This window comes from Phascolarctos cinereus, unplaced genomic scaffold (assembly GCF_003287225.1).
Source record: "Phascolarctos cinereus isolate Bilbo 61053 unplaced genomic scaffold, phaCin_HiC Scaffold_5;HRSCAF=322, whole genome shotgun sequence".
Classification (NCBI taxonomy): domain Eukaryota; kingdom Metazoa; phylum Chordata; class Mammalia; order Diprotodontia; family Phascolarctidae; genus Phascolarctos; species Phascolarctos cinereus.
The window spans coordinates 201,835,558-201,907,646 of NW_027555958.1; positions in this window are offsets into that span (position 1 = coordinate 201,835,558).

Sequence of the window (72,089 nt, forward strand, 5' to 3'; positions counted from 1 at the left end):
GTTTCCCCCTCATTTTCTAGTCTATTTCTTCACTTTTAATTTCATGTTAAAGTTAGGCTTTGCTCTTGTAGTTGAGGGGACATTGTCTCAAGCTTCAGGCTTTTGTTTTTGTTTTTGTTTTTTTGTTCATTTTTGTACAGCTGTTTTCAGATCTAGTTCTGGAAGTCTATAAGTTTTCACTTCTTCCAAGGTGGTATGATCTAAGGAAAAGTGTGGTCACTGCTCCTCTGGACTGTGCTTTGGTCTGTTCAAAACCTCAAGCACTATTTCCCACTCTGGAACTGTGACCAAGGTTTTGCCTCCCCACAGCCACAAGCTCTGTTGTGCTAGTGCTCCTCTTTCCTTTAAGACTATGACCCAGGATGGTGATCTGAATCAAACTTTAGACAATGCAACAAAGTCCTATACTCAGTACTAGGAAAAGAACCTATCTGACCTCCTTTTGATAGTTGTCTGACCTCCTTTCCATCTGTGGTTTGAGGGCTCTGGAAGCCACTGGTCGTCTCCAAGATCTATACCTGATTTCCTGGGGTGTGGCAGCTCTGGACTCTACTTTATGGTGTTTCATTCTCACCTTGGTGTGACTAACCTTTTCCTTCCAATCTTCCAAGTATTTTCAGCTGGAAAATTATTTTACTCATCCCTTTTATTGGGTTCTGCTGCTCCCAAATTCATTTCAGGCAATATTTACAATTGTTTGGAGGAGGGTTTAGGAGAGCTTAAGCCATTCCCTGCCTTTCTGCATCTTGGCTTTGCCCCCTCCACTCTGATTTTTTTTCTTCATTTTCCTAGTTATTACTCAATCTGATGCATTTTCTAGATTTTGTGGAGAAGTGGAATGTAGGGAGGTTAGCTATACTGTGCCTTCTTGTCCTGTCATATGGACTTAACCTCCCATTTTCATTTTTATACCTTCTAAGAACTAGATAACAACAGGCACTTAATAAATATTTATTAACAGAACAATCATGTACAAAAATATATTCTATATGTACACTTTTGTTCTCAGTGACTAATCCATTGGAAAGTATTGTCATAAATACATATTCTCTTTATTTTTGTTTTTATCTCAATAATTGCCCTCTACACCCCAGTCCTTCCTCTTTTTCTCCCCCTTAAGTTGCCACATGTTTCATCTTTCTTCTCTCTCCCTCTCCCCATTTGTATATTGATATTCCTCTATTCTTTTCAAATATTGATCTTTAAGAAGTACAAATGAGTAATGTCATAAGTCAGGATATGGTTCTCTGTGGTCTGAAGGAATTGTACTGCTCTAGTTTGTGACTTTTTGTGTTCAATATATATTCTCTTAGGGACAAAGAAGAGGGAAGGAAGGGGAGAGAGGGAAGAAGCATTATTGAGAGCCTACTATACGCAGGGCACTCTGCTGAGTTCTTTAAACCTATCCCATTTAACAGTTGTGATAATACTTTTGAGATTTCTTTCAAGAGATAATTGATAGATTCTTTCAATTTATATTTTACTCCTATTATTTACTTCTATTTTACATATGTCTAGGATATCAGGGTAGTTTCTCTTGATAATTTCTTTAAATATGATGTCTAATCTCTTTTTTATCATGGCTTTCAGTTAGTCAAATAATTCTTTTTTTTTTTTTGCCAAATTTCTCCCCAGTTATATGTAAAAATAATTTTAACTTTATCTTTTTTTAAATTTTGAGTTCCAAATTTTCTCCTACCTTCCCTTCCCTTTTCCCTCCTCTCCCCCTTCCCTTTGACAGCAACCAATTCGATTTGGGTTATACACATGCAACCATGTAAAACGTATTTCCATGTTAGTCATGTTGTGAAAGAAAAAACAGCCCTTCTAAAAAAAAAATCCCAAAAAATGCAACCAAAAACAAAACAAAACAAAACAAAAAACACCAAACAAACAAGAAAAATAAATAAAGAACAATATTTCAATTTGCATTTAGATTCTATCAGTTCTTTCTCTGAAGGTGGATAATATTTTTTATCATAAATCTTTTGGAATTGTCTTAGATCATTGTATGACTGAGAATATCTAAAGCATTAATGCTCAATCATCATACAATATTTCCATTACAGTAGGGAAGGTAAGGGAACTAAGATTTATTCAGACACTATTGTGTGCCAGACACTGTGGTAAGTGCTCTACAAAAATTATCTCCACCCTCACAACTCTGGGAGGTGGATGGTATTTTTATAATCATTTTACACTTGAGGGAACAGAGGAACACAGCTACTAAGTGTGTGAGGCCAGAACTGAACTCAAGTCTTCTTTATTTTAGCCTCAGTGCTCTCTATTTACTATGCTGCCTCGCTGCCTCAATAAATAGTTTAATGTAAGTATTAGTATAAGATTAAGACTAATGATACTCATAATAATAAAGGACTAGAGATGAAAACATGACTTTAAATCTTGCTTCTGGTATAAGTAGCTCTGTGAACCTTACTAAATGATTAGAACTCTCTAGTCCTCTGTTTATGTATCAAATGAGGAGAAAACTCCTGATAATACCTATATCATTGAATTTTCCTCAGGCCGAAATCATGTAACACACAAATATGTACACACACACATACACACACACACACACGTATATTACATATACATATATATAGACATATATGCATATATACACATATTTGTATATATATACATACAATTATGTATATAGACATATTTATACACACACATATGTACATATATTAGGTAGAAAACTAAACATAGACAGACAGATATGATTTTGCAAACATCAAAGTGGCATATAAAGTGAACTATTATCATTAACTTTAGGAAAGTAATTTTTATATTCTTCCACTGTTTTTTGTAATGTATTAAACTATGGCTGCTAAAATTGAATACCAGACTGATGATAACATACATTACATTTAGATAAACCTTATATATACCTTCCAGTCATAGAATCACTAAATTCCTATTAAAAATGTCTTGTTTTATTTGGTTTTTTAAAGGTATAATATAATCAGAATAAAACTTTGGAATCCATTTAAATCTGATAGATAAAATAATTACACTATATGTGAAGGGGAAATTCATTGAGTATATTTGAAATTTATGAAATGAATTTCTTCATTGCTTTTCCAGAAGGGTATGGAAAGAACATGGTAGAAGGGTATAACAGGAAGTCTATTAAAAACAAGAAAAAAAATACAAAAAAGCAAATAGCAACACAATGTCATGCAAAAATGTGTGCAAAGTGAATTGTTTTAATAAGTACATTTACTTTTAGATTTAGGTGATGTGTGTACTGTTTTAGAAATTTTTCAAGCTAATTTCCCTGTGTTTATTAGAACCTACATAAGAGTTGTCCACTTCAACCAAAAGTTTAATTGTATATGTCTGGAATTCCAATGAACTTATCCTGCTATCAGGACTAAAGTTGAGGGTAGTAGTGTGTCAGAATGTTGTGACAAAAAGCTCCTCTAAAACAAGAAAGATTTAACCACAAAAACACAATAGGTAAGGAGTTATGCTATACTTCAAATTGTTGTTAAGGTCAAATACTGCAAGCTAGTGTGGTGGCTCCATGTATACCATATGACTTTTCTTTAGTCAATTCAGGATTTGAGCTAGTAGCAGCAATAATAGTACTGGCCAATTTGTTAAGAAATGACTGGTTCACTGGTGAGGTCAAACTGATTTCTTTGTTTAAAATGGAGGAATAGTTGGGGTGAGACAGATTTGATTTGGTTATGTTTTTATTTTTTTATTTTACCATTTTACCATTTTTCAAAACTAGATTGCCTCTACCATTTTATTTCACCCATTCTGCTGGATCAAAAAAAATATATGTATATGTACCCCTCCTCCCTTTAGACTTAGCCCATAAATTTGAGGGAGCTTACTAGACTGGTTTATAGCAGAAAAAGAAACAAAAACAAACATTATATTCTTTGAATCTGGAATGCTCTGGCCCTCTCCTTTTAACCACTCCTGTCTACTAAAGGTCCAGTTCAACTTTTCAGGTTCAAAAAAAATTTTTTTTTAATTCCATAAATCTTGTCTTGCTTCTGTCAGTCAGAAAAAGGCTCCTGCAATCATAGGATTTGGAAGTAAAAGGGATGTTATAGAAAAAATGGGCCAAATGGTTGTTTCTTTCTTCAGATCTCACATAGCATTGTACGTCTCATGTATGCCTATCATATTCTCCTTTAGGCATTGCATACTCACTATAATTTGTTAATAGATTAAATAAAATATTGAATGTTTATGAATTACGTATTTTATCCTCAACAGCTTGTAGGTGCTATTAGCCTGGGATATGTATTAATTCACTTTTTATTTCAAACAGTGTTTAATGTAGTCTTTTTGCACATATTAAATAATTAAAATTTATTTATTTTTAATTTTCAACATTTACTTCCACAAGATTTTCAGTTTCAAATTTTCACCCAATCTTGCCCCTTGCCCACCCCAACATGTCATGCATTTTGAATACCCCTTCCCCTAATCTGCCCTCCCTCCTATCTCTCCCCCCCTTCTCTTATTCCCTTCCACTTCTATTTTCCTGTAGAGCAGGACAGATTTCTGTATTCCATTTCCTGTATTTCTTATTTCCCAATTGCATGTGAAAATTTTTTTAAACATATGTTTTTAAAACTTTGGGTCCCAAATTTTATACCTTCCTGCCACCCCACCCACCCTCATTGAAAAGGCAAGCAACTCAATATAGGTTATACGTGTGCAGTTATGCAAACCACTTCCATAGTAATCATGTTGTGAAAAACTAACTCTATTTCCCTTAATCTTATCCCGCATCCCATTTATTCTACTCTTTCTTTTGACTCTGCTCCTTCTCAGAAGTGTTTACTTCTGATTACCCACTTTCCCAATCTGCCCTCCTCTCTATCATTCCCCTCTCCTCTTGACCCTTTCTTCCCCTATTTTCCTGTAGGGTAAGACATATTTCCATACCCAATTGAGCGTGTATGTTATTCCCTCCTTAAGGCAAATCCTATGAGAATAAGATTTGCTCATTCCCTCTCACCTTCTCCTGTTTTTCCTCCACTGTAAAAGCATTTATTTTCTATTTTTGTCAGATAATTTACCCCATTCTACCTCTCCCTTTCTCCTTCTCCCAGTATAATTCTCTCCCACCCCTTAATTTGATTCTCCAGATATAACCCCTTCATCTTCAACTCACCCTGTGCCCTCTATCTATCTATCTATCTATCTATCTATCTATCTATCTATCTATCTATCTATCTATCTATCTATGTATCTATCTATGTATCTATCTATCTATCTATCTATCTATCTATCTATATCTGTACCTCTCTCTCTCTCTCTCTCTCTCTCTCTCTCTCTCTATATATATATATATATATATATATATATATATATACATACATACACACACACACACACACACACACACACACACACACATATCATTTTCCCCCTCCAACTATCCTAATACTGACAAAGGTTTTATGAGTTATAAATATCATCTTTCCATGCAAGAATATAAACAGTTCAACCTTAGTAAGTCTCTAATGATTTCTCTTTCCAGTTTACCTCTTCATGTTCCACTTGAGTCTTGTATTTGAAAGTCAAATTTTCTATTCAGTCTAGGTCTTTTCATCAAGAATGCTTGAAAGTCCTCTATTTCACTGAATGACCACTTTTTACCCTGAAGGATTACACTCAGTTTTGCTACATAGGTGATTCTTGGTTGTAATCCAATCTCCTTTGCCCTCAGGAATATTATATTCTATGCCCTCTGGTCCCTTAATATAGAGGCTGCCAAATCTCATGCTATCTGATTGTGTTTCCACAGTACTTGAATTGTTTCCTTCTGACAACTTGTAATATTTTCTCCTTGACCTGGGAACTCTGGGATTTGGCTACAATATTCCTAGGAGTTTTCCGTTGGGGATCTCTTTCAGGAGGAGATCAGCAGATTCTTTCAATTTCTATTTTGTCCACTGGTTCTAAAATATCAGGGCAGTTTTCCTTGATAATTTCTTGAAAGATGATATCTAAGCTGTTTTTTTTTGATCATGGCTTTCAGATAGTCCAATTATTTTTAAATTCTCTCTCCTGGATCTATTGTCCATGTCAGTTGTTTTTCCAAGGAGATATTTCACATTGTTTTCTATTTCTTCTTTCTTTTGGATTTGTTTTACAGTGTCTTGATTTCTCATAAAGTCACTATCTCCCAATTGCTCCATTATAATTTTTAAGGAAGTATTTTCTTCAGTAAGCTTTTGGAGTTCCTTTTCCCTTTGGCCAATTTTGCTTTTTAGGGCATTCTTCTCCTCATTACGTTTTTGGATCTCTTTTACCATTTGGATAAATACCCAATAAGGGTGTTATTTCTTCAGTATTTTTTTGGGTCTCCTTTAGCAAACTGTTGACTTGTTTTTCATGATTTTCTTGCATCACTCTCATTTCTCTGCTACTTAGTTTTTCCTCTACTTCTCTTACTTGCTTTTCTAAATTGTTTTTGAGCTCTTCCAAAGCCTGGACTGATTCATATTTTTCTTGGAGGCTTTGGATGTAGGAGCTTTGAATTTGTTGTCTTCTTCTGGTTGTATGTTTGGATCTTCTGTGTTACCAAAAAAAAAAAAAAGATTCTGTGGTCTGATACTTCTTGTAAGGTTTGCTCACGATCCTAGCCAATTACTTCAGTTACAAATTCTTTATTAAGGTAGAAGTCTGCTTCCAATGTGGAGAATGTACTGTCCCAAGCATTGGGAGTTTTTACAGATGTTTTCAGAGATACTTCTAGGGACCTGTAAATTTTTCAGTTCTTCTAAGGAGTTATGATAAGGGGCAAGGTGTTCACTCCTTTCCTGGCCTGTGCTCTGCTGTATGAGTGACCACAAGCACTCTTTTCTTTCTTGGAACAGTGAGGAGGTTTTGTTCTCCCCACCACTACAAAGGGCACCACACCAGTATTCCTCCTTACCCAGGACCACCCCTCATAACTGTGACCCAGATCCAAGCATGAGCAAAGCAAGAAATTTCTGACTCAGCACCGGAAAGAGATCCCTGAAATCCCTCTCAGATCAGCCACCTGATTCCCTCTCAGTCTGTGGACTGGAAGGTCAGGAGGCAGCCTCTGCCCTGGGCCATGCTCAGGAACTAGGGCTGAGACCTAGCTTCTCTCTCACTGCAGAAACAGACTTTTCTTACTGATCTTCTAAGTTGTCTTTGACTTTCATGGGTTGAGAAGTCTGAAATCTGCCACAGCTGCCTGGGATTCAGTCCTCTGAGACCTGCTGCAGGTTTGCTGAGCCCTACACATCCACACCGCACTGCACTCTTCTTTCTGCCTGGTGCAATATACCTTTCTGATCAACCATCCAGGTTTTCTAGGGCTGGAAATTTGTCTCAGTCTATCTTTTTGTGGATTCTGCTGCTTTAGAATTTGTTTAGAGCCATTTTTTATAGGTTTTTGGAAGGGTTTGTGGGAGAGCTCAAACAAGTCACTGTTTTCACTCTGCCATCTTGGCTCCTCTCCCCCCCCCATATTAAATCATTAAAAAAATTGGTTGATGGAATCAGAGAAAGGAAAAGACAGGACCTATTACTTCATTGGACTAAGGATCTCCTTGAGTAAAAGAAAATGACTCCCTTGACCAATGCATGTCTGAACTTTCTCTCTTGTTTATATTAAATAAATGCAAACCAATGTTTTCATGGTTTCAAGAGCAGGTCCCTATCCACTATATCATGTTTTTGCTCATGGAGAATGAACAAATAAAAGAAGACAATAAAAAGAACAATTATTTTGAGGTTTATCAACTAATAATTTTAATAATGTTCATGTTTTCTAAATTGATTTCTCCAAGTACAGATCATAGAAAGAACATAATTTGAGAGTCAGAGGAACTGTGTTCAAATCCACTTATGAATTTTCCTGTCCATATGACCTTGAGTAAGTCACTTAATATCAATGGACCAAAAAGCCCATTAACTGTAAAGAATAGTAGAGGCATTACATGACCTCAGAGATGCTTTCTAACTCTACCGAGATGTATGATCCTATACTTTACATACATGTTTGTAAATATAATACCTATCAAGACAAGCAGTATGGTATGTTAAATAAAGTTTTAGTCTCAGACTCAGGAAATTCTAGATTCAACTTTTTTGTATGAAACTTCCCTGTATGTCCATTGAAAACTTCAAAGTATATCTGAATATCACTTAATATTGCTATATTTCATCATATTTTAATAATCTTCATGAATTTTTAAAGATTCCTAATGCTGTATGGATGACAAAGCCCAAATAAAAATTTTTTAAATGTTTGTGTAATACTACCTTTAAGAAGTATGGTATTCCTTTGGTTTGAAGTTAATATTATTATTTCATTCTATCCTAATATAATGTTTAAAATCTATAGTCATGTTTTTATAACCTCTGTTTAATATCTGGGGAAACTGAGAAAGAGCAGTAGATGGACTTATTTAATCAATAGTTATTAAAATTATCAATATACCCATATCTAATCAACACTTTACTTCCCCTATTCATTCAGTTTAACAATCTGTTTCCTCCCATATATTTATTATTATGTGAATCATAGATTCACAAATCTAGAGCCTGAAGAAACATAAAAATCTCCTGATCCAAACCCTTCATATTACAGATTAGAAATCAAGCCAAAGAGGCTAAGTGACTTACCCAAGATTATCCAAACCCTCTGCCATTAAGAACTAGCTTTGTTGTTGTTGTTCCCTCCACATTCTCACAAGCTCTGCACCAATTATCTGTTTGAAAGTAACTTCACTATATCCAAGTAAACACAAATATAATATACTTTATGAAGGGCTTGAAATACTTGTCATCAATAAGTATCACACAATGAGTGATATTTCATGTATTTCTCCTCCTCTTTTAGGATAACATTATCCAGTGTATATTTTGGCAGTGTTTTTCCCCCTTAGGAACTTATTTTAACTTGCAGCATTCTTTCATTTTCAATGAAAGAAGAAGAAAGATTGCCTCTATGAATGCACAAATAATCCCAAATCCTACAAGATTCTCACAAAGTCAAAATCCCTCAGTGATTTTCTCTGAAGGCTGGATTCACATAGCATGATAGCCAAGTACATTTATATTTATGGGGATATTTCTTGACACACAGAATAGTTATAGTGAAAGTTTCTTTTGTTTATTATAGAAAAGAAACTTTCATGTTTTTATTGCTTTTTAAACTTCTGAATTTTAATCTTCACACTCCTTGCACTTTCCCTTTTTATTGTCTTAATGCACATTTGTTCTAAACAGCCTATTAATACTGAATAGGTCAAATTGTTCAACCATATTTTTATCGCAGGTTTCCTGCATTTTCAGCCTTTTTTTGCATTTGTAGTTGCCCACAGTATTTGAATTTGTTTTATTATAGAATTCAACTCAATTTAACTTTTTTGCGAGGATGGGTGAACCCAACCATATTTTTTTTTTCATTTGTTGAGCAATTTACATCATTTTTCAAATAGTTTTGGTTTAGCATAATCTTAACTTTGAAACTTGAGTAAAGGCAATTTAAGGTTAAGTCTTCTAGAGTTCTTTTCTACTTGATTATTGTGAAGGTCTAGGGAACTTATCTTGTTGTTATCAACATACTTTGTAAGGGATCAGGTTAGGTTTTAAAGAGCTTTCTAGTTCATTTTCAGTGATAATAATAAAACCTTCAATAGAAGACATCCACAAAATCACAGACAGATCCTAAGAGTCAGGAGGGACCTTTGAGGTCACTTAGCATAACTCCCTATTTAAATCATGGATTTTCTCTATGATATACTTAAAAAGAAATTTTCAGCCACCCTTGAAAGTCTGAAATGTTGACATGATTCTAGATTCAGTCTCTGGCTGTCCATTCCATCTCATCCAGAAACTTGATGGAACAAGCCAATTTGTTTTAGTAGCAAATAAAAGAAATAGTCCATATGATTGACAGAGACTAACTAATATCACTACTTTAGTACATTTATTTTCAGATATTTAGCACATTATTCATACTCAATAAATTTTACTGTTTAAATCAATAGACATTTTAAAATAACAGAAATTCTCAATATTTTAAGTTAACCATAAGCATTTATACCAAGGGTCAGCAAATGACAACCTCCAGACCAAATCGAGCTCATCATACTATATTTTAAAGAATGATCTTATCCCCAAAATAGGTAGCAGGTCATATTTGGTTTATGGATCATAGTTTGTTGACACTTAGACTATATTAAATAATTATTGTGATATGGTTCTGCACTCAGATTGGATAAAAAGGAATTTTGAAATATTCAGAATCTTTCAGGATCAGAAACTAAATGATTACATTATTAATTCTGTAGGAACTCTGATTCCTCAATTCTTGCAAAGAGATTTTGTTAAAGTAGACATGTTCCAAATCTGTAGGATGTAGAGATGAAATATAGCCTAAAAAAGCACATCCACAGGGGCAGTTAGGTGGTGCAGTGGATAGAGCACTAGCCCTGGATTAAGGAGGATCTGGGTTCAAATCTGGCCTCAGATACATAACTCACTAGCTGTGTGACCCTGGGCAAGTCACTTAATTCCATTGCTAGCCAAAAAGAAAAAGAAAAAGAAAAAGAAAGCACATCCACACAATGGAGGAAAGACCAAAAAGCTGTGGAATTGAAGGAAAGGTCAGCAAATGGGAGGAGTTGTTGAAGAGGAAAGGAAAAAGGCTTAAAGAGAAGTGGCTCTTATAACATAAGACAAATCACTCATTGTTTGCTTTGAAGATCATCTTATCAGTTTCCTCCTTTAATTGTTAAACAAGTTTACAAAAATAATTCCTAATACTTTGGTTGGATATTATTAAGGAATCACATCCACAACAGTCGTACATGTTAGGCAGATATGATTGTGTTGCAATTCGTATCATTGAAGAGAAAATCCAAATCAATTGGACCACTGCCATACTAAAGAATTGTAGATTTTACTTAGCCTTTTCATATTTTCCTCCTTATTATCATACATATTGTTAATATATCAATCAGTACATTTATGTTATGAATATTATTTAGCCTGATTTGAGGAGAAATATTAACCTTTTCTTAAGTGTCAATAATTGACCTACTGCAATTTTGTCTAATATTTGTTGAGAAAATCAAAGACCCCTGAATTGCTTGGAAGAAACTAGAACTAAGCAAGAAGACAACTATCCTCTTCCTGGAATGAAGTATTCTTGATTCCTGCCTTAGGGCAACAATGAGACTTTTATGTGCTGTATTGACACCTATCATTTGTAACTTCCAGTTCAATTCTTTTCATAAAAAACCCCATATCTTTTATCTCCCTTATTTCCTGTTATTATTCTTATTTATAAAGTATTCTTAAAGCAAAAACACAGCTGATAACTTTCTAAATTTAAGTTTTAAATTTTTACACTCTATAGACAATAGCTTTAAAACAACTAAAGTGACTGCAAAATCTCTAAACATAGGTACCTTCAAATTACAATTGAGAAGTGATTAACCCAAAATCATTTACCTGGTTCTGATAAGCTGCAAATCTAGAGATGCTATTTTATATTAAAGTAACAAATATAAACTGATGATGTATAAATTATTGCTGGTTAGAGTTACTCTAAGCAATTACGTAGTGGAAGCATAGAGTAAATTAAAGGATTTCTGACATTTCTGCTTAATTGGATTTTATGATTGTCTCCAGAAACTCATCTTAATACAACATCATATCAGCTCTGAAGCTCATACTTTTTCAGTACCCCAAAGGTGGAGAACGGAAACTGGAAGGCTCCTCACAGATCCTCTATTTAAGGAGGCAGCCCAGGGCAGCCATGTTATCATTTCCCATATTACTGCAGGACAGTTCCCTCCTTCCTTTCTCATTTCCCACCCCTCACTTTTCAGCTTCTTTTTAATATGTTGTCTTTCCTCATTATATTGTGAACTCATTGAGGGCAGGTTTTCTTTTGTCTTTCTTGTATCCCCAGTGCTTTGCACTATGCTTGACTTTTATTGACTGACTGATTGAGGCTACCACCATGATGGCCATAGTTCCAAGATATCCAATTGGAAAATGATCACAGGACATATTTCTCTCCTCTTCTTATCTATTCCACTACACATCTCATCTCCTTTGATCATTTAATATTGTTATTATTATTATTACTATTATTGTTATTATTATTATTATTATTATTATTACTATTACCATCTAACAATTTTTTTTACTGTACTCTTCCTGCTGTTATATTTTTTTCCTTTTAAGTCATGTAGATAGTTCAATGTCTCCACGCCCTCTTGAATTGAGGCTTTGCACAATTCTCATAACTGACTTTAGAATCTGCTTTATCAATTTCTTATCTCATTATTAGGTTATGGTGACTAGAAAGCTATATTGAAAAACTTGGTTTAATGTTTTGCCTCTGACATATACTGGCTATGAGACCCTAGAAAAGTTATTTAAACTCTTTATGTTCAAAATCAGTCTCTAGTGCTGTGAGTTGTAGAGAAAGAGCTTACCTACATTAGTAGAGGTAATTTCTTCACCCAGGAATCCCTATTAGTAACGATAATGTCACACATCCTAACCTTATCTTTATTAACTCTCATAAAGATACAAGAGGGCTTCTATTTCATCAAAGATATGCTCACACAGCATTGTTTCCACATTAATTGTTGATATTATCATAATGCCAATTCCTCAAAGTTGGTCTTACGATCATGCAAAACATACTAAATAGGTTCTATTCACAATATTAAATCTTTCATGAATTTTCTAAAGTACAACTTCTCTTTTTTTCTGGTAATACATGTTATTGTACTAAGATTTTAACTTATAGAATGATTGTACAGTCAATCCTCAACTTTCCAGTGGTAACATTCCTAGAAAATAGTTTAAAATTAAAAATTAGAATGTTGATACACTGAAGCTATGGGAAATACAGGGTTAGATTCCCATGATACACAAAATAAAATTGGCAACATGGAAAACATTTTTGATCACTAGTAATTCCCTAGAATTCTATAAAGTTTTCTGCTAACATTTCAATAAAAAAATATTTATTTTAGACAATATGTGCTTTTCAAAACACATTAAATCTACAGTACTATGAAAACAGTACAGCAAATAAAATTCTTAAAACTAAAACATTTTTTAACTTGAATCTCCTTTCCAGTGTATTGGATGGCAGTGTGAGAGCACTGTACTGTTTACCACTACTGTAAACCTCTCTATTTCAGGCATTCTCTGAAAACCAAGATAGAAGTTGTTGGGACTTCAACTACTATGGTCAGAAGACACTGAGACAAGTGATCTCTTGATACCTCCTCTGACACTCTGTCTTTCATGATTGGTAGATGGAGTTGCAGGTCATGGAAGGTGCACCAGCTTGAAACAATCCATCAATGATGTCAGCTTTGAGTGCCATTTGATACCGTTAAGGGTTTTGGGGTATGGGAGCATAACAGAGGCAATTTGATGTTTAACCTTGAGACTGTGATTGATGATGTCATCAGCAGCTTTGATGTCTCTAGCCAGTTGTTCTATTAAGCTGACAGTACCTGCAGACATTCTGACATGAAGTTTAACTGACACCTTTATTTTCTCACTAAGTTACATCAGTGACTTTGCAAACTTAGGCTTAGAGCCCAAATGACTTGCACTATGTTTTGGGGGCATAATTGCAGCAAAAAACTTGACTTTTAAAGGCAAACAATGAAAATATGCAATGAATGCACAAGATACTCTTCGCAACTGTAGAGTGACCAAGACCTGTGAAGCACCTGGTAAGATACTAGCTCCTCTATAAACTTACACACATTATTCCTTTCATTTTTTCTCTACTGCACATAACTGTGAATGTGTGTAGTCACCAATATGAAAGTGAAAATGAGGCTACTGATAAAATCACTAAATGCTCAAAGTCATAAAAGTTCAATGTGTGAATGTTGAACATTGGCTGTAATTCCTTTCTAGACAGGGGATGTTTTTCTGAACAAATTTAAAAAATATATAATCATTGAAACAAAATGCTAAATACATTGTAGGGGAAAATGATATCAATAACACACTGTCATAAGTCATAAAGAAAAAACAACTGATGAGAAACTGACCAGTTTTGAGGTAAGGATTTTCAATATTGACTTATCATCAATGTTATTGTCTGTTAGCTTTCCAAGTGATTCTTTAGAATCTTTTAGCACCGTCTACAATTCTATCTGAAGTTTAATTTATACTGATACTGTTTTTTTTCCCCTACCTTCATGCCAGGAAAACCTCTTGAATTCACCTTCTATTTTACCGTTGAGAACCCTGTACAACTTTGACACTCTTTTTCATTGATCGTTACTGACATGGTTTACAGCTTGCCCCATGTGGTGATTTCTGAGCAGTGCACAGGTGTATTCACGTGAAAAGAGTAATCTGAGGTCAAAGAGATAGTTAGGTGTAGATATAAACATGCTTTCTGATAATTTCTTTAATTTTAAAATTGAAAGCATTGACACAGGTGTACAGCATGCTGACTTCTTTAAACGAAAAATTGCAGGCTGAACTATTTGAAATATGGAAGCTCACCCCAGGGATTGATATCCTCCTATGTCTCATCTTAAACCATCTTCTTTATGCCAGCTCCTTTCCTGAGGCTTAAATTCCCAATTCTACCCCATCCTTAAAAGATCTATCCCTTGACATTACCCTCCCCTCCCATCAATTATTCCTTACTTTCACTGACTAATTCCCAAAAATAGTGGAATTGTTGCCTCCACTTTTTCATCATTCTTTCATTAAGTTTTCCCTGTTAAGTTTGGACCCTAAGAAAACTGCACTACACAAAGTTACCAATGATTGGCTAATCATTATGTCTAATGTTCTTTTCAAATCCCTCATCTTTATCATCTTCACTATATCTTCAGACACTTTTAGCTACCGCTTTTTCCTTGACAGCCTCCTCCCTTGGTTCCTGTAATACTATCCTCCCATATATCTGATTATTCCTTTCTAATTCTCTTTATTAAGTCATAATCCATCCCCCACTTTCTAATCACGGGTTTCCTTAATCCTCTTCCCTAGCTCTCCTCTCATTTATTTTTGTACCTTAGTGATCTCATCAACTAAAATAGATTCAGTAATCATTGCTTTTCAGATGACCCCAATATCTACATATTTTGCCCCAGTCTCTTTCTAGAATTCTAGCCTGAAATATCCAACTCCTTATGGACAGTTCAACCTGGATGCCCCATTAACATCTCACACACAGCACATCCAAAAATGGAGCTCATTATCTCTATGCTTCCTCCAAAATCCCCCTGTTCCAAATTTCCTTCTTTCTAAAAAGGATGCATAAATTCTCCTTTTTCCCATTTCATAACCCTGGAATCATCTTCAACTCTCCCCTCTCCCTCAATCCTGGATTTCAGCCAGCTTCCAAGTGTTTTTGATACTTCTGCCACATCATATCTGTATCCATCGCTTTCTCACCATTCATACAGATATAACCTCAGATATTGCCCTCATCACCTCTTATATGGATAATTGCAACATCCTTCTAATTGTTTTTTCCCCAATTCCAGTCTCTTCACTCCTCTAATCCAACCTCTAGACACATAACAAAAGTATCATCCAAAATGTTGCTTTCCATTACTCTGGTACAATAACAACCACTATTCTCTGAAGTCTAGAACTCTTTGAATACCCACTTTAAAATAGTATATTCTTAATGAACATCTGTTGAAATTAGTTTAAAAGATCAAGACTTTCCAAGCATTTAATTTCTATACCCTATATGATATCCTTTCTTTGATATTTACTATGTTGATGCAAGTGATGTTGAGCAAATCACTTAGCCTTTCTGAAACTCTTTTTTCTTACCCATAAAATAAGAGAATTGAATTAAATAACCCATCAGATTCCTTCAAGATCTAAGCGTATAATCTTATATCAGTGCCTTTCAATTTTTTCAGATATGACTAGACAGCTAGGTGGTACTGAGACAGCTAGGTGATGAAGTCAATGGAATGCTGTACTTCGGATCAGTAATATAAGTTCAAATCATGATTTTTTTCTTTGACATCCTGGACAAAAAACTTATTTTGAGAACAATGAAATATGAAAAAAAATATCCCTGGCATGTTTATGGGAAGCTAAAAGTTGCTGCTCTTTTACTAAGGTTACAAATTGGATTATATAAGTACACATTTATGAATGTCCAATGGGCATCAAGAAAACTTGTTGCAGGTCTTACTCATTTTCTCTTAACATCCTTAGGTTCCCACTGGAGTAAGTGGTCTTCTGTGACTTATGCCTTCATATCTGACCAACCCTTCATTTTCATGAATTTCATTGATAACAGCTTTTACTGTAGGTCTCCTTCATAATTTCTTACTGGTGACATGCTTTTTTCCTACTCACATCCAATGTTTCTCTCCTTTGACTTTCAAGTGACTAGGAAAGGTTACTATAGAATGAAATATTTGTTCTTAGCAAAAAGATATTTTGTAGGACTTTGAATCTTATAGTCAGTATAATGAATAGAATAATTGTGCTTTTAAAGTAATATAGAAGAGATAGTAATGTTATTTATTAAATAATTTAGGACAAACAAAAATGGAAAAAGCCATGGCATTCCAGAATTCTAAGAGACCTTAACAACCTGTGGTTTAAGGTTTGTGAAACATTGTATATATGCTATCGCTCCTCCAACAACACTGAGAGATAGGTGCTTTTATTATCTCCATTTTATAGATGAGCAATCAGAGCTTGAGAGAGGTTAAGTGACTTTTCCAAACTCATACTAGACATTTGTATTTAAGGTAGAATTTTAATCCAGCTCTTGCCGACTTCAGGTCTGCCAATCTATCCACTGCACTACCTTGTTAAGTATTCTAAAGTTATAACCTCTATACCTGTCCCAACAAAAAGATTTTTAAATATCTTCTTATAAGTCTCAATTGAGGAGATAATTTAAATAATTTAGAAAATTAAGGACAATGCTGAAGTATTCAAAGAAAGACAATGTCAAGCTTTAGATGAAAAGAGAAGCAACAAATTCAGGAGGAATAAATTTAAGCAGATGCAAAAGAAGAAACAGCAATTTTAAACAACTTATTGGATCTTAAAGGAGGCAGAACAATCCAAAAGAACTTAAAAATTTTTCTATTTTAAAGATGGAAAGATAAAAGGAACATAAAAAATTTACCTGCAGTGGAAGAATAAAAATGGTACTTAGAGTGTAAGTAACTCAAACATTTATAAAAATTCATGTATTACAAAACCAGAACCTCCATTGTAAACCCTGTCCATTGGAAATTTATCACAGAAAACAGAAAATCTGAGCAAGTCCACTTTTTCAAACCAATGTCCTGAAATATTGGTTTTGCTACTTTTGAACAATGTGTGTATAAAACCAATAAAACTAGTTTACCAGTTTAATACTCTTTTTATGCTAGTATACCTACCTACAACTTTGATTTACAAAAAGGAAACAATAAACCCTTGTCTCTTGGATGTTTTACAAGGAGAAGAGTAAAATAAATAAGGAAGAAAAACTATGCCAAAGTGATATGAATGATGGAAATTGAAATACGGATGTATCAGAAAAAAGCTATCAGTCTTTTTTTGCTTATTTTGTTAGTGTCAACTTTACCAAGTCTGTCCAATAGACGCTAAGTGTACCACTCAATTTAGCCAGAAAAAAATCTCACATCAAATTAGATTTCCACGATCACCCCGACAATTTCTCCTCTAGACTAAATATATATATATTTAAAATTTAATGTTTCTCTTTACTTGTATTTGTGTTAAGGTTGTGCAAAAACAGCACAATAACTCCAATATCTTCTTATTCATAGACAGTGTGATACAGTGGGAAGCACACTAGATTTAAGTTAGGAATTTGGTTTTACAGTCTAGCTCTGATTATCTTTTTCTTTTTTTGATCAATCAATCAATTAATTAAATTTTAGTTTTCAAGAATCACTTCCATAAGCCTTTGAGTTTTAAATTTTCTTTCCCTCCCTCCCAGTTTCCCTCCCCAGGAGAGCATGCAATCTGATGTAGCCTGTACATGAACATTCAGATCAAACATTTTCACATTAGTCATGTTGGAAAGAAGAATTAGAACCAAAAGGAGGAACTACAAGAGAGAAGAGACAAAACAAAACAGAAAAAAAAGGACAGATACTATGCTTTAATCTGCATTCACACTCCATATTTCTTTCTCTGAATGTGGATAGCATTTTCCATTATGAGACTTTTGGAGATGTCATAGATCCTTGCATTGCTAAGTCTGTCAAAGTTAGCTATCACACAATGTGGTTGTTACTGTGTACAAAGTTCTCCTAGTTCTACTCACTTCAGTCAGCATCAGTCCATCCACTTGCTCATCATTTTTATAGCACGATAGTATTACATTACATTCATGACCCATAACTTGTTCAGCCATTCCCCAATTGATAGGCATCCCCTCAATTTCCAATTCTTTGCCACCACAGAAAGAGCGGCTATAAATATTTTTGTATGTGTGGATCCTTTTCTCATTTTTGTGATCTCTTTAGCATACAGCCCTAGAAGTGTTATTGCTGGATCAAAGAATGCACATTTTTATAGCCTTTTGGGCATAGTTCCAAATTTCCCTCCAGAATGGGTGGATCATTTCATAACTCCTCCAACAATGCATTAGTGTTCCAATTTTCCCATATCTTCTCCAACATTTATTATTTGCCTGTTTTATCATGTTGGCCAATCTTAGAGGTGTGATGTGGTACATCAGAGTTGTTTTGATTTGCATTTCTCTAAGCAATATTGATGTAGAGCATTTTTTTTCATATGACTACAGATGACTTTAAATTCTTCATCTGAAAATTGCCTATTCATATCCTTTGACCATTTATCAATTGGGGAATGACTTGTATTCTTATAAATTTGACTTAGTTCTCTATAGAGTTTAGAAATGATGGGGGAGGGGGCAAAGCCAAGATAGTGGAGTAAAAGGAATGACTTGCTTGAGCTGTCCCTCAAACTCCTCCAAATACCTGTAAAAATGGCTCTAAACAAATTCTAGAGCACCAGAACCCACAAAAAGACAGAGTGAAACAAATTTCTAGCCCAATACTACCTGGATTGTTGATATGCAAAGATCTATTTTGCAGGGCTGGGACAGGAGCACAGTTCAGCATGTGCCATGTACACAAAGACCAGGCCTCAGCAAACCTGGAGCAGGCCTCAGGGGACTGAATCACAAGGAACTGTGGCAGTTTCCAGACTTTTCAAACCACAAACACCAAAGACAACTTAGAAAATCAGTGGGAAAGTTCTGCCTGATCATGGTGAGAGAGGGGTTCAGTCTGGCCCCAGTCTTGGGGCTTTTAGAGCTCTTGACCCACAGACTGAGGGGGAATTGAGTGGCTGATCAGAGGGGGTTGTCTAGGCTGCTGCTGAGGAAGGATTCTCTTGATTTGCCTGTACTTGGATAACAGTTTAGGGCGGCAGTCCTGGGGTGAGGAGGAGCACTGGGGTGGTGGAGATTGTTGTGGCAGTAAAGAGGAAATCCTTCTCACAGTTCCAAGACAAAAAAGAGTGCTTATGGTCACTCATAGACCAGAGCCCAGGTCAGGAAAAGAGTAAACACCTCACCCTTGATCTTACCACCCTGAAAGAACTGAAAATTTACAGGTCCCTAGAAATATCTCTGAAAACAGGTGCAAAAGCCCCCAAAGATGGGGACAGTACATCCTCCACACTGGTAGCAGACCTCCAAATTAAAGAAAAATATGAATCAGTCCCAGTTCATGGAAGAGGAAAAAAAGAGTTTTGAGACAGAGAGGCTTCTGGGAGCCAAGATGGCAGAGTAAAAAGGTAGTCTCTCTCACCCTCCCCTATCACATTCTGAAAACTCAGAAAATATCACCCCAGAAAAAAAAAAAAAAACCTTGGTACAGCTGAACTAGAAGAAAGTTGGGGAACAGCTGTGCAACAGACCAGCAAACGGGTCTCCTAGTGCCTCAGCAAAAATAAGGGAAGCAGCACTACAAAGGGCCCCAGGCAGATAAGCACCCTGCACATTCATCTGAAAGGAGCTGAAGAAAGCAACCTAGAGTCTTCCCAAAGTCCCAGCCTTGCTGATTCCAACCCAACAGCAGGTAAGCTGTCAGAACCCTACAGCCTCAAACTGTCAACCTGAAAGAGATCCTGAAGGCAGGTTGTAGAGAAGCCAAACATCAACACCTGGACCTCTGAATGCCTCAGTGAGGGTTAGGGAACAAGTGAAAACCAGCTCAGAAAACCGCCAGGTGCCTCAGCACTCTACCTCAAAGGAATCTCCTAGTGCATTAGCAGAAATGATGGAGGCAGCATTGCACAGGGCCCCAGGCAGATAAACACCCTGCAGCACCCATCTAAAAGGAGCTGAAGAAAGCTAAAGCAAAGGAAAAACAGGCAACCTAGAATTGCCTGAAAGTTCCAGCCTTGCTGATTCCAGCCCAACCGAGGTAAGCTGCCAAAACCCTACAGCCTCCAAGTGCCAACATAAGAGGCCCCAGCATACAAAGCCAGTGACGAAGACCTGGGCTCCCAATGCAAGAAGCTTGGGTCAGTGCCCTCTGTCCCCCAGCGGGAGAGCTCAATCTCTCTAAAGTCCAGGGAATAAAGAAACCATTAGTAAAAAGAAACATAGTATAGATTCATATTATGAGAAGAGTAATCAAGACAGAAATTCTGAAGAGGACAACATTGTCAACAAACCCACAACTGCAACATCAGAAGGGAATATAAGCTGATCTGAACCCAAAAAAGCCTTCTTAGAAGAGCTTAAGAATGATTTTCAAAGTCTAATGAGAGAGGTAGAAGAGCCCTTAAAAAATACAATTGGCCAATTGGAAAAAAAAGTACACTGAAGAAAACAAGTCCCTAAAAAACACGATTGGCAAACTGGAAAAAAAGGACACTGAAGAAAACAAATCCCTTAAAAATACAATTGGCTAATTGGAGAAGGAAGTACACAAATTAACAGAAGAAAACAATGTGTTAAAAACTAGAATTAGACAAATGGAAACTAATGACTCTATGAGAGAGCAAAAATCAGTCAAACAAAATAATGAAAAAAAAGAGATGAAAACATAAAATACCTCATCAGTAAAACAACCAACCTGGAAAATAGATCTAGCAGACACAATTTAAAAATCATAGCACTACCTGAACATCATGATGAAAAAAAGAACCTGGACACTATCTTTCAGGAAATCATAAAGGAAAACTGCCCTGAAGTCCTAGAACCAGAAGGTAAAATAACCATAGAAAGAATACAATGCTCACCATCTGAAAGAGATCCCAAATTGAAAATGCCAGGAAATAAAATAGCTAAATTCCAAAATTTCCAGATGAAAGAGAAGGTGCTGCAAGCAGCAAGAAAGAAACAATTTAAATATCATGGAACCACAGTCAGGATTACACAGGACCTTGCAGCTTCTATATTAAAAGACTGTAGGGCATGGAACTTGATAATCCATAAGCAAAGGAGCTTGGATTACAGCCAAGGATCAACTAACCTGAAAAAATAGCATGATTTTTCAAGGAAGAAGATGGATATTCAATGAAATAGGGGACTTCCAAACTTTCCTCATAAAAAGGCCAGAGCTGAACAAAAAATTTGATCTTCAAGTACAAGATTGAAGAGAGACATAAAAAGGTAAATGGGACAGAAAGATGTAACATGTTGTTAATAAGGGCGGACTGTTTACATCCGTACAAGGGAAGATGACACTTGCAACTCCTGAGAAATGTATTGTTGTTACACCATGTTTAATGATATACATAAAGGGGATGGATATTAGTTGACATTGATGTAATGATAAAAAAAAGGAGAAAGGAGAAAGAAAAGCATAAACAGGAGGAAAGTAGGATAGAGAAAAAGATACAGATAATAATCATAACTGTGAATGTAAATTTTTTTTCTCTTCTGTTGAGTTTTTTTCCTCTTTCTGATGGTTCCTCCTATTGGTTTTAATTTTTCTACGACTTCACTAAAGTGAAAATATGTTTAATAGGAATGTAAATATATAGCCTATATCAGATTGTGTGCCATCTTGGAGAGAGTGGTGAGGAGAAAGGGGGAGAAAAATTTTAAACTTAAAAGCATATGGAAATGATTACTGATAAATCAAAATAAATTAATAAAATTTAAAAGAAAAAAAGAATTTTGAGAAGCAATTAAGAGAAGTTGAGGAAAAACTGAGAAGGGCAATGTGAATGACGGAAGAAAATCATGTAAAACAAATTAACAGCTTGCTAAAGGAGGCCCCAAAAATACTGAAGAAAGTAATACCTTAAAAGATAGAGTAACCCAAATGGCAAAAGAGATTCAAAAAGTCAATGAGGAGAAGAATACCTTAAAAAACAGAATTGATCAAATGGAAAAGGAAGTCAAAAAGCATACTGAAGAAAATACTTCCTTAAAAATTAGAATGGATCAAATAGAAGCTAATGACTTTATGAGAAATCAAGAAATTGCAAAACTGCCCTGATATCCTAGAACCTGAAAGTAAAATAGAAATGGAAAGGATCCACCAATCACCTCCTGAAAGAGATCCCCAAGGAAAAACTCCTAGGAATATTGTAGCTAAATTCCAGAGTTCTCAGGTCAGGGAGAAAATACTGCAAGCAGCCAGAAAGAAACAATTCAAGTATTATGGAAACACAATTAATCAGGATAACACAAGATTTAGCTGCTTCTACATTAGGGTATCAGAGGGCTTGAAATATAATATTCCAGAGGTTAAAGGAGATAGGATTATAAACAAGAATTACCTACCCAGGAAATCTGCATATTATTCTTCAGGGTAAAAAAAATGAACATTCAGTGAAATAGAGGACTATCAAGCATTCTTGATTAAAAGACCAGAGCAGAATAGAAAAGTTGACTTTCAAATACAAAACTCAAGAGAAACATGAAAAGATAAACCAGAAAGAGAAATCATAAGGGACTTCTTAAGGTTGAACTGTTTACATTCCTACATGGAAAGATGATATTTGTAACTCATGAGGACTCTAGCAGTATTAGGTTAATTGGAGGGGAAAATTATAGATAGATAGCTAGATAAAGGGCACTGTGTGAGTTGAATATGAAGGGATGATATCTAAAAATAAAATTAAGGAGTGAGAAAGGATTATACTGGGAGAAGGAGAAAGGGAGATGGAGAATGGGGTAAATTATCTTACATAAAATAGACAAGAAAAAAGAAACTCTTACAATGGAGGGGAAGTGGGGGAAGGTGTGAGAGAATGAGTGAATCATATTCTCATTGGATTTGGCTTAAGGAGGGATTACCATATGCACTCAATTGGGTATGGACATCTTTCTTAACCTATAGGAAAATGGGAGAGGGGAAGGGGATAAGAGAGCAGAGGGGATAATAGAGTAGAGGGCAGATTGGGGGAGGGGTAATCAGAAGCAAATATTTCTGATGAGGGACAGAGTTAAAAGAGAGAATAGAATAAACAGGGGGCCAGGATAGGATGAAGGGAAATATAGTTACCTTTTCACAACATGACTACTGTGGAAGTGTTTTGCATAACTACAGATGTATAACTTGTATGGATTTGCTTGCCTTCTCAATGAGGGTGTGTGGGGAGGGAGAAAGGGAGACGATTTGGAGCCCAAAGTTCTAAAAACAAATATTAAAACTTGTTTTCACATACACCTGGGAAATAAGCTTTACAGGCAGTGGGTTATAGAAATCTATCCTACCCTACAGGAAAAGAGAAGGTGAAGAGAATAAGAGAAGAAAGAGATGTTGATAGAAGGGAGAGTAAAATAAGAGAAGGCAAAGATGGTGATAGAAGGGAGAGTAGATTAGCAGAAGAGGTATTCAGAATGGATGCTGTCTTGGGACGGAGGGAGGGATGAGATGGGGAGAAAATTTGAATTCAAAATCTTGTGGAAGTGAATTTTGAAAAATAAAAATAAATAAATTAATACATGTTTCATAAAAGAAAAATGACAAAGGGAGTGGTTTCAGAATAACATGGCCAGAACTATATGAACTGATGCAAACTGAAGTAAGAAGAACTGGGAGATTAATTTGCACAGTAGCAGCAATGTTATAATGATGATCAACTGTGAAAGACTTGGCTACTCTGATTGAAACAATTATTCAAGATAATTTCAAAGGACCCATGATGAAAAAAATGCTACTTACATCCAGAGAAAGAACTCATGAATTCTGGGTGCAAATTGAAGTATAATTTTCTCACTTTATTTTTCTTCCTTTTTAAAAAAAAAATGCTTAGTATGGTAATGTGTTTTGCATGATTTCACATATCTAATTGATATTTATTTGCCTTCTCAGTTAGTGGGGAAGGAGTAAGAAGGAGGAAGAAAATTTGGAATTCAAAATTTAAAAAGGAAAGACTGTTAAAAATAAACAATAAATATTTTGGTAGAAAAAAGAAAGAATGCCCTTATCAGAAAAACTGGTTATAAAAATTCTTTCTTAGCTTTCTGCTTCCCTCCTAATCTTGCTAGCATTGAGCTTATGCAAAAACTTTTCAGTTTAATGTAATCAAAATTATCCATTTTGTATTTTACAGTGTTCTCTATCTCTTCTCTGGTCATAAATTCTTCTGTTCTCCATAAATCTGACGGGAAAACTATTCCTTGCTGTTGTAGTTTACTTATAGTATCATCCTTTATATCTAAATTGCGTACCCATTTTGACTTTATTTTGGTTTACAGTGTAAGGTGGTGGTCTATGCCTAGTTTCTGTTATAGTATTTTCTAATTTTCCCATCAGTTTTTGTCAGATAGTGAGTTCTTATCCTAGAAGTTGCAGTCTTTGGGTTTATCAAATAGTAGATTACTTTGGTAGTTTACTGTAGTAGATTACATTGATTAATCTGTCATACATATCTAAGCTGTTCCACTGATCCACCACTCTATTTCTTAGCCACTACTGAGTCTTTTGATGATTCCTGCTTTATAATACAATTTTAAGATCGTGTATGCCTAGGCCAGCTTCCCTAGCATTTCTTTTCATTAGTTCCCTTGATATTCGGGACCTTTTGTCCTTCCAAATCAATCTTGTTATTATTTTTTTTACCTCTGTAAAATAATTTTTGATAGTTTTATTTGTACAGCATTGAATAAGTGAGTTAACTTAGGCAGAATTGTCATTTTTATTATATTAGTTTGGTCTACCCAGGAACAACTGATATTTTCCCAATTATTTAAATCTGACTTTGTTTGAAAAGTGTTTTCTAATTGTATTCATATAGTTCCTGGGTTTGTTTTGGGAGATAGACTCCTAAATATCTCATAATGTCTACAGTAAATTTAAATGGAAGTTCTCTTTCTCTTGCTGTTGGGTTTTGTTGGTAATATATAGAAATGCCAATGATTTATATGGGTTTATTTTATATCCTGCAACTTTGCTAAAGCCGTTTATTCAGCTCTTTCATTTGCTATGGACCTGAGTATTTTCATTTGTAAAATAAAGACTGATTGCCTGTGTATTACATTTTCCTATAAGGTTTTCCTTAACTGAAGTCCATAAATTTAAGATTGATATCTAATTTCATTCTCTTGTATACATTTAAAAATCTGTATCCCTGACTTTAGATTATTTTATCGTTTGTCTTTCAGGGGCTTTAGAATATTACCTGTTGGTATATATATGCGACTGAGTCAGATATTTGTTGGAGTCTAGAGGCAGTTAGCTGGTGTCAGGCCTGGAGTCAGGAAGGCTTTTCCTTGTAAGTTCAAATCCTGTCTCCAGCACTTACTAGCTGTGTGACTGAGTAAGTCACTTAACTTTCTTTACCTCAGTTTTGTACTGTATAAAATAAGCTGAAGAAATAAATAGCAAACCACTAAGTTATCTCTGCCAAGAAAATATCAAATGGTGTCACTAAGAGTTGGACATGACTGACCAACAGAAATGGTCCATAAATCGACGTAATCATTATGTAGGATTATATCATTTATTCTCTACTGGGTCTGTATCTTTTAGTCACATTTCATTTATTAATTATAATTTGTACTGTTTTATCATTGGTATGATAAAAAGAGATCCAGACAAGGACAAAGGACTCCTGGTCCTTGAATTGGCAAGCTATGTGACTAATGTCATATTGACTATTGTCAGAACTAGTGTAAAGGACAGGTTTAACATTGCTATATTCATTTACACGTTTTTTCTTATGTTCTAACATTTTTTTCATCAAATGTGATCATGAAAATAATGGTATTCTTAAATTTCCATTCAGTAATCAATATCAATTGAATCTAGTTTTTTTTCCCTTATTTTCCATTGTTTTTGTTTATTTTTTCCTAATAGTCACTTGTTTGGAAAGAATTTACTTCTTTATCTTTATGGTTGATTTTTCAGGTTCTCAAATTGGAATATTAAACATCTATTAGGAAAATAATAACATATTATGTAGACCTTTTGGAATTTTGTTTAGATTTTGTTTGAAGTACTGGGTTACAATGATATTTGTTTCACAGATAATGAATACAGATTTCATTTAATCGTATATGCCTTTAAGCATAAGACATGACTTGCTTTGTGAATTTTGATACCACTTTTCAATAGGGCCTGGATTAATATTCAAATGATTCCAGTTTTCATGTATATGCTTTCAAAATGAGAATCATGTGGTTTTGAGTTGCATTAATTTTATTCTAACATAAAAAAATTAGCATTCAGTATATATATTACATCCCACTTTAGAAAGTCAATGTATGTATTTCACTTGTGTGTCTGGCCAAAATGTCCTTCAAAAAGCAAAAACAAAAAGAAAATTCACATTTTTTTTAAATTGTCAACCAACATATTATTTGACCATGGCTGTCTTCGGGAAGTTCATATTGAAATTCCCTATATTTAATTTAAAAAAAAAACAATCAATATAGGAAAATTAATACAGTTAGCACCTATCATGAATTTTTTTTTCTTCATTGATAGTATAATTGATGTCTTCCATATTGTTCAAGAAGCCATTCTAAAGTAGTGGAGCAAATATGGAATTTAATGTTACAATAATTGTTTGAATCTCAGATTCAACATTAATTTCTTTGTGACCCTGAAAAAAATGTTTTTCTCTCTGTCTCTCTTTCTCTCTGGGTCTTGATTTTCCCAGCACTGGAATGAGGCAGTATATTTCATCCTTAATGGCCTCATGGGGATTTATGAAGTTCAAATGAGATCATATATGAAAAGTGCTAACTTCTTGTCCTTTCTGATGATTCATCTGTTCTGGATAAAATTAATCACCCTGTATGTTGGAATGTATATCTACATAAGGAAAATCAGCAAGATAAAGACTGTCTATTTGTAATATCTATGACACATAATTGGGTGGGAGTTGTATGTATAGATGTATATGTATATGTGAGTGTACAATGACAGTCAATTCAAATGGACCATGAATCAAATCCAGACTTGAAAGAGACAAATGGCAGAATGACTGTGATATATTTAAGTTCTCTTAATGACCCCAAGTTTCTCTTTTTAAAAAATCTTATTTTTATTTCAATATTCCTGCAGTTCTACATGTCTGAGAACAGTGAAACCATACAATTGTTCAATAAGTGAAAATGAGAGATATTGATAGGGTAATAAAGAGATACATAGTGGGCATGAGTAGGATACTTCAGTTTCCTCATCAGTAAAATGGAGATAATTATAGCACCCATTTGACAGAGTTTTTATGAAGATAATCTATAATGCATATTATTAAAAAGATTTCATGAAATTTAAAGACCTATGCTATTTCTATTATTATTGTTATTATTACCATATTAAATAATATATTTAGAATTTATTGAAAAGTTTTTTTTTTCCTAGTGAACTTTCCCCCTCCAATCTAACTGCATTGATTTTGTTTTTGCAGGAAATTTTTAATTCTATATAATCAAAAATATCCATTTAAAATATTCATTATAAGTTCTATCCATTGTTTGGTGTTCTATAACAAACCTTCTTATTTGGGAAAGGTTTTTTTTTACCTTTTTCATCTGATTAATTTATGATATGACCTTTTTTATGTAGCTTATGTATTAATTTGAAATATGCAGTGGTGTATTATAGGAAATGTTATAATCTGATTTATTCCAAATGGCTTTCTGGTTTTTCATTTTTTTTTTCTGTCGGATAGTTAGTCCTTACATAAGTAAATGGGTTTATCAAATACCATACCACTATTTCTAGTGCTTCTTAGTCTTGTTTACTTCGTCTGTTGTTTGATAATTTTTTTCTTTTTTTAAAATTAATAACAAATCAGTATAGTATTAAGCTAAAATAAAATCAAAGGTGATTATTGCTTTATATTATAGTCTGAGCTTTATTACTTCTAGATTCTTTCATTTCCAGCCTTTTCTTTGGGGGAGGTGTGTTATGTTCCTTAAACTTCTTTCCCCTTATTCTCTCCAAATTGATTTGGACATTAATTTATTTAGTTCCCTAAAGTAACCTTTACATAGTTGCATTGGTTTTTGCACTGAATATGTTCATTACTTTAATTAATACTGATTTTTTAAAATTATAATAGTCTGGCCAATCACAAGCAATTAATAATACTCAGGGTATTCAAGTTGTCTTTAAAAATAGTTGTGTATATAAAATTACTATGTATGTCTGGGTAGATAGACTCCTAACTGCTTTAAATATCTTTTAATTCTTCAGAAAAAATAGTTTTATCCTTTTTTCCTACATTCTATTGGCAAATTACAGAATGACTGTATTTTATAAATGTATTTGTCTTTTTTATTATTCATTATATTTTAAAGTTATTAGTTAAAGTGATTTTAGTTGAATTTCCAGTATTCCTATGCATGCCATTTTATCATCTGCAAAAGTCATTCTGTACCTAGACATGTGCCTTCAATTCATATTTTCTTATAAAATGGCTTTGTATAGTGTTAGCAAGATGCTACCAAATATTAATAGTGACAAAGGATAGTATAATTTTATTCCTAATTTTATTAGAAAGGCTTCAAGTGTTTTCCCACTAAAAATACTGTAACTTGTACTGAATTACATCTTTTTTAATATTGTTTCACATTTTGTCGAAAGGTTATATTTTTTCACCTATTCACATAATAATCTGATTTTTAGTGTTTCTTTTTTATTAATAATCTATGTTTTAACATATTTCTTTGTAATTTTCCTAAAATTGAACAAAACTGCTTTCCTTATACAAATCAGAACTCATAGTGTATAATCTTGTAAAATAAATTGTAGGTCCTTCCGCTGATATTTCATTCTGTATTTTCACTACAATTATCATTAATTTTTTTCTATATATTTTACTTACCTACTTCATCTCTCCTAGGTTTACATAATTTTTCTCATAACAAGGAATTTGGTAGACTTCTTTCACCATTTTAGTAAATAAATCATGTAACTTTGAAGTTAATTTTATTTTAAAGAAACTTGGTGAATTTCTTTAAACTTGATATAATGAAATTTATGTGTAAATATTTATTTAAAATTTTGTCTTTAGTAATACATTTTTACTTGATTAAAATTTAATTCTGAGAGCAGATCAATGAAATTCTCTATTTCTATTAATATTGTTACATTTAAAATATTAGCCAATTTCCTTTTTGTTATTAATTTTATTATCATATAACTTAGAAAATGTTTTCATTTTATCATTCATTGTTGGAAATTGTTATTTTCATTTTTTGAACATTGCTATTTGGTATATGCTCACTTTTATTTAATTAGTTATGTGTTTTTTCTTAGTTTTTGTCTTTTTTTCAGGCAATTGGGGTTAAGTGACTTGCCCAGGGTCACACAGCTAGTAAGCGTGAAGTGTTTGGTCTGAGGCCAGATTTGAACTCAGGTCCTCCTGACTTCAGGTCCGGTGCTCTATCCACTGCACCACCTAGCTGCCCCACATTAGTTTTCCTGCTGAATTTAACACATACCTCCACACTTTTTCAATCTGTATTTTCAAATCTTTTTTTTTCCCCTTAGTGCAGATTAGAGTTCCATGAAACAGACACTTTTCTCCACGTTTTAAAATTCAGATTATGGATACAACACAATTATCACAAACAAGATGTTCCTTTCCCTTCTCGCTTATTTCTTCATCAATGGGTTCTTTTTTTTTCTTCCTTTATCTATGTTCTCTTAAAACTAAAACTAACTAAAAAATGGAATTAAACCAATTAAATTAAAAATCACTCATTATGCACCTTCTACAGCTCTAATTCCCTGCATTTTATTTCTTTACTCATTTTTGACACTTGAAATTAGTGAGATTCTAAATGGACACATTTTTATTCTCCTTATTGAAGAATGTCAGCACTTCATCATCATTTAGCCCCTTTCCAATTTCTCAAGGTATTATCTTTGAGGCTTGTCTCATGTTTTCACATCAAAGTCCTTCCAATATATTGTCTTTTAATCTTTTAATCACAAATCTTTTAAAAATACTCAATTTTATTTGAAATTCATTTTTCCTTAAAATATCATACTCATTTTTTAGTAAGTATTTTTCTTGGCTGTACGCTTCTTCTTTCTCTCCCTCACCCCCACCCACAGAAGACACTATTATAATTTTCCCCCTACTTGCATGTAATTTTTTTTAGATCATATAATTTACTTGTATTTCAAATAATTTTGGCTACCTTACCTGTTAATACAATAAAAACAGAAAGAATTAAACTGCCCTTTTAATCAGAAAATTGTATCTACAGTAACTCAAAGACTTTGCCCTTTGTCCTTCCCCAATCCTTCCAAAAAAAATTGCATTTTTTCCCAAACTATACTTTTTTTAAAAAATCCCTTGCAAATGTATACATGTCAGCCTCTATTGCTGGAGGCATCTTGATTTAAGCCATCTTTAAATAAAATGGAATTGGTAGGAGGAGATTCAAAATACCTTCTTGAAGCCAACAGACATGTAAATGCTAGAAGAAGCTGGTTGTACACACAAGCTGCCTGGGGGTGGGCAGGCTTTACAGAAGGATGACAGCCTTTCGTAATTTTGGGGATTTTTTGTTTTATTTCATTTTGTTTTTGTTTTTGTTTTTGCTGAAGGTCAAAGGGCTGCCAAACCCTTCTTCCACAATGGGGGCAGAGTCAAATCCAGCCTAAATGAATTTTCTTTCTCCACTTGGAACTTTTCATTTTGGTTCTCCTCCAAAAGACTTCATTCAAATAAGAAGCCAATGACTGGTTATAAAAATAACAACAATAAATTTGGCTCAAGAAATCGACTGTTCAACTGTTCTTCCACATTGCTCTTGATATCCAAGGCCTTTACAAAGCAAAGAAAACCTCACCAATCCTCAGCAAAGAGCAAACCCCTTTTTCACTCCAAATACTATGACTTGAAGAATGGCTGCGGATTGAGATATCAAAAAATCTCAGAAAAGATATAGAATATATTTGTATATCTCTATGTGTATTATTTAAATTTCATATTCCTTTAAAAGTGGTTATTCAGTCAGTAGCTGATGAAGGAGGCTTTTCTGTGGGCCCTGCAGACCTGATATGTTTTTTTGAGATCGTAGGGGTCCAGACTGGTTCAGGTGACGGTCCAGATTTACTTATAGTATTTTTTAAAGTGACCTACAGTTTTTAAATTTTGATTATGTCATTACAAGATATTTTTAATTTAATTTCTCAAGATGCCTGGTGGATTCTTTATTTCTACTTTTCTGGGTTTTTTTGTTTATTTTTTGTTTTATGCCTGGTCAGTGCTCTTTATAAGATATATTTAATTATGCTATCAAGTCTTTTTGTTTCAACAGTTTTCAGGAACTCAGATCATTATTATATTATTTCTATTCTGCCTGTTTATTGTCATCATTGGTTTAAGATAAGTGTTATCTTGCATATAATAGTTTTCTAGTTTTTTTACTTCATTCTATGATTCTAGTTATCTCATTGGATAATTGAATTTTAACTATACTCTTTTTTAAGGGATAAACGACTTAGGTCATGTTTTCTACCTTTCATTCTGTTTCTTCCCATTTTTTTCTCAAGATGCATAATTTAATTTAAAAATATCTTGTTCCACTTCTTCCAATCATTTTTTCAAGTCTTTTCGGCAATTGCATTCTTTTCTATGAGCTTCTAGTTTTTTTTTTTTCCTGCTGTAGAATTAATTTCTTTTGGTTTTACCTTGTGGCCTGCACTTAACCCACAGAAATTCTTCATTGTATGTTTTTTTTTCTAATTCTGGTTACTTATGCATCCAGATCCAGTTCTTGGATTGGTAATTATAGCCAGGTCTAGGAGTTTTTTCCTATGCTTACGATTGTGTGGACAGGCCCTATTTCATTCCATTACATCTATAATCTAGGTGCAGTTTCTGGGACCAGGCACTGACTTCTGCCAAGATACCTGGCTTCTACCTCTGTTTTCTGATAACTCATTTTGCCTTAAATGGCCTCATCCCATCTCTGCCTCCTTCTCATCGATAAATCCCCACCTTTAACAGTGGAACTCTGTGTCTTAGTAATAACTCAAGTTGTTTTGAGGTGGACATGACACAGACAATATATTATCTTGGGAATATAAATTTGATATTGGAATTAATGAGGCATTTAACAATTAACTAAAAGAGATTTGTTGTTGTTATTGTTGTTGTTTAGGTGGTTCCAAATCTCCATGACCCCATTTTGGGTTTTCTTGGCAAAGATACTAGAGCAGTTTACCATTTCCTTCTCTACTTCATTTTACAGATGAGGAAACTGAGGCAAAAAAATTAAGTGACTTGCCCAGGGTCACAGAGCTAATAAGGGTTTGAGACCAGATTTAAACTCAGGTCTTCCTGACTCCAGGCCCTATGCTCTATCATAAAAGTTAAGATATTCAACACAACTTTTCAGTCATTTTGGGGAGTTGCTTTACTTGACCCCTACCTCTGAGTTGTTCTTGGAATTCCATTTACTAACCATCCTAGAAGGCTATAAATCCCTGTGACATTTTTGTGCTTAGGCAGTTAGGAAGTGAGGTCAATAACCAGAGACTTTCATGCTCAGAGCCAAAAAAGTTTGGCAGTTTGACTCATTATATTTTAAGGAAAATATAGCACAGTATGCATAAGAGTGGGTGTGTGGAGATTAGGGTATCACTCCCACCACACAGGTCCTGTACATTATTCTATTCAATTTTAAGTTTTGAACATTGGAAGAAAAAGGTGAGGGCTGAAAAGGAATATATATTCCAAATTATAGAAATAAGGGGAAAAATCCTTTTAGAGAATAACAGCAGCTTCCCTCTGCTTCTTCACTTTCCCCCTAAATATCTGTTGTTTTACACACACACACACACACACACACACACACACACACAGAAACACTATACTACACTTCTTCACCTTCTCAAAGACTTGAAGGTCATGAAACATAAACTTTGGAATGGAGGCAACAGGTAAATACTTTGTCTCAAATAAAATTTAAGAAAACCTATAGAAAGTTCAAAGATTGGGGTAAAATATAAAAAGAAGACAATAGCTCATAAAAGATATGTTTCCTCCTTTACTTAAGGGATGATCAGAAGTTCCCATCCTTAAAGGATGGCTTTCTTTGTGAGCATGAATCTCAGATATTGGAGCTTACACTGGTGGTATGAGCAACAAGTTGCATTAAATCCGAACATCTATCCAAGTCAATGGTATAAGTCTACTACCCCCCTACAAGTGAAAGTGTCTAGGTTGGGTAAGAATCCATAGTTTTTTGCAACTGAGAAGTCAAGGTCTATGCACTAAAATTTGCTTTTGGGTATGTAAGATTTGTCTGTCAGTTTTCTTAGATCATTCTACTATGGCCATAGGATTACTGCTGATGCACCTATTATAGAAAAAAAAAGTTGCTGTTAAATGATGGGAAATACCAATAAGCCCTTAAAGCTTTAATTCACATGGGCAAGTCACTTGACATTTTCTAGCTTCAGTTTTCTCATGTGATAAATGAAAATCATAATACTTGTCTTAAATGGTTATTTTGAGAAGAGTGCTTTGTGACTTTTAAAGGCTATAGAAAAATGAGTTATTAATGTCGTTAGAAGGGAGGTTAATCACACCACAAACCATAGGAATAAATGTACATTTTTCTTCCCTGAAAGCAGTAAACTACTGAAAACCAAGAGGTAACTATCATTATGGGAGGGAGGGTGGAGCATTTGAATTCTCTTTAGTTCTTCATTTGTGTAATTTCTCCTTCTTCATTTTGAGTATCAGTTATTTTGTTGTTTTTTAAAATAAAATTAACCAACCATTTGCCTAATTTATTAGTCTTTTTCAAGAAATCAACTTTTGGCTTTATTAATTTGTCTTTTCCTCTCTGATTATTATATTCAAAATGTTGATATTTTTTGTTAATTTGGGACTTTTAAAATTTGGGTTTTTTTTTCATTTTTCCCCACCTTCATTCCCCATTCATTAATTCCTTGCTTATATTAATTGTGGTTAAACATGTTTAGGATTATAACTTTTCCCCTTATTTTGCAGATGATGAAACTGAGGTTGAGAAACTTGCCCTAGTCACACAGCTAGTAAGTGTTTGAAGGAGAATTCAAATACTTCTTTGTGACTCTTAAATTCAGCACTTTCTATTCACTGTGCCACCTGGAACTATGGATTGAGATCTCAAATGAACTTTAGAGAGTATCTCAACCAAACTTATGCTTCATAGATAAAAAAGCTAGAAATCATATTTTTAAATGATTTTACAGCAGCAGAGCACATATTTTAATCCACTTACTTGTCAATTAAATTCTGTGGCTTTATTTTCTCCTCTCAGAAACCTAAATCCCTGAATCTTTCTTCTTAAAGTATAAAATTACTTACGGATTACCCTTTAAAAATTCATAGAATATTCCTGTTTCACACATATGTGCAAATCTATTTGCTTTCTTACATTAAATTTTTCTTTTCATGTATGAGACAATTCTTGTGCAATAATTTTTGCCACTATGTGTTTCGTCCTTTAATATGGATCAATTTATATCGGGTAGGCCCTTGGTACTAGCAGGAGGATTTTTCCACTATGTTATTGAAAGTATTATATAATTTCATGAATATTTAGAAAATCCAGGAAAGACCACTTCATATAATGCTTCCCTTTCTCAGTGGTAGAAATTATCAACCTGAGATACACCTGTTAGTTGGTACAGAAGCCAATGTCGTTGATTTAATGATCCAGCATGTGCAGATGCTAATAGGAGTTTCTTTTCTATCAATTGTTAAGGCAAGTGACAATTGAAAAAAAAAAGACACCATTTCAACTAACTTCAGTTGGGTGGTAATAACATAATTGTAATACTTGTCCTTTGAGAAAAGAGATGGGAAAGTACTGAAAACAACTTTTTTTTTCACAGGAACATGTCAATTTGCTAAAACAATTGTTTAAATCTTTTGATTCATCAGATGTTTAAAGTAACTTTTTGATTCTTAGAGTTACAGCAGTCATTTAAAAATAATGTATCTGGGAGAAGGGGAAAAAATAAGCATCAATTTTCCAATTCAATTCAACAATGATTTACTTAAGACTGCTTCATTTAAATGACAAGAAAAACAGAGGAAGAGTACTGAAATTGGCATGGGAGAAACTTGGGGCTCAAAGCCTAACTCTGGCACTTAAAAGTTATATGATATTGTTCAAGGCTCTAAAACATTCAGAGCCTCCATTTATGAATCTATAAAATGGAGATATAAAGATTAAATTAGTGGCATAATGAATAACAACAATGATAACAAAAGTAGGATTTCTACATTACTTTAAGCTTTAAAAACAGCCTTATATGGCTCATCTCACCTAATGTTCACAACCCTGTGATGTAGATGATATTATTTACAATTTATCTTTTCCTGAGCTAATTTCAGTATCTCTTCTTTTATACTTATTTTAAGTGAGTTATATGTTATTATTATCCTCATTTTACAGATAAGGAAACAGTCTTAGAGAAGTGAAGTTACTTGCCCAGGTTCACAGAGTTATTATGTTTTTGAAGCAATGTTATTGATACAGTGTACAATGTTTTCCTGGTTCTGTTCTTTTCACTTTGCATCAGTTCAGACAAGTCTTTGCAGGTTTTTCTGACATCTGCCTGTTCATCATTTCTTCTTACACAAGAGTATCCATTGTATTCATAGTCCACAGCTTGTTCAGCCATTCTCCAATTGAGGGGCATCCCCTCAATTTCTAATATTTCACCACCATAAAAAGGGCTGCTATATATATTTTTGCACATGTAGATGCTTTCCCCCTTTTTATTATCACTTTGGGGAAAAAAAGACATAGTGGTGGTATTTCTGAATCAAAGAGTATGCAGAATTTGGTTACTTATTGGACATAGTGCCAAATTGCTCTCCAGAATGGTTGCATCAGTTCACAACTCCACCAATAGTGCATTAGTGTCCCAATTTTCCCACTTCCTCTCCAACATTTATTACTTTCCTTTTTTTTTGTCATATCATATTAGCCAATCTGGTAGGTACAAGATGATACCTCAGAGTTGCTTTAATTTGTATTTCTCTAATCCAATGTGATTTAGAGTCCTTCTCAATATGCCTATAGATAGCTTTGATTTCTTTACTGAAAACTGCCTGTTCGTATCCTTTGACCATTTATCATTTGGAGAATGACTTGTATTCTTATAAATTTGACTCACTTCTCTAGATATTTGAGAAATGAGTTGTTTATCAGAGGCACTTGCTATAAAGATTGTTTCCCAGCTTTCACTTTCCTTCTAATCTTGGTTACATTTGGTTTTGTTTCTGCAAAATCCATTTAATTTAATATAATCAAAATAATCTACTTTACATTTTGTAATGCTGTATATCTCTTGTTTGGTCATGAACCTGTACCTCTATTAACTTCTCCTTTAAGAATTTGGATGCTATTCCACTTGGTGCACATATGTTTAGTATTAATATTACTTCATATTCTATCATGACTTTTAGCAAGATGTAGTTTCCTTTCTTATCTCTTTTAATTAGGTCTGTTTTTGCTTTCTCTGTGATCAGGACTTCTACCCCTGCTTTTTTTTTCTCTTTATTCAGCTGAAGCATAATAAATTTTGTTCCAGCCCTTTATCTTCACTCTCTGTGTGTCTCTGTGATTCCAGTGTGTTTCTTCTAAACATATTGTAAGATTCTAGTTTGGGACCCACTCTATTATCCACTTCCATTTTATGGGAGAGTTCATCCCATTCACATTCACAGTTATTATTACTAACCATGCATTTCCCTCCCTCCTATTTTTCCTCCTCTTTATCCTCTCTCTCCTTTCAACCTTTCCTTCCTCAACAATGTTTTGGTTTTGTCTACCACCTCCCTTGATCTGCCTTCTTTTCTGTTAGTCTGATCCCTTCCCTTGCCTTTACTTAATCTCTTCCCTTCCTACTTTCCTATCCTATAAGATACAGATTTTAATATTCAACTAATTGTGGATATTATTCCCACTTTGAGTCAATATTGATGAGAGTAAGTTTCATTGCCTCCCCTCCTCTCCTCCCTTCCACTGTAATAGGTCTTTTACAACTCTCTATGTTAAATAATTTTCTTATTCAACCTCTCCCTTCCTGATTATAGCTTTCAGGTAGTACAATGATTCTAACATTGTGTTTCACTGATCTATTTTCTAGGTCAGTTGTTTTTCTATGGGTATTTTCCATTTTCTTTTTTTTCCATCATTTTTAATGTATTCTACTGGTTCTTCATGTCTCATAAAGGAATTTGCTTCCACTTCCCAAATTCCAACTTTTAATAAGTTATTTCCCCCAGTTAGCTTTTATACTTTCTTTTCCATTTAGCCAATTCTACTTTTTAAGCAATTATTTTATTTTTTAAATCAGTTGACTTTTTACATAATTCTCTTGCATCACTCTCTTTTCTTTTCCCAATTTTCTTCTGCCTCTCTTATATGATTTTGAAGCTCCTTTTTGAGCTCTTCCATGAGTTCTTTCTAGGCTTGAGATCACTTCCCATTGTTACCGTATTCTGAGTTTGTGCCTTGGTGGTGTTCCCTGTCACCATAATAACTTTTTATGGTCTGTCAAGATATTAGGAGACATCTTGTTTTCCAGAGCTATGGCCCAGCAAGTAGGGTATATGCTGATCTTGATGTTACAGCAATATTTTGCTTTCACCCTCTCAATGATCTCAGCTGCAGCAAAATTCCAGAATTGTTTCTGATCATGAACCACTGCTATGAATCAAACTTTTCTCATTGTTGCTGTTACCCCTCATTGTCAGGGCTACAGCTAAGTGCGTAGCCATAGGTATATGTATTGCCATTTCCCACACTGCCTAAGATCCTTCCCACTGAGGATGGGGCTCTGGCACATGTGTTCTTGCTTGCAAGTCATTTTCCTTGCTTTGAAATTATATTTGTTGTATTCCTGACTGATTTGTCTCTGACCCTGCTTTGTCTGGCTCAGGCCACCCACAGGTTAGAGACCAGTTCCAGTCCAGCTGATATTCAAATTTGTGTTAGAAGTGGGATTGGATGGAGCTGAGCCAAGTGGTCTTTCCAGTACCAGTGGCATGAGACAAGGCACCTTTGGAAATTTCTCTGGAGTCCAGTCCCCTTGTCTCCTTTTCTGGTGAGTATACCATCCTTTCTTGCCTCCAGTCCTGGGCTCACACCTTGTATGAGCTAGCCCCACTTATGAGGAAAACTCTAGGGGCCCTTCCATGACCCAGTTCTTCCTGGATCTCTCTGGTAAGGCTATCTTTTCTTAACAGCACATCTCTGTTAATTGGCCTCTCTATGTCTCTCTCTAAATTTGCAACTTCATGCATAACTACACACCTCAGAAACTAACTCTGTGTCTGAGTTGAACTACTTCTGTTTGTAATTGTCTTGTCATTTTTTTCTGTTTGTGTCTAAATGTCTGTGTCATGTTTGTGTTGTGAGCTAGATTCTGTTACCTTGAAAGATTTAAAATGCAGCCTGTCAGAAGAACCTCTAAGGACTGTAGTCACAAAGTTTAGAACATTGGGAAAAATTAATGAACTTAGATAGTAGAAATAATTGTCACAGTAAGCAGGACTGACTCCCACTTTAGGCTTTCCATGGGATATTGTTATTGGAAAAGAGAAAGAAGAGAAAAAAAAATCCTCCAAGACACTTTTCCCCCTGTGATTTCAACTTTGGTTATGTTGGAATTACAGGGCGAAAAAGTCATATAATCCAAGTTTGTAGAACCTCTAAGACATCTTAGCCTATTCTGGAAGTTTGGAGATTAATCATTTAGAAGTTTGAAGATTTATCATTTTAAGATTGCAGAAGATAGCTCCTGAGACTTTTGGTAATTCTAGGAACTCATTCCCTTCTGAAATATCTTAGTAAGTTTTGGGGTACCACTCTGTATACTTTGTTGTAAGGAAAAATAAGAATTAAATTTTATGAAAGTTTTGAAAGAAAATGGCAAGATTAATAGCTTTATTGTTTTAAGGCAATGAAGGCAGCTAGTTTTAAGGCAGTTAGTTTGGATGTAATCTCATAGTGAAGAAAGAAAAAAATACAGAAGTAAATGACTTGCACCTTCTAGCAATCTATTATTAACCCTCCTTTGGCTATGAAAGGAGAAATTTTTGTTTAAACTAAAGATCTCCTGACACCTGCCCACCCCAGTTCAGAGACCATCTCCCTCTGTCTGTTAACCCCTATCATCTCAGTTCAGATTCCCAAATACAGGCATTGAAAAAAAAAAGCTGGAAAAAATGTAGGGGAACTTGAATTATATTCTGCCCCTCCAGTGGTGTAGTCCCATTACTCAGGACTCACCTGGTATGGGGTAAGGCAGCAGCTATTAGTGGGGCCCCTCACTGGCAGTGGTCCCAATGGCTGTGTGTCCTTGGGCATCCTGCAGCCTGCTCATCTAGGCAAGCCTGAGGCATTACCTAGGCACAGTATATCCTGCCCACCCTGCCCAAGAAGCTTCAAGTGACTCTAGCTCCAGCAGTCTCTCTCCAAAGCTACAGCTGTCAGGATGTCAAGCCCCATGGCCAGCATCCACTTTGTCCTGCCACCAGGAACTAACACCAATGGGAAGCCCTGGCACCAACTGCCCAAGCCTGTGGGATTTCCATTCTGCAGCCAGTGCCCTCTGCCATACCCCTAAAGCCCAGTCAGTGTCTCCAATGTAGACCCAGCCTTCAGCAGGCCCTGTCCAGTTATTGCTGGGAATGTCATTTCTCCTGGCAGCTCCTATCATGGCAGTATGAGGTGGAAATGTGCAGCAAACCTCTGCCCTTGGTGAGCCTACCATTCTCTGTTGCAAATGCAGAAATTTAATAGTTGTGAGATTTTAGGCAAGTTATCTTACCTCTGTTTGCCCCAGTTTTCTGATCTGTAAAGAGAAAAATAATAACAGTATCCTCCTCTCAGGGTTGTGAAGATAAATATGATTTAATGATTGTAAACTGCTTAACACAGTAACTGGTATATGCTAATTGCTACATTATTATTATTTCTTTAATTGAAAGTAATTTTTCTATATCTGACAACTTTAATGTGGTTTAAAAATGTCAAAGGTAATAAGATCAATGATTTTTATATGTGACAATTTGGAAATGCAATAGGTGTCATCAGAAGTTTCGTTCCATATTTTAAACACATGATATTGTTTGTGTTATTATTTTATTTCTAAATTCTATTATATTGTGAAATTTAAGAGACCATTGTAACAAAAATGCTGTTAGACAAAACAACCTTTTAATCTCAATGCTATTACACATAAATTGGGTTTTTAAAAGGATGTGATAAAAATAGATATTTGAAAATTATTAATAATTAAGTATATTTTTGTTTAAAAGCAAATAAAAATAATATTTACTATAATACATTTATTGTAATAATTAATCTTCATTTGAAAATTCTTGGCTATTATGAAATATATTGGGTGATTTAAAGATATAGCTTCAACATGTTAATGATGAGTCAATTATTAGATATTTCCTATGTGTCTGAAGCTCTAGAATATGGCTAGTTTTCATTTATCAGTAGAGGATTAATGAAATATTAGCTTTTAGGAAAATATTAGGAAAGACATTCAAGTCCTAAGTTGTGGTTAGTCAAATTTTGCTATTAAGGTAAAAATTCCTTGGACTGTAATGCAGGGACAGTTGTCTAAATTGCCATGAAGCCAATAGTAGAAAATGGCATGTGCTGCAATATGGGAACTGCTAAAGGTGGATGTCTGGAAAAAAATTTTCAGAAGGATCTTGCTATGGCCTAGGTAAGATCCTCCTGTTTCTATTTGAACTATTGTTCTATTTCCTTTCTGAAAAGGAAATTCCCCCAACTTGCTTACTTTTGAGCCTTCTTTTTACCACCCCGTGACTATAGGCTGTCAGATATGATTCATACCAGGAATCAAACAGAGCTAAGGGAGTTTTTCTTTCTGTTATGATACATGACATTGTCATAACTATATTCTTCCTTTTCCTTTGATAGCAAATTTCTAAAATCAAGAAGTTTTGTAAGTACAATACTAAATCTATTAAATCATAGGTTGATATTGGAACATCTCTGAGTTACTATAATAGGATGGAAGTATGAACATCTTGCAATTTTAATTTATATTTGTTTTCAAATTGTAAAGTAAGAAGGATGTCCTCTTAAGATGGAAATGATTGGACAAAGACCTAGGATAAAAATGTAATATAAAAGATTTCTAATTAAATGGAATATCAATTTTTTGAGAGAAGCAACAGGATTAGTCCATTTTCTCTGGGGAGCATATACATGTATATGATTGGCTTCCAAATTTATCTTGCATAACTTCTCAAAATTAGATTAAGGACCTTACATATAAAATTACATTGATAATGATATTAGATAAATTACTTGTAATAATAGGCAAAGAAGGGTTCTTACTAAACTCTTTTTATGAGACAAATATAATACTAATACCTAAAACCATGGATAGTAAAAACAGAGAAAAGAAAATTACAGACCATGTTCATTAATGTATATGGATGGAAAGATCCTAAATAAAATACTAGCTAAAAGATTACAATAATTTCACAAAGGTTGTATATTATGACCAAATGGAATTTTTATCAGGCATGGAGGGATGGTTTAACATAAGGAAAACACAATTGATTATATCAAAAATAATAATACATCATAAGATTATATCAATCAATGCAGAAAAAGTTTTGATAAAATACAACATTCATTTCTATTAAAACATTTGAAAATATAGGTTTAAATGGGCCTTTTCCTCAAATTGATAAAAAAATATGTTTATCTAAAACCATCAGAAAGCATTATTTGTAATAAAGATAAACCACAAGCCTTTCTAGTAAGATCAAGTGTGAAACAAGGATTTCTAATGTCCTCAACATTATTCAATATTGTATTGGAACTTCTAACAATAGCAATAAGAGAAGAAAAAGAAATAGAAGGAATCAAAATAGGGAATGAGGCAATAAAACTATGTCTTCTGTAGACAATATGATGATATACTTGGAAAATCACAAAGAAATCTAAAAAGTTAATTGATACAATAATTTTAGATATATCACAAACAAAAGCCTGCAAGAAAAGATACTAAGAGATTACTCATTCAAAATAACTCTAGACAATATAAAATACCTGGAAATACATCTGTCACAACAAACCCAATAACTATAGAAGATTTAAATAACTGGAGAAATATAAATTATTCTTGTTTAGACAGGGCCAATAAAATAAAAAAAATATGATAAAAACAACTCTGAGGTACCACATCACACCTATCAGATTGGCCAAGATGACAAAATAAGAAAAGGATAAATGTTGGAGAAGATGTGATAAAATTGGAACACTAATGCATTGTTGGTGGAGTTGTGAAATGATCCAACCATTTTGGAGAGCGATTTGGAATTATGCCCAATGGGCTGTGAAAATATGCATACCTTTGACCCAGCAATAGCACTTCCAGGGCTATATCCCAAAGAGATCATCAAAATGGGAAAAGGACCCACATGAACAAAAATATTTATAACAGCTCTATCTGTGGTGGCAAAGAATTGGAAATTGAGGGGATGCCCATCAACTGGGGAATGGCTGAACAAGTTGTGGTACATGAATGTAATGGAATACTATTGTGCTATATGAAATGATGAACAGGCTGACTTCAGAAAAACCTAGAAGGACTTGTATAGTCTGATGCTGAGTGAAGTGAGCAGAACCAAGAGAAAGTTGTGTAGAAGTACAGCCACATTGTTTGATGATTAATATTTATAAACTTAAGCCTTCCTAGCAATACAAGGATCTAAGACATCTCCAAAGGCCTCATGATGGAAAATGCTATCCACATTCAAAGAAAGAACTATAGAGTTTGAATGTAGATCAAAACATACTATTTGCTGTTTTGTTTTCTTCTATTGAGTTTGATTCCTCTTTCTGGTGGTTCCTCTTATGGTTCTAATTCTTACTTACAACATCACTAATATGAAAATATGTTTAATAGGAATGTATATGTATAGCCTATATCAGACTGTGCACTGTCTTGGGGAGGGTGGTGGGTAGGAAAGGGGAGAAAAATTTTAAACTCAAAAGCATATGGAAGTGATTGTTGATAAATCAAAATAAATTAATAAAAATCCATGAAAAAATAAATAAAATTAAAAATGAATAACAGAAAGTGAAGAATAACAAAGGAACTAATAAAAACGTGCAAAGGAAGGAGTTTTATTTTATTTTTTTGGTTAGGCAATGGGGTTAAGTGACTTGTCCAAGGTCACATGACTAATAAGTGTCAAGTGTCTGAAGCCTTATTTGAACTCAGGTCTTCTTGACTCCAGGGCCGGTGCCATATTCACCGCACCACCTAGCTGCCCCAGGAAGGATATTTAACAGTAGCAGATCTTAAAGTATATTTTAAGGCAGTAATTATCAAAACTATCTGGTGCTGGCTAAGAGGTAGAAAAGTAAATTGTATTTTTTTTAAAAGATTATTATATAAGATACAGGATTTAGGTAAGAATAGAAACAACAAATGATATATAACTGAAATTTTCTAAAGTTTCAATATTGGAGAAATGAATTTAAGTGATTGGAGTAAACTGTTACTAGCAAAATTATCTAGGAACTTCTAAATCTGGAACCAGAGAAGCAGAGCCCCCTTTAGAGATGGCCTGAGAATAAAGCCTATTGTTCACTAGGCTAAGACATTAGCGCTTCACCTGTAAAATGAAACGGAGAAAGAATTGACAAACTGCTTCACTATCTTTGGCAAGAAAACCCCACATGGGGCCACAGAGAGATAGGCATGACTGAAATGATCAACAACAAAATTAATTGATTATTTAACAATGAAAACTGTTCATCATTATTAGTATTAATAAATAAGTATTGTCTTGGATATGTTTAAAGTTGAAACAAATATAAATGTATAATATAACTATAGAAAGGTTGTGTATGTCAGCAATGTATTTTGTGGATGAGTTTGCAATATAGCACTAATTGTTTCGAATGATGAAGTCACCACTTTGTAAATTCCAATTCTCCTTACCACTCAATAAAGTTATTGAATAATTTTTTGGTAAAATTGGTTTATATATAAAGCCATCCAAATAAATGAAGGTTAAAGAAAGGTCTCAAGAATTTAAATCATTTATATTGAGTGTCTAATCTCTGAATTATATTGAATAAGTGTCAACAAAAGGAAGATTCTTGAGTTTTGTAAAGAAGGCCCAACTGTCCTGGAAAAGATGGGGAAAAATCAATGACTTCCACTCATAGTGTCAACTTTGCTTTAGTTATGAGATCATTTAATAAACTCAAGAATTAATTAGTGCTATTGCAAGAAATTCTATTAGTTGTCAATAATTCGGGTATGCAATCCTTCTGTCTGTACTGACAGGTGAATGTTTTAATAGCAAAGATGAAGCGTTATGATCTGACGATCAGTTAAATAAACAATGAATTATTTTCTTATGAGTTTTCTTTCTATCTTTCTTGCCAATGAAACCCTTTATACTCTTTAACACTTGTTATCTTTTCTTCCCTAATTTATAAAGAATGGCATTCTTTAGAGTCAATCATCATCCATTAATTTCTCTTACATAAAGTAAGTTTGGGAATATTAGTGTGATTCTAAACACTCTAGGCATAAAATCAGAGAACTAGTTCAAATAACTAGTGTGATAACATATACAAAGTACTATCACTAGTCATAGGATCATCAGATCAATTCAATTATGATCTTATAGGGTTAATTTTTTATTTTTAAAATGAAAAATTGAGCCTTAGAGATATTAAGGCAATTGCCCAAAGTCAAACAGTAGAAAGGACCAGAATCTGGGTTTGAACCTAGATCCTCTGACCTCAAATCCAAGATTCTTTCTATTATGCACCATGGTGAGAAGTAATTTTTTATTCAATTCATTTGCCTAAAGGATGGTGCTAGTAAGGTTATAAAGTGGATTTAATCCCTATATAAATGAAGTAGTCATTGGTTACCAATTACCTTTGCCAACTGCCATGTTACTATGAATAAAGCTCAGTGAGACTGGTCAGATATTATACATACATTACCACAAATCCTTCACTACTTCTGGAGGAAAAAAAAATAGAGTTAATCTTCAGTTTTGGGAGGCAGAATAATGATGATGATGATGATGATGATGATGATGATGAATAGCTCATCTCAGTTAAAGAGATATCATAATACTAGGTTAACAGTAAGTTAATACGGAAAAGAAAATAAGTAACAATAGACTATTTGAGCTCCATGACTTTAGAATAGAGTCTATTGAGGTGAAAGGTGCATGGCTGCACAGTTTATATACATATAAATGTACATGTATGTATATATGATAAATTAACAATTAAAAATAAAACATACTCTTTGACATTAGCTTCTTGCAGTTTATGTGGTTCTAGGGAATTGTGAGAATAGGAATGTAATTAACTTGAAAGTAGCAATTTCTACCTTTATCTTCAAAGTTTTCCCAATTAAGAAGGAAAGATATGGACAGAATAGCAATAGCTATTGTTTCTACTAGATGGAATTCTTTATTTAACAGTGGTACAGATTTATAAAATTGTATAGCTTTGGGATATCGAATATGAAAGGAAGAAAAGCTTTAAAATGAAACCTAAAAAAATTGGAAACTTTACAATATTCTAAATAAGAAAGGGATACAATTTATGAAAAGTCTATGCTCCTTGCACTCACAGTCAACATCCCTATAAATCATTCCTGAACAAACTTATTAAAAACACACAATTTCTCCATAAGGGCTATCACAGCCTTCTTGTACTTAAGAATACCAGACAGCACTTGAGTTCAATACTTGAGGCGTATTTTAAACAGTGAAAGCATTTTGTGGTTCTTTAAGGGCATGTACAGAGTGAAAAATTTGAGTTGCCCTACCCACAAGCTGTGGTGAAATAAGGTCATGCTCTGCATTGTTATTTCAGCTCCCATATTGTAACTGTTTCCTTTTCACCATCTATTTAGTGCCATGTTTTTTCTATCACTTCTGTGCTTTTTGTTGGTAATTTCGCTGTTTAAAATGGAGGAAATTTGTTGATCTGTAGGCAAGGCTGCTTAGGAAAGTGTTTATGTAAAAAGTGACCAGAAGGACATGTGAACTTAATCATATATTTCCTAGTCTACTTATGATTCAGTGTTGGATAGTTCTATGTTCATAGAAACTTTACAGAACATTTTTAACATTAATGATATAATTGACCGTTTTTGTAAATTAGTGTGATCTGTGACTCAATATCCATTCTCTGGACTTATACAACTAAGTTCAACCTTAGGAGCAACCTCCACCTCCTCACAATCCTATAGCTTTAGCTTACTTTGTTTCACCTAGAGTTTCTTTTAGGAAAAATGGGTAAATCATTACCAGTCTCCTAAGCAAGCATCCAAAGCAGCATTACCTTTTAGCTATAGAAGAAACTTCATCCTACCCCATGGAAAATGTAGTTACATACTTACAGGGCTTAACATAGCTTACAGAATAATACGGTCCTTCCTCCTCATTGAGCACCATCTTCTTTTCAGGCCCTTATTAGCCTGGGTCTGCTAAAGAGGCATTCCTACCCCCTAGCATTAAGGTGGGTCCCACTTTGACCTATATGCTATAGAAAGGCCTCCAGCAAGGTCCAGAAAGTTTATGAGTGAAAGTAGCATGGTAAAATAAAAAAAATATATATGTATGTATAAATATATATATATGTATTTATTTATATATAAAATATAGATACATATACTATTCTTTATATATATAAAATATAATATATGCATATAAATATATATGTATATATATATAAATTAAAATATGAAGTTATGTAGATCAAACCAAGATTCTGAGACAGAGACTTTGAAATGTCACTTCTTTTGAATTCTCAAAAGTATCTATCACTGTTCTAAAAACATATAAATTATTCAAAAATATTTTGTAGAACTCTTTGTAAATCTGTGTTTGTTAACCTTGCCTCTATTATTCCTCATTTTACCATTGTTCCATGAGCCAGTATATTTGTTCTGAAAAGAAGATTGGTCGGCTGTTGTCTGTCGTGCTTTAAGAAGACCAGTATGGCATCACTATGTCAGGATCAAGGTGCAGAGATTCAACTGTGACTGATGAAACCAATATGAGCTCAGAAGTCTCTAACACAGGTCAGGCACAAATACTCCATATGACCATTTGGAGCAGAGATGTCAAAATCAATTTCAAAGTTCTTCAGAGATACCTTGTATCACTTCTGACCCCCGTATGAGTGTTCTTCTTGTGTAAATTCTCTATAAATAATCTTTAGGCAAACATGTGTTTGGGAATCGAACAATGTGACCAGTGTGTTGGAGTTGTGCTCTCAGTGTAGAGTTTGAATGTTTGGCAACTCAGCTCAGGAAAGAACTTCAATGTCCAGTATCTTATCTTGCTGGGTGATCTTCAGAATCATCCGAAGACAATTCAAATATAAGTAATTCAGGTTTCTGGCATGACACTGGTAAGGCCATGCTCAATATCCAATGTTAAGTTATGTTCAGTTTTAACAGCACCATAGTTTTCACAGTGGAAAGAGTTCACTTCAAGAAAAAATAGATACAAAATTCAAATGTGAAAATGTGTGTGTTCAGTGAGAATGTGGATCTGTAACAGTGTACTATGTTTATTATGTTAGTATGAATTTCTTTCAGATTTTTGCTACACAGGTAGTATTCACATATTCTTTGGGAAATTTCAAAACCAAGATTATTGAAAAAAAAGATTTAAAATAGAAATACCAGGGCACAGAATCAGTTAACCCAAATTGAAATTTTGCCTCAGATGCTAAATATGTATGTATGATCACAGATATATTACTTAATTTCTCAGCACCTTAGCTTTTCTCAGCAATTTCTCACTGAAATAATGCATACATGGTTCAACTCACAGGTTTATTTTGAGGACAACATTTTAAAAAATCTTATGATTGTGTAGGTTACAATTTTAAAAATAGCATTCAGAGAAGTAACACTACAAGTGCCTCAGAAAGTAAATGCATTGTATTAGAATGTTGTTAATAAGTTTAGATCCTATGAATGGACTTTATCCATCATTTGAATTAGTCTTCTCATTTTATAAGAGAAAAAACTGAGAACAAAGTATATGGACTCAAATGACACAGAAGGTTCAGCCCAGAATCAAGACTAAAGCAGAAGTCTTCTCACCTTCCCTACAGTGTAACTGACGCCTAGCGAGAATTGATGAGAAGTTAAGTCATAGATTCATCTAGAGCTGGGAAGGACAGTAGTAGTCATCACATCCAATTAATTATTTTTCAGACTAGAGAACAGGTTAGATGACTTTAAAAGGAAGTGAATGGCGCATCCAGGATCTAAACTTAACTCTTCTGATTCCAAATTCATGGTAGAAATTCTACTCCTTCATTCTATTCCTTTTCACATTTTGATCCCATGTTTGTCATTTTCATTAAATCTCAGAGTTTACCTGAAATATCTTATATAGCAAGATTTCTGATAATTTCCATAGTTATATTATAATGAATGATCTCTATGCCTCCTACAACTTCTTAGTTTATTTGTGAAAACTCAAGGATTGGGGTGAAGTTTTGCTTTACTTCATTTTATTTTGGTGGGGGAGTGCTGTTTGCTGTTGCTACTGAGATTGATACTAAAATAGGTATTGTACATACATACATATATATATATATATATATATATATATATATATATATATATATATATATATATATATATATATATATATGCGTACATATGCATATGCCATAACAGTGTTTTTTTTCTTTTGTAACAGACCTATGATTCATCATTAAGGGACTTACCATAAAGGAGTTTCCTCTGTAGATGAAGATGTATCCCTTATATGTAACTTTTAGACTTATAAGTTGCTAGACAGCTACCTTTTGGATTGCACTACAGCAAAAATTCGATAAATGTATAAATTATTCCTATTGGAACTTATGAGCCATTTTTTTCCTGTGTTGATTTAAACATGGGACTTTTCCAATTATGCCATCAGTCATAAAAAGTGGAATACATTAGAACTGATGAGTAGGGGAAAGGAAAAGAGCTTATCTTTGTCCTGAGGGCTACAAGAGTAGCTTACCAGTGATTTTGTACTAGTGAGTTGGTAACAGGATAAATTATCTTACAATTGCATACAGTGGTACTTTTTACCTTACTAGATCTTCTAGGTACCCTCAGTAGGTTACAATAGTACAATGCTTTTAGAGCATTATTCTTTTTAAGTTTTAAATCTGAATAACCAGGAAAACAAAAGTATCATACAGGCAGATTCCAATTTGTTCTCCTTGTCCTATCCACAAAGTCACTAAAAAGAAAGCCACTTTTTATTTTTTGGCTAATGTCTATCTGCTTCTTTTGTACTTAGACACAATTCCCCATGATTTTTGTTAGGAAACACTGGGACAGAGGAGAGTACCAAAAAGTACTGTTGGCAAAGCTCTATGATTGCCATTAATGATAGTGAAACGCAAAAAAAAAAAAAAAATAGACAGATAGATATAGATAGATAGAAAGATAGATAGATAGATAGATAGATAGATAGATAGATAGATAGATAAATAGATTTGAAAAATAATGCCATACACCTAAACAAGTAAGAGGAGCTTTACTATGAACTGAAATATATGGTTCAGTGCTTAGTGAGTTGCATTGTTCAAACTTTTAAGCCTGAGTACTAACCACTATCACAAAATGGATTTGATTTCCCATTCTAAGTCTGGAAGGAGTCATGACTTTGCCTAATTTTTTGAAGTCATTGTTAGAGGATTATGTTGACTTTCTGTCAGGTGAATGACAATGATATTTTCCTATCCATTACCTTAATATGATTTTCAAACACATGAAACAAAATAGCTAGGGAAATACATTTACTATGAAGCTTAAGAGCAAAAATTGTTCTGCAAGTCAGGCCTAAAATAATAGTGACAATAGATGTCCTTGTAGAATATAGGGTTATAAAAAGTTTTAATTTAATCTTGGGTCTATTAATATTTCCTCTCCCCCACTTTGTAAATATCACTTTAGCAATATATGAAGGAGATATAATGAGCTGGAAGGAGGAAGAGAAATTAGAAAATAAAGGGAGGAATGAACCTAAATGATTGTTTCATTTATTTCCCTACCTAACATATATGGGACATTTAGGAAATGAGTATGTATAAATTAGAACAGCCTCCAGATTTTTTTTTCTCATTGCTTAACTGGCATGTATACAGCAGTATCCACTGATCTGGATAACCATGGCAAGATTGAAGTATTCATATTTCTCCACGGATTAAACTTGTGTTGAAAAAAAAAAGACTAATTCATCTTAAGTGAAAGGGTTCCTATAGCTATCTCTATAGCTGCCTGATGGGGAGGGGATGGGAAAAAAATCTGGCCATTTCTCCACTGTAATGGGGACTTAGATTGTTTGGGGAAAACTTGATGAATATACTTATTTGTAGATTGCAATTTCATATATATCTCTTCAAAAACACTCCCACAAGTCACTGATACTGTGCTAGCTATGTCTTATCTATGGAGTAAAATAAACAAAAAGGAAAGAAAGGCAAACTCAGCTAATTTTGAAAGATGAAAATTCCTACATAACTAGATTTGCTCATGATAGCTAAATGTTTGAAAACATGTTGATTAACACTGGTACCTTTATCAAGAGTGCAAACAAATTAGATGAAGGCTGAGGGAAGTCTTTTTTTTTCAAAAGTGCAAATGTTAATAAAAGTCAAAATTATGATACACAGAATTATTAACACAATATGTTTATGAGAAAAATAGCTGGCTTAATTGTTTAACTGAATCAACCAGCTAGTTCAATTCACTGGTGGGAAAACGTGCAGTAAAAACAATTATTAGAAACATTTTTAAGAATAATGACACACCACAGATTTCTAAACCTAGGAAAACATAGGAAAAACTTCGGAGGCTAGTGTCACTAGATTATAGAATATGTAGAGGGAAGTAAGGAACAAGAAGATTGGAAAGTTGGGAATGGACCAGCTTATGAAAGACTCTAAAAGCCAAACAAAGGATTTTATATTTGACCTTGGAGGTAACAGAGATATGCTGGAGTTTATTAAACAGGGCCATAACATGGTCAAACCTATATTTCAGGAAGATCAATTTTGCAGTTGAGTGGAGAATATGCTTGATTCAGGATAGTCATGAGACAGAGTGACTGACCAAAAGTCTATTGCAATATAGTTCAGGTGCAATATAGTCCAAACCTATACCAATGTGGTGGCAGTGTTAGAGAAGAGGAAAACATGTTCTTTTAAAAAGTAAATCATTTGTCTATTTATAAAATTATTTTTTAATTTTGAATTCTAAAATCTGTCCCTTCCTGCAATCCATGTCCTATCTATTGAGGAGGCAAGTAACATGATAGCATTTATACATACTAAATTGTGGGAAAAGATTTCTATATTTTCATAGTCTTGACATAATAAAAGAAGGAAACAAAATGAAAAAGTATACTTAGCATGAATCTGAGTTCATCACTTTTCTCTCTGGAAATGGAGAGCAATTTTCATCATAGATCCTTTAGAACTGTCTTCCATCACCATACCTACTTTGAAACTGTCTTCCATCACTGTACCTATCAGAATAGCCTGGTCTTTCACAGTTGATCAACATTATAACATTGCTGTTATTGTATACAGTGATCCCTTGACTCTGTTCATTTCACTCTGCATCAATTCGTATAGGTATTCCCAGGAAGAAACCATCCTGCTCATCACTCCTTTTGTTTTGTTTTGTTTTGTTTTGTTTTGTTTTTGATAGGCAATGGGATTAAGTGACTTGCCCAAGGCCACACAGCTAGTAAGTGTTATGTGTTTGAAGCTGGATTTGAACTCAGGTTCTCCTGAATCCAGGGCCGGTGCTCTATCCACTGCACCACCTAGCTGTCCCCTGCTCATCACTTCTTATAGCATAAGAGTATGCCATTACAATCATATGCCACAACTTGTTCAGCCATTCCCCAATTGATAAGCATTCTTTTAGTTTCTAATTCTTTGCCACCCTAAAAGAGCTACTGTAAATATTTTTGTACAAATAGGTCCTTTTACTTTTTATTTGATGTTTTTAGAGTACATACATAGTACTGCCATTATGGGATCCAAGAGCATGCACTGTTTTATAGCCCTTGAGGCTTAGTTCCAAATTGTTTTCTGGAATGATTGGACCAGTTCACTTCTCCATAATCAGTTTATTACTGCATGTATTTTTCATCACCCACTCCAGCATTTGTCATTTCTGATAGGTGTGAGGTGGTTCCTTAAAGTTGTTTTAATTTACATTTCTATGAACAATAGTGATTTAGAGCATTTTTTTATATGACTATGGTTACCTTTGATTTCTTCATCTGAAAGCAACCTATTCATGTCCTTTGACCATTTATCAGTTGAGGAATGACTCTTATTTTTATAAATTTGACTGTGTTTCATATATATATTTCAGGAATGAGGCCTCTGTGAGAGAAACTTTCTATAAACATGATTTTATATTACTCATTGTTGATAGTAAATTTTAGCAAAATATAGTTTCCCTGATTATCTCCATTAATTGGGTCTTTTCTGACTTTTCTTTTTCTAGATTATGATTGTTATCCTTGCCTTTTTTTTTACTTCTACTGAAGCATAATAGATTTTGCTATAGCCCTTTATTTTAACTTTGTGTCATCCTATTTCAAGTGTGTCTCTTGCAAACAACATTTCTGTTTTATGGGTGAGCTCATCATATTTACTTTTACAGTTTCAGTATTAACAGTTTATTTCCCTCTTATTTTCCTCTTTTTATCATTCTATATTTTTACCCTGTCCTTCAAAAGTGTGTTTTACTTCTGATGACTGCCTCCTTTTATCACCCCCTCCATTCTTTTATCCTCTTCTCCTCCTACTTCTTTGTTGTGAAAGATCAATTTCTATACCCAAAGGAGTGTATATTCATATTTTTCCCAATTTGTACAAATTCTGATGAAAGTGAGACCACCACCCCAATTTTCCCTGCATTGTAAAAGCTCTTCCTTGTGCATTTCTTTTGTGTGAGATAATGTTCCCTATTCTTCCCCTCCCAGGGCATCTCTCTCACTTTTTACTTTTTTTTTGCATGTGATCATTCTGACACCGTCCGTTCATGCATTTGCCTTCTGTTTATATGGAATTCTTTTAATGACTCTGTTAATGATAAAGATCTCAAGAATTGCATCTACCATCTTCCTAAGTGGGATATGAACAGTTAATCTTATTGAGTCCCTTATGATTTCTCTTGCAGGTTTGCTTTTTTATGCTTCCTTTGAAACTTGTATTTCAAAGTCAAACTTCTTACTAATTTCTGGTCTTTTTCTCAAGAATGCTTAAAAGTACTCTATTTCATTAAAAGTCTTTTTTACCTGTGATAGATTGTACTGTTTTCCTGAATAGATTATTCTCTGTTATAATCCTGACTCCTTTGCCTACCACAATATCATATTGCAAGTCCTCTGCTCCTTTAAAGAAGAAGCTGATAAATCTTGTGTGATCTTGAATGTAGTTCTATGATTTCTGAGTGTTTTCTTCCTGTCTACTTGTGATATTTTCTCCTTGGTCTGGGTACTCGATAATTTAGCTTAAAATATTCCTGGGAGTCTTCATTTTGAGATCTCTTTTAGGAGGTGATGGTGGATCTTTCAATTTCTAATTCACCCTCTGAATGTAAGATATTGGAGACAGTTTTCTTTTGAATACCCTGAAATGCAAGGTATTAAATAATGACTTTTTAAAATAATAGCTTTCATACTGCCCAATAAAATCATAAATTATCTCTCATGGATCCATTTTCAAGTCAGTAGTTTTTCCAATGAGATATCTCACATTTTCTTCTATTTTTTGTTAATTTTTTTGACTTTGTTTTATTATTTCTTGATGTTTCATGGAAGAATTAGCTTCCATTTTCCCAATCCTGATTTCTAATGAATTATTTCCTTCAGTGTTTTCTTTCAATCTGTTTGACCATATCACAAATTATATTTTTTTTAATTTTTTTTATTTTAATTAAATCACTTTGAATTACCAAAATTCACTTCCATAAGCTTTTGTTTTAATTTTTTTCTCTCCCTGATTTCCCACCTCCCTCCCCAAGACAACACACAATCTGATATAGGCTATACATACATACATACATACATACATATATATGTATATATATATATATATATATATATATATATATACATACATACACATATATATGTATATATATGTATATATATATACATACACATATATACGTATATATATATATATGTGTATACACATTCTTATTAAACATATTTTCATATTAGTGATGTTGTACGTAAGAATTAGAACCAATAGGAGGAACCACCAGAAAGAGGATACAAAACTCAACAGAAGAAAAAAAATGGCAAATAGTATACTTCAATCTGCATTCTAACTCCATAATTCTTTCTTCTCATGTGGGTAGCATTTTCCATTATGAGGCCTTTGGAGATGTCTTAGATCATTGTATTGCTGAGAAGGGTTAAATCTATCAATATTCGTCATCAAAAAACATGGCTGTTACTGTGTACAAGGTTTTCCTGGTTCTGCTCATTTCACTCACCATCAGACCATACAAGTCTTTCCAGGTTTTCCTTAAGTCAGCCTATTCATCATTGCTTGTAGCACAATAGTATCCCATTACATTTATATATCTCAACTTGTTCAGCCATTCCCAAATTGATGGACATCCCTCAGATTCCAATTCTTTGCCACTATAGAAAGACCTGCTATAAATAAATTTGTGCATTTGGGTCCTTTTCCCACTTGTATGATCTCTTTGGGATATAGCCCAAAAAGAGATATGGATGGATCAAAGTGTATGCACATTTTTATATACCTTTGGGCATAGTTCCAAATTATTCTCCAAAAGGGTTGGATCATTTTGCAACTCCACCAACAATGCATTAGTGTTCCAATTTTCCCACATCTCCAACATTTCTCGTTTTCTTGGATTGAGTACTTCAGAATTGTTTTGATTTACATTTCTGTAATCAATAATGATTTAGAACATTTTTTCATGTGACCATTGATGGCTTTAATTTCTTCATCTGAGAACTGCCTTTTCATACCCTTTGACTCTTTATCAATTGACGAATGACTTGTATTCTTATAAATTTGATTTAATTCTCTCTATATTTTAGAAACAAGGCCCTTATCAGAAACATTGGTTGTAAAAATTCTTTCCCAATTTCCTACCTTTCTTCAAATCTTAGATGTATTGGCTTTGCACAAAAACTTTTCAATTTAATATAATCAATATTATCCATTTTGCTTTTCATAATGTTCCCTATCTCCTGTTTGGTCATGAATTCTTATGTTATCCATAAATCTAATAGGTAAACTATTCCTTGCTCTCCTAGTTTGCTTACAGTATCAGCCTTCATTTTTAAATCATGAACCCATTTTGACTTTATTTTGGTATATGGTGTGAGATTTTGATCAATGGCTAGTTTCTGCCATACTGTTTTCCAGTTTTCCCAGCAGTTTTTGTCAAAAAGTGGGTTCTTATCCCTGAAGCTGGGGTCTTTGGGTTTATCAAATAATAGATTATTATAGTCATTGACTACTGTGTCTGGCATACTTAACCTATTCCACTGATACACCACTCTATTTCTTAGCCAGCGTCATTCAGTTTTGATGATTGCTGTTTTATAGTACAATTTAAGATCTGGAATGGCTAGGGCACCTTCCCCTGAATTTCTTTGCATTAGTTCCCTTTATATTCTGGACCATTTGTTCTTCCAAATGAATCTCATTATTATTTTTTCTCACTCTATAAAATAATTTTGGGTAGTTTGATTGGTATGGCACTGAATAAGTAAATTAGATTAGGTAGAATTGTAATTTTTTATTATATTGGCTTGGCCTACCCATGAGCAACTGATATTTTTCCAGTTATTTAGATCTCACTTTATTTGTGTGAAAAGTTTCTTGTAATTGTGTTCATAAAGTCCCTAGGTTTGTTGTTTTTAGACCCCTAAATATTTTATAATGTCAACAATAACTTTAAATGGAATTTCTCTTTCTATGTCTTGCTATTGGGTTTTGTTGGCAATATATAGAAATGTCAATGATTTATGTGGGTTTATTTTATAGTCTGCAACTTTGTTAAATTTGTTTATTAATTCAAGTAATTTTTTATTTGATTCTCTAGCATTCTCTAAGTGTATCTTCATGTCATCTGCAAAGAGTGATAGCTTTGTTTCTTCTTTGCCTATTCTAATACTTTCAATTTCTTTTTCTTCTCTTTTACCAAGATGCTGATTCTCTTTTCATACTTTTCTTGCATTACTCTCATTTCTTTCCCCAACTTTTTCTTCTACCACTCTTATCTTTTTATTTAACTCTCCCAAGAATTCTTGTTGAATTTGTGTACAAATTATATTTCTCTTTGAGAGTTACTTGTAACTGTTTTCATCTTGTTGTCTTCTAAGTTTGTGTTTTGGTCTCTCCTGCTACCACAGTGACTTTTTATGGTCAGGTTCTTTTTCAGTTGTTTGCTCATTTTTCCAGTCTTTTTCTTGACTTTGAATTTTATGTTAAAGTTGGGCTCTGTTAACTTGGGGATTGGGAGCATTGTTTGAAACTTAAGGGTTTTTTAAAAAAATTCTACTTTCAGGACTAGTTCTGGAGATCTGGAAGTTTTGGTGGTTCTAAGGTGATATTATGTTGGGAGAGGTGTTATCATTGTTCTGCTGGTCTTCACTCTGGTCTTGCCCAAGAAGGGCTCCTGCTCCGTGCCTCTGAAGCAACAAGGGCTGGTGCTCCTCTCTGCTCTGGAACTGTGACTTGGGCCTTGTCTCTTTCGTAGCTACAAGTCCTATGCTCCCTGGAACTACAACCAAGACCCCTTCTCCCTTGTGACTGACAGCAAGCACTCCTCTCTACCAAGAATTGCACACAGGGAATAAAGTTGCCAAACTCTAGTCTTTCTCTCTCCTGAGTGGGTATCTAGATCACATTTTAAAAACCTTTGCCTTGATGGAAAAAAAAAAAATTCCTGCGACTAAAAACCTAATCTTTTCAGAACAGGAAAGATAATGATCTTAAATAGACAAAATATTTTTTTTCTGTGATTGTTGCTCTAATAATCTTTTTCCCCAAGACCTAGCATTTTGATCTTGTGCTGTTATATAATATCATATAGGCAAAGTATGGAAAATGTTTTAAGTAAAGAAATATTTATTTACACATTCAATTGAAGTAAAAATAATATTTTAATTTCCTTCCACAACATATTCATTTCTATGTTCTTAAACATGTATGACAAGCTGTATGATCCTAATATTGATGCACATAGCTTGTTGAATGTTTGCCAGTGCATCTGGACAAAACTTCTATAAGCCTGGCCACCTCATTTGACCACTCTGAAACTCATTTTTTTTATATAGAAAAACTTTACACCCATGTGTAAAATTTGATGACCTCTAATTGGATAATGAACACAAAGACCTTTGAAGACCTTAAAAATGTGTCATTATTAGTCATTTCTACCTCAAGTTTTCTGTGCTTTGACATATTTGCAAATATTTTAAATGACCAGCATTACTGTTTAAACCTATAACATTTATTTCCCCTCTTGAGAAAAAAAAGAATCTAATTGTTACTCTATGGTTAAGAATACAGAACTAATTTTCTACTTTGTCAGTTAGGAGCTACACACATGTATATGCAAATATTTGTTTATATACAATCACTTTTCTGTACACATGGATATATACACACATATATCCAGATCTACACAAATATGCAATACATGGATATATATGTATCTATATCTGTTAAACAGTATATCTTTAAATAATGTATATACACACATAAACATTTAAAAACCTACATGCTTGTATAATTCTATGACATTTTAGGTTTGCTAAATGTTGTCCTCATAACAACTGCATGATGTAGGACACAAGACAAGTTTTATTGTGCCTGTTTTACAGATGAAGACAATGAGGATTAATGAAGTAAAGTGAAAAACTCAGGTCATACAATTCATGTGACGCCTATGTAGAACTGAGATTACGTAATTCCCCTAAATCTCCTGATGGTGTTCTAGATTCTAGGTCATCAGTCTGTCAGTTTGTAAAGTTTAAGGAGAAAAAGAAAAGGGAAAAAAGTTTTTTTTTTCCAAATTGCCCCAATTCCCTGTATAATACATTGATTTTTTTTGTGTTTGTCTTTGTAACCTGGATGCTCTTGCTTGCTGTCATAATATATAATTGTTTTCAATTGAAACATTTAACCAATCTTAAGAATGTGTGAATGTGTGTGTGTGTGTGTGTGTGTGTGTGTGTGTGTGTGTGTGTGTGTGTGAATACCATTAATATGTCATGGCCATGTAATGAATACCTTTGTGCCAAGGAAGACACAATCTAACAAGGGAGGGTAATTGTTAACAATAGCTAAAATATGAGACATTCTGAAAAGTCCAACATAACATCTGTTTTAATTAATAATTTAAAAGAGCCATTTGGCCTTTTTCTGATGGAGACTCATGGGGGTATTTGCAAATTAGTGGGGTTATCACATGCTTAGAATTTAATCCTTAGGGCTATATGTTCAGGAACCTGATTTAATAAGGTCATTACAGGAATCTTTCTTCTGCAGATGATTTATTCATGATAAACAAATAAACATGAGACTGATTGATAAATCAGAATGTCCATTCCAATCAAATGACAATGAGAGACTTCATTACTAAGCATGTTTGATAGGAAAATTTACTCAGAGAACCAAATTAGTACCTTAGAATCACAGAAAAGCAGATATAGAATTAACATTTTTTCAACCTCCTTATTTTAAAATCGAGATAACTGAGGTTCAAATAGTTTAAATGGCTTCATGTTTGTCACATAAATGCAGTAGATGGAAAAATAAGGACCTTTTGAATGATGTTGTACTCCAGTCACTGTGCCAGATACAGGGAACAGAATTGAAAAAAAAAATAAAACAAACCTCTGCCCTCAAGAAGCTTATAGTCTTTTGGGAACAATAACAAGTACACATAGAAATGCATACATATACATGTATTTGTATACTTCTAAAGACAAACGTATTTATAATTTTAATTCTGTTTGTAATTTTTGTTAATTTATATATGATGTGCATATATATATACACATGACTGCATATGTCTATGTATATATGTGTGTATACATACACACTGTACACATACATATATATATATATTTATATACATATACACATACACACAACATACACATGCATACATATGTGTATGCATGCATATGCACCCATGCTCATATATATATATATATATACATGCACATATACATATCATGTAAAAGGTGGTACTTGAACAAAATTTCAAGGCATAACAGAACTTTAATGCATGTCCACATTACTTAAGATGGAGACACATGTGGCAGATGCCAGGGAGCTGCTTCTGGGAGATGTTCCCCTCTCAAGTGGGTAGGATCATCCTCTTTACATTAGTTGCATGGATGAAACTAGTTCTATATTTAAATTTCCATTGTGGAAGGGCAATCACTTTCTCAGATGGCGTACAGCGGTGAAGATCTCATTCTCCCACATATTGTGCATTATTTACTAAGCAGGATATGGGAGAGGTCAATTTCTCTTCCCATTAGATTCTGTGAGAAACTGACTTGAGGTTTTAACTTTGTTTCATTTGTTTTCATTTTAAATAGGTTCAACAGGACTTAGGCCATAGGGACTTTGGATCTTGGATTCCAGTAGTGATTAAAAGAAGGAAACTGAGAGGGGGAAGTTCCTATGAATTTGGAACTTGGTGGAACTTTGCTATATAAGAACTGAATCATAATACCTTTCTTTCCCCAGACACCAAGGGAATACAGTGGGGGAAATATACCCCTCAACTTTTGGTGGAAGTATTTGTATATTTGTTCTTACTAGACCTTTAAAGTACATATTCTTTTGTAAAAGCTTAATCTAACTGCTATGTGGTTATATGGAAATAGGGTGCTTGAATCAGGTAGTTTGGGTTCAGGAAATTAAGTATTTTTAATTAATGTTAAAAGAAGCAGAAGGTGGCATTGAATATGTTGAGTGGATTCTCTTTGGAGGATTTATGGGACAAATAATTGACAAGATTAATACATAATGGGAAGGAATGACCTGTATCAGTGCAAGATCTAATAGCCATGTCATAATAGACACATTGAAATTTGGATTAAGCACTGAGTGAAAATTTAAAAAAAAGAGTAGATGAACTTAAGCAATGGCATAATCAAGCTAGACTAGCTTAATGCAACAATTTCAGTACCAGAACACATGTGTTAATGACTGTTATTGAGGGAAATTATAGCACCCTTTCCCTGATGGTTCTAGAGAGACAGTGACCATTTATTTTTCTTCTGTTCTTCTTTTTCATGACTCCAGGCAGAATGTCACCCTTCTGATCACATTTGTCATAGTATTTGACAACTTACTCTAAGATGAATATTTATTTTGCATTACTTATATTTTCAATTGCAAAGTTAGTGTAATGGAATGGGCACTATACCTGGATTCTGATTCAAACCTAGTCTCCAACACTTGCCATGAGTTTCCAGGGGTAATGACTTAACCTGTCTGAGATTTCATTCCTTAAATATTTGGTAAGAGTTATAATATTTATGCAATTTTCCTAACCTAGTGTTTTAGAAGGAAAGTATTTATTAAGCAATACATAAATTTATTTTAATATTTCTGTTTTTATCACTTTCCTGATGAAATATTATAATCACATCAGCTACTATTTACAAAACAATTCTTAACATGTGCTTCTTGCTTTCCATTTTATGTGATGTTTTATTTAAGATTAATTAGGAATTTTCTAGGAATCACAGCAGGTACAAAATATGTTCTCTTTGGGCATAACCCATAATGGGAGGGATAAAATGAGGGGCACTTTGAAAACTTCATTTTAGGAAATTCACATGCAGTATTTTTTTCTCAATGTACAATTCTGCTATCCTTCCTGTTATTAGCCACTGCAAACACTTTCCATCATCAGGGGGTTAGATGGGTTGTCTAGTCTTTACCTTCCAGCCATTTTTAGTCTCACATTGTTGACCAAACTGTGGCTCTGACCAAGTGGTGACTGAGGCCCAAAGTTCCATATGGAGTTCTAACCGGAGGAACTCATGGTTTCCAGGGAGTGCTGAGAATATGGGGGAAATTGTCAAAATCAAAAGAGAAGTGCTGAAGATGTACTCTGTCTTCTTAACAATTCAGCCTGTGGCCAACTATATATATATATGTATGTATGTATGTATGTATGTATATATATATATATATATATATATACACACACACACATATATATATATAATATACACACACATATATACATATATGTATACACATACATACATATATATATACATACACACACACACACACATATATATATATATATATGTATTATCCCTTGATTCAAAGTGAGAATGAATCATGTGTTCCTCTTCCTAAGAATGAAATTTAAATATCAGTCTGTCTGTGTGTTGCCCAGAGGTCTGGCATACCTATTCTTCTGGAAAAGTCTGTAGTATGTGACTTTTGCTTATCTATGACAAGCAAAATGTACAAATCCTCATAATAAAGCCATGTTATATTGGGTTCCAAATTATGTAAAAATTCTATGTGAATGATAATTACTTGTATATACCATCCACCCAAATTCATGTCTCCATCAGTCTCCATCTCTTCTCCAAGAGAGTACCTGCAGGTAAAAGTAGCACTAAAGTAAGTAGTGTTTATTTAAGTAAAGTTATTAATGAGACAATTATTAATCCTATTTAAGTCCTACAGCATATGGCCACTGTTTTCTTAGGAGACATTGGCATACTTTTTATCAGGCTAAATAGTGTAATTTCCAGGTGTTTTAGATTAGGAATATATTAAGTCAGTGGTATGAGTCTTAGTGCTTCAACATCAGTGTTCATAATTAATGGGATAAAGAGAGGAAGAATATATTTTTAAATGGCTCAGTTAACTTTAATTTTGTTTTTCTTTTCTTTGGTGTCACTGCCTCTACCTCTCCACACCCTTGCAATATTCACCAATTGAAAGCAGGAAAATTAAAAATTAAAAAAAAATTGTAACAAAAAATTCAAGCCAAGGAAAACCAATCCACTTCATGGTCATGTTCAAAAATATATGTTACCACATCTTGATTTGCCATTTCCTTTGTCAAGAGATGGATAAAATATGTTCACGTCATAGTTTCTGGTGCATGACATATTCAAAAGGTTTCTAGTACCTCTGGTACGAGAGCTGCCAAGCCCTTTTCAAGGATTTGTATCTGCCTTTGGTATTCAGTTGCCACCCAGCTCTGCCATGTGTCTCTAAGAAGCTGTAACATACAGAAGAGGCCACACCTTGGTAAAGCCTCTTGGCAGACTTGGCTAATCCAGACTGAAAGTAACTGATGAACCTCAAACCTTTTGGTGAGTTAGGAGGGTTTCTACACCAATTATGTGAAGACTTTCTTGGTGGAAAAGATAGATGTGAATATTTTGTTTCAAGAAGGCATGAAAATTGCAGAAGCAGGATCTGTGGAGTGTTTAAAGCTTAGTTAGACAGTGAAAACACCAAGGTCATTTACTACATCTTGATCCATTGTCAGTCATCTTGACATTTGTTGAGGTCAGAGACTCTGGAAGAGAGGGTGAGACTGACAACTTCATGCAACTGTGCCTCACTTAAATCCAATTTAATGTAAGAGTCAAATAGCATCACCTATACCATTTTACTACTTCATTATTTTACAATTCAGTAATTTCACAACTGCATCATTTTATTTTTCAACTATTTTATTTTTTGTTACTTTACTATCTTACTATTTTGCTACCTGGAAGTCCTGTGACAATGAGGTAGTGATGAAGCAACAGGGGCAGATACACTAAGGGCTGTAGTCACAACCCTGTACACAGACAGTCCAGGTTATGGGATTGTTTCCTCACTGGATTGAAGCAGCAGTGGGATTTGGCAGCCCCTTGGGTTTCTAAGTAACCTTCTTAAGGATGTTGTTCACTTCCTGGAATAAGGAAGGGGCTAAAAAAGGTGCCCTAAAAGTTGTCTGCTTCACCTAACCTAACCCTGGTCTGCTTGCCACAAAAGGCAGGCATTCCATCCTTTGGTATAAAATACAAAAACGTTTACCAAAACAAACAAACAAACAAAAAAACTTTTATGAAGATAATTCCACTCATCATTTATACATGGAATATGTACATGCTTATGAAAAACAAGAAATCCAGTAGAATTGGAAGATAAACAGCCCTTGTTGCAAGAGAACTTAGCAGGTATCGTATTTAAATAGTAGCCCTGAATGAAAAAAAGGTTGGCAAATGATGGCCAACTTACTGAAGTTGGAGCTGAATACATGTTTTTCTAGAGTGGCAGCAGTGATAGTGAGTGCCATGAAGCTGGTGTAGATTTCACAATCAAACTATTCTAGTTAACAATCGTGTATGCCTCCCAAAAGTACTGAACAACAAGCACATGACAATGTCATTGACACTCGCAGAAAAGCACCATACCACCGTCATCACTGCATATGTTCCCAACATGATGAACCCTAACGAGGTCAAAGAAAAAAATTTATCAAGACCTATGGACTTTAATTATTGATGTGCTGGAGGAGAACTACCTTGTATTTCTGAATGACTTTAAATCCAGAGTAGGTACAGATAATCAGACATGGCAGGGAATCCTTGATAGGAATGGTGTAGGAAATAGTAACAGAAAAAATGACTTACTATTGAAGACTAGGGTTTCTAATGACCTTCCATTCATCAATATGTTTTAATGTTTATCGAAATTCAATAAAACTTAATGAGTACACTCTTACAGCAAACATTGGCATTTAATGGACTATGTCATTGTATGGAGAAAAGACAGACAGAATGTGAAAGTGACAAAGACAGTGTTTGGCTCAGGGTGTTGACCAATCACAGACTTATCCTCTCCTAGCTAAACATTCTCATTCAACAAAAGCATTGGCCATAAGGAAAGATAACTATCAGAAGACTCAACATCAATAGATTAGAGGTCTTCTGCATATGTGAACAGTTTGTCACTTAGTTGGAGGGAAAGCTGAGCCAAAATACTGTTGGTAACAGTGAAGTGAAAAGCATGTTTTCAGCAATGTTGTCAGACAACTTCAACAAGGACAAAAATGGCATCAATGTCAGTTACTGTGGTGATGGAAAATTATTTAACTTGAAAAGGCTATAAACCAAGACTAAAGTGGAGGAAGAGTTGGTGCCTAACTTTTTTCCTCACAGATTATTGTACACTCAATGCAGCCTCTGAGGTTCAGATACAAAGGAGTATGGATTGATTCTCTGCCACTTGTGTTAATTTTGGACTAACAGTTAACATTAAGAAAACAGTTCTTCACCATCCATATGTGGAGCCATTTTGTCACAGCAAATAGAGGAATTTTGAATGCTATGGATAAGTTTAATGACCTTGACAGTATACTTCTGGAAATATACACATAGATGATGAGGTTGATGCACATATTGCCAGAGCTAGCTCAACATTTGAAGTTTCCAAAAGAATATGTGAGGGAGAAGAGGTATGAGGTTGTCCACCAAACACAGCCATTGTGCTGATCTCATTGTTGTATACCTGTGAAACCTGGACAATATACTAGTGCCACACCAAGAAATTAAACTGCTTCCATTTGAATTGTCTTAGGAAGATTGTGAAGATCACCTGGCAAGATAGAATGCCAGATACTGAGATACTTTCTCAAGTTGAACAGCCAAGGATTTAAATCCTAATGTAAAGAGGGCAACTTCAATAGTCTGGCCATGTTGATTAAATGCCAAACATATGATTGCTTAAAACATTATTTTACAAAGGACTCACACAAGGCAAACATTCATACAGAGGTCAGAAGAAGAGATACAAGGACACTCTCAATGTATCTCTAAAGAACTTTTGAATCAATTTTGAGACTTGGGAGAAACTGGCACAGGACCATCCACCATGATATACCTGCATCAACAAAGGCATTGTGCTCTATGAGCAAAACAGAATTGCAATAGTTCAAAAGAAACGTGAGATGTCCAAATTTGGACATCTCCAATCCACATGTTCGTATGGAGTATTTGTGCCTGACTTTTGATAGAGTCTTCCAAATTCATATTGATTTGATCAGCCACAGTCAGACACAGTGACCCACAACATTATGATATTATTTTAGTCCTCTTTGAATGTGAAGGATAATAGCCAACTTAGGAGATTCTGAAGATGACCTGGGAAGATAAGGTACTGGCTACCAAGGTCCATTGCTGAGCTGAACTGTCAGGCATTCAAAACCTACTGCAGAAAGTGTAACTCCAATGCTCTAACCACATTTTCTGAATGCCAACACATGATTGCCTAAATGACTATTTTATGGAGAACTCATATGAGGCTGGAACTTAAATGGAGGTCAGGAAAAAAAAAACAATGTAAGGACACTCAATATCTCTCTGAAAAACTTTGCAATTGACTGTGAGTCATAGGAAACACTAACACAGGACTGCCCAACATGACATGCCAGCATCAAAAAGATATGCTGTATGATCAAAGTGAAATTGCAGTAACTCAAAAGAAATGTGAGAAGCTACAATTTAGAGACATCTCCACTCCAAATGTTCATGTGGACTGTTTGTGCCTGACCTGTGATCAAGCTTTCCAAGCTCATATTAACCTGATCATCCACAATTGGACATCCTGTGCTTTCTTCCCAACGTAGTGATGTCAGTTTAGTCCTCTTTAAGCATGAAGGACAAACAAAAAAGCAATGCAGTTTCTCTGATGATGTGGTTGATCATTTCTGATATGTTTGTAGAACTGTCAAATTTCATTTGTTTCGAGTCAGTAAAGAAATTTAGTTTTTCTTCATTTCTATGAAATAATAATATATTATTATGTTCATGTAGTCCTTATGGAAAAGTTATTTCATTTTTTGTATTTTTAGTCTCTATTAACAGTTGTTAAGGAGTGAATTTTTCTTTTTACATTGGATTTTGGAGAATCTATGACTCTATCATAATTTCTTTGCATTATCTATACCTTTTCTGTGGTTTACTCATCTTTCCAGCCTTAGTTCTTTAATTGGGGTATTGTGACAGAGCCAGGCTCTACTTCAATGAGGTCAGCTGTGTTTGGTTTTCATCTGATTCACTTGGGTTTCTTAACCTTCTTGGGTTAGTTTGCTCTGGCTCATTGAAGTTCAGAGTACTGGATTTTCTGTGGTTCTAGACAATAAATATTTATTAAGTACCCACTATGAGCTAGGCATTGTGCCAAGTACTGTGGATATAAAGAAAGGTAAAAGACAGTCCCTCCCATCCAGGAGCTCACAATCTAATGGGACAAACAATTCAAATAACTATGTAAAAGCCATATGTAGAATTTACATTGTATTTTACATAATTGTGTTTTTCTTAAGTGTATTTATATTAAGTATCCATTACTTATTTTATATCAATTTATTAAGTATTTTATGTTGTTGATTTTATTTACTACATATGCTATGTATAATAGAGTCTGTGATCCTCAGAGTGCTAGAGACCATGGAATGCATGGGCCTGAGGTGTCCCACTTTGTGTGCTGCTACTACCACAGGTATGTAATACTGGGCATTTATACTTCTGCTTCCCATTGCTTCTGAAGTCTACTCTGTGACTTCCTTGAACCCAAGGGTTTTCTTGCCAGAAAACTCCTTTACTATTACTTTCGGATACCTGATTCAAATAAGATAATATACATAAAGCATTTAGTGTAGTTCCCGGTACATAATATGTGCTTAATAAATGCTTATTTTCTCTCCTTTCCTCCACCAGTTTCTCATAAACTGATAGAGGGTTGCTTGTCTAAGCATTAATGCTAGCTTTTATGGCTGGCACTTTTTTTCCTTAATTTTCAAAAATCTTCTGAATTTTTTGTACAAGTATGGTATAGAAGAAACCACTTTAGATGCTCAGTAGGCATTTTCATCATTATTTGAGTTAGTGCTGTTTTTAGTTTTTGCTGCTATAGAAGTGTGAAAGCTAGATTGCCTGCTTCTGATTAAGAATCTGTGTTGACTAGAAGTCCAATTCCCACATTTTCAAAATGGGGATACTGAGGCCCAATGTGTTAAGTGACTTACCATAGGTCACACAGTTTATAAATGTGAAAGCTATAATATAAACCCAGGACCACTGATTAAAAAATCCAGTTTTTACTTTTTATCCCCTAAAACACAATACCGAGTCTCAGAAAAAGAAAGGGGAGTATTTCTACCTCCATAAAACAGAGTCAAGAAAGAGTCAAGAACATGTGTTCTATAGTTACTGTACTAAAGTCCAAATGAGAGACTAAGCTCAAAATGGTATTTCCCCCAAAATAATTTAGGAGATACAGATACAGCTGAGATATACCCAGCTTTTATTAAATTATGCATTCTGTTTGTAAAGGTTATTTTAAAAAAATCTTCAGTTCATACATGTATGCACATGCATAAATCAATGGATTATATTGAGATATTTAAATGCAAAAAATAGGCCATGAAATCTGGTCCTTTTATAAGTGAGCACCCACTTTTTTTTTCAGGGAAGGAGGGTCATTTTCAAACTACATTTCTCCATGTTCTGCTGCCTCCTGATAGCACATCAGTATAGCAGTCATGTGATGCATGAAGTTGAGGCCAGTCAAGATGAATGGGACCATTTTTGTTAAATAGGGCACTGTTTGCTCCGTGGAAAATAGATGTATCACCACAGTCAAATGATGCACACATTTCTGCAAAATCTTGAAATAGTACTACATTAGAAATGATTACCATCATAATATACCATGGTCCTAATGGGTTCATGTTCCTTTAGAGCACAGGGGCAAGAATGACGGCAGCTTCTTGGGCAGCATGACCTATGTCATAGGTACCATCTGACCTATGTCAAGAGTAATCTCAATCAAGCCTGAAAGCACCCAAATATTAGATGCGTAAACTTCTAACATTTGTGACTTGTTACAGAGTAGGATCTAAAAATAAAGGTGGTCCATCACTGTCGATTCACGTGAAATTGGATTTCATGAGAATTTAAAAGAACTTGGTACTGGACTAACACTGCCTGGGAAAGTTTGCTGGCTGTCAATGGTTCTATGTGTCACAGAAAGTTGGCAGCTTGTTTCCCAGATCATTTGTCTTTATTTACTTGGGTAAAAAATGAAAAAAAAAAAGAATCATTCAGAAAACCTTATTTACTCACTTTGATTTTCAAATGATGACTACACAGAATAAAATTTTAAAAATAAAATAAATCGATATATTGAACACTTGTACTTGCTGTATTTTTACCTTGGGATTCAATTAGACACAAGTATGTAACATTAATATATATTGAAATGTTAGGTGCTAGATTCATAGAAATGTTTATAATGGGTAAAAAGAAAATAAGAAAAATAGAAAGATTAACAAAGAAATAAGGAGTAAGGAATTTGCTTGATGAATAAAATAATCATATACTTATGTATGAATAAAATTCGTGAAACATTGCTTCTGAATATGGGAATAAATCCCACCTCTGAAACTTACTATCTATGATTAGGAGCTAGTCACTTAACCTCCTTGGGTCTCAGATTTGTTTTTTTTTTTAATTTTTTTAAATTCATTTTATTTATTATATTTTTTATTTATTATTATTTGTGCTATGAACTTTGGATGTGTGGATTATAATTAGTAGGAAGACAGATCAAGTCCAAACATATTTAAATATTGTCATTTGAGGATCTGTTGGAGATACTGGAGAAGAAGAGTTTGAATGCATGACTCATGTATTCAAAAAGTTTCACAAAGAAGGATTAAATATCATCTGTTTGGCCCTAATATCAGAGGTCGAAGGAACGGGTGTACTTTTTCAAAGAAGGACATTTAAGCTTGATATAAATATTATTTTCTACAATTATCATTATCTAAAAGGAGAATGGGCTGCCACAGAAGATTGTGAGTTCCTCTTCTTGGAAGTCTTCAAACAAAGTTAGTATGACCACATTTTATAGTTAATATAGTTAATAGTCCTTTTGTTTTTGCTTTTGGGCTATCTGGCCATGGATGTCCTTTAAAGCTAAAAAAAAAAATGTGATTCTGTAATCTATTTTACAGGTTGATCATTGTGCATTTCACCTGATGGTGAGGATCACAACATATCTATGCCAGTCAATCCTGTATTACTTTTCCCATATTTTTCCATAAATTCATTATGAAATGTGCTCAGAGCCTTCCCTTAATTCTCTTGACATTAAAATGGTATCATTCTGATCCGTAGATTATCTCTCACTGTTGCTACATGACCAAATTATAATATTTTTCAAATAACTCATTTCTTGATAACTCCTTTTATGCCACTTCTCTTGAATAATTCTTTGTGTGTGATTTGTTGCAACCTGTTCACGTCCAACGTATGCTTTTCAATTGTTCTATGTGACAGGGAAAATATTTAAAATTTAAATTTAAAAATAAAAATTAATTTAAAGGGGTTGTGAGTTCTTAGGTTAAAGCTTTATTAACTAGCCATTTCCCATTAAAGTTTAATGTTTTAAAAAGTTTAATTCAGTTAATCAATTAAAAAATTTAATGATTATACTATATTCATATAAAGAGGAAATTATTATCTTTCCAGACACTTCTTTTTGCCTACTTAAACTCTGGAAAAACAAATGGTCTTTTTATCTATCTATCTGTCTGTCTACCTATCTATCTATCTATCTATCTATCTATCTATCTATCTTCTACTTCATCTACTTTAAAGGATGAATATATTATATTAATATTAAAATATCATCTTGTTACATGAATTTCAACAAAGTAGACCTAACTTTTACCAGGATAACATTATTTCTCATGTTGCACTAATATGAGATTGTCAGATTAGACACTTCTATTAATTGACCAAACAGTTATTCATAATTATTCAACTGTATTAAGAGAGAAGAAAGTAATAAGAGGATGGGGGGGGGCTATTTGTCAGTATATCCAAATTTTGGCTAACATGAATACAAACAGTTCCAGTCAAAATGAGAATATTTATTTTCTTTGAATTTAGCTCAAACATTTATTAAGCACCTACTATGTACCAGATTCTGCACAAGGTGTTGCAGCTATGACTACAAATAATTATAATCCTTGCCCTAAAGAAAATTGAATTCTACTAGTTTCCATTTTATTCTAATGAAAATCAAAACCCTATAGATGTTTACACTGAACATAGATAATGCCCTTCCTTTGAAATTACTTTGCAGTTATATCTATTTTGTATGTACTTATGCATGTATTTGCTGTCTCCCCCTTTATAATGTAAGCTTCTTATTAGCAGATATTATTTCATTCACTATGTTTGCAACCGAAGTGCCAGGTATTTTGACTGGAAAGTAATGGGTTCTTTAATAGACATTTGTTTATTTATTTATTGGTTGATATGCATACATATGCAAGGAACACACATATATGCACATACATATATTTATATATGTACATATTCACGTAGACAGACAGATAGATATATAGATAGATAGATAGATAGATAGATAGATAGATAGATAGATAGTTAGATTAGTCTTTCTTTAGTAAGTCTTTGTTAGGAGCAGGTATTGTTAACCCTCCTTTAAAAGGCTCCCTCATTTAAGAGTTTATTTTAATATCTTCCATTTAAGAAGTATCATATCAGTCCACTTTCATATAATCACATACTATCTGTATAGGGGAAATATATTTTTTTTAATTTTCAAACAGATAATAACAGAGGTCACAAGGATCATTTATAATTAGTTTTAATAAAAAAGACAATGATATAACAGCATTTTATGCTTACAACGTACCTCTCATCTTAATCATATCAAAGGGCTAAGAATATTCTACAGGAATATATTGACATCACTGGAGATAAGTCTTTAAAGTAATCAATGATCTTATGATTAAATCATATTTTAACAGGAACACTACAAAAGTCATATTTTTTTCACTGCCGTGCTGAACCATGAAACTTTGCTTTTTTGATGTAATACTGGGTAACCACAGGAGACTAACGATTCATCTTTCATTTTTTTTTCCTCCAAAATATAGTTTGCACCACTGCTCTCATTTCTGTGACTGTTAAACAATGTTATGGGTTAGTTCCAATGAGTGAACGAGAAATGCCTTAGGTGAACTGAAAATAGGGTTAACTCTTTCCAGTCACTAGGTGTCTGATGAATAACTGTTTCAGCACTGAGTAACAACACCTGGTGACTTGAAAGGGCAATATGATATTTTAAAACCATTCTTCAAATATCCCCAGGGACTAAAAAGTGTGTGTTCACATATAATGAACAAAACCATAATGCTAATAATTCAAATTCCTAAGCTAGGGATTTTGTTACATATCTTTGCTTCTTCAATAAACAATCAACCAATTAAGGTTTATTAAGTGCATTAATACATTCATTGCAACAATGATCAAATTATGCCCTTTAAGCAATAATTATATGTTTTAGGTACTAAGTGAAAAATCCATTAAAGATCCTTAGTGCCATTGAGTCTCTCTGTGAAACATTTAGCAACTCAGCAGTCAGTCATTGCGGACTCTAAGAAATTGAGAGCAAGCATCTCTTGGTGTCA